At 33.0% G+C, this 72,089-nt stretch overlaps 1 protein-coding gene and 1 pseudogene across 1 annotated transcript; one reads left to right on the forward strand and one right to left on the reverse strand.

Moving 5' to 3' along the window:
• Positions 1 to 12,985: 12,985 nt before the first annotated feature.
• LOC149531075 (fatty acid elongase 3-like) lies at positions 12,986 to 14,173 on the forward strand. Its single transcript, XM_089810728.1, has one exon. It carries the CDS (start codon positions 13,054 to 13,056, stop codon positions 13,942 to 13,944), a length of 891 nt encoding a protein of 296 aa, XP_089666854.1. The 5' UTR covers positions 12,986 to 13,053; the 3' UTR covers positions 13,945 to 14,173.
• Positions 14,174 to 34,617: 20,444 nt separating this feature from the next.
• On the reverse strand, positions 34,618 to 38,671 carry LOC149531076 (cullin-1-like; annotated as a pseudogene).
• Positions 38,672 to 72,089: the final 33,418 nt, after the last annotated feature.

A 72,089-nucleotide genomic window follows, 5' to 3' on the forward strand; every position in this document is an offset into this window, starting at 1 on the left:
TTGTGATTGTATGTTACAAATTGGATATGTTGGTGATGTGAGATTCACTTGGTATACTTTTTGAGGTATGGATAGTTGAACAGGTTTGCACTTGTTGTGGGTGTTATTTCAGCTATGGATATTTGACAACTACGAATATATATGATTACCTTTGGATCAAGTTCTTTATGCTTGAAATTTTAGTTGTTACAACATTTATGATCTTCTAATGTGACATGTTGGGTGGCTTTCTCTTTGGATGACTTCTATGTATCTCTGGTGGTAATGGCATAATAGGAGGTAGGATCATTCATGTTTGAGAAACTTGATACTTTGATTTTGTTGCAGGTACCAGGATGTAGCAAATAGTGTACTTTGATCTATGATGGTGAATGTGCTAGGAGGGATTATTCCTTGTTCATTTATGTGGCTACAGATTGATCCTATGCCATGTATACAACAAGTGGAAGATTGCTAAGATAATGGGTGTTGCACACATTGTATAATATTGTTATATTGTATTATTTTATTTTATTATGTAATGTTGCACCTAGGAGCACTTAGATGGGTGTGCAACATGTAGATATTCCCATGGGATATTCTTGATGAGTTGTATTGTAACATTGTGATAATATTTGATGTAATTATTTAATATTGGAGAAAAGAATTAAATGTCCAATATTAAATGTGGGGTCAATGGGTTAGGTAGCACATGGTTTTAGCATATGGTTTATATAATACCACTTGGTGGTTTTTTGGAACTTGCTACTATATAAGAAGCCACAAGGGTAGTTGTAGGGACAAGAGAAAAAAGGAAAAAAGAAAAAAGACAAGAGACAAATGGGACAAGGCTTGACAGGTTAACCAAGGGAACATTTGTGAAAGTTGGAACCATGGCATGGGATGTGTGGATTCATACTTGTTCACATGGATTGTTTGGTGGTGGCTATGGCTTTGAAGGCTTTCATGGTTGTATTGCAATGCTATTTTTGTTGAATAATATATGGTGATGGATACTTTTGGAGGCTAGGTTTTTTCCCTTAATGAGGGTTTCCCAGGGTATATCTTGTGTCACGTTTTTATGGGTATGTTGTCTATTCTCTTGCATGTGGATTTTGATTACATATTTATTCCATATCTATTATGGGTTATGTGGAAGCAGTTATATTCTTTGTTGCAAGTTTCCTTACAAATAGAAATGACTAAGGGTTTGCGGTGCCAAATCCACATGGAGTCATCATTAGTGGTCAGAACCTATACAATAAAGATTGTAATAAAATTTTGTTAGTACACACAAGATAAAAGTATGCATCTACATTTAATCTCTTTAAAAAAACTCATTACCTTCCCCTTGTCAATGTAGGGTGCCTCATCCTTCTCTCATTGCCCTTCAACAATAGGTAAAACCTACAAGACAAAAACAAGATGAGAAACCATATGGAATTTAGTATAAATCGGGAAAGTAATAAACTTATGTAAAACAATTTATACCATGGATGTCCTAAGGCCAAATGAAATGCCCGAGAATGTGGACTCGTCACTTATCTCATCTCTTCCTCCTTCGTCAACTGAAAAATTCAATCACATAAATATGTACAATGTCTTAGTGTGCGGTTGTTAAAATTAGTCTAATAAAAAATCATCTGAAATTAGCTATGCTATGAAATAAAATGTATATACTTACCATGACATGAGGAGACCATGGCTCAACCTACCCCTCCTCACCTCTTGCATGAGATGCCTCATCATTAGATGCTTTAGCATTTGTACCCAAGTTTGTTGCATCCTCCTCCCCAAATACATACTAGTATGCTTTAGAATCAGTTAGGGGACCCACACATAAGTTCTTGCATGTAATGCAAGTGTGGTATATGCAAACATGTGAGTTGTTGGCTGATGAACTCATGCCAACAACATCATCTCAAGGAGGAAACATTGACCTAGTCTACGAAATTGATAAAGCACTTAATGAGTGAATGGCTCTAATAGCCTCTGAGGTAGCCTTTGTAATCACATCAAATTGTTGCACTAGAGGAGAGGGGGAGACATCAGTGGGGGGGGACATAGGCAACCACTTTCTTCCTCTATGTAATTGATCTATCCTAGGGCACTCCTAATCCACTAGTTCACTTTTTTCCCAAGCACAAACTCAACATACAATTTTATCAAAAAATAAAAGGTCACTTCCAAATTTCTATGTGGTGGTTTGTCAAAAACCATCCACCAACAATCCCAAAAGTTGGCACACATTGCCTCATTTTTGCACCATTTTATTGACAATTTTAGTTTGGTGCTTTTCACTTTAATGTTATTTTTTGGGTTCACAAATAGGTTGCTCAAGTCATCTTTACTAATGTTTAGGGCTGCAACCTCATCATAATCTAGCCCATCATCAAATTGTGCATGCATCTCATCGTGCTAATGAAGAGCAACATTATGTTGCTCAATAAGTGTCTCAATGTTTTGTACTATGGAGTTTAAAGTGGATAGCATGGGAGAGAATACATGAATGTTTTGATATGTAGTTTGAAGCCCCCATAGTTTGTTTAGGTTTAGGTTAATCAAATCTTCCAAACAAAGAAGGTTTTTAGGGGGGAGTGGATAATTTAGGTGTGGTTGTGGTTCTAGTGGAGATAATTGTGGCTCATTTTGAAATTCATTTTTTTGTGGGTGGGAGTTTTGAGGATCATTTTTATCAGCCATGTTGGTTAGATTGGATACAACTTAAATTACAAATGTATTCAATCAAAAACCAAATAAACCCTATTTAAAAAAAAAAACTAAAATTGATTGAAAAAAATATATATATAACGCACAAATGAAAAAAAAATTACTTACTTGGAGTTGGAAAATGAAGTGCCTTATTAGATACCTAAAAATATTTTGGAGACCCGAAATGGTTAATTAAAAATGCAAGCAAATATTGGTATAAACTGGTGAAAAATGAAGTTGTGGGTTGCATATATTACCACAAGTATTAGGTAAATATCAGGTATTTGATTTGGAAAGGATACTTAAACTTTTCTATGGTGATAAGCTTGGGGGGGAAAGTCAAAGCTGATTTTAAACCACTTTTTGGATGTTCCAAAAGTGCTTTTTTTTCACATCGCCACTTTTTGGACCCCCGTGATCCTGCACATACCTTGAAGACTCCAAATAAAAGAAGACTTTGGGAATATTTATGAAGAGGAGGATTCAAGAAAAAGGAAGATTCAAAATCCACTAAGGAGGAGATCAAGTAGTAGGAGTTAAAATAATACTTGTTAAAAGAGGGAAATCTTAATACAATAGAATTTCAAACCTCAAATAATGAAGAAAATTGGTTGAAACATCAAATAATGAAGAAATTGGAGCCAAAATCGCAAGAGAAGGTCAAGAAATAAGTTGTGATAATAGAGGAAAAATAAAATAAGAGTTATAAGATGTCAAAAAAAAAAAAAACCAATTATTGAAGATTGTGAGCCCCAAGATCAACACATCATCATCCCTAATGAAAAACTAGTAGTATGGGATACATATGTGTTAATAATTGCAAATGATGTTTAAGAAACCCCATAAGTGCAAGTATGAAATTAATTGTACCAAACTTAATGAAATCAATATTATTATGCAATGATTATTTTCAATATATGGAAATGATTGAGCCCTACAATGATGGTTTAGATGATATTCGTTATGTCATATAGAGAATTTCCAACTCCATAAGATCTATAATTTTAGTTTATGGATTTGATAGTGTAATTATTTTTTCTATCGATGTTTCATCTTTATGATGAATCACTGTGTGTGATTTGAAACATTGATGGAAAAAAACTTACACAATCAAATCCAAAAACTATAATTGTAGATTTTTTATGCTATTTGTGAAGTCAAATCATAAAGAATAATTATAAATTTTATTGTTATGAAGTCAAATCATGAAGAATAATTACAAGTTGATCATGAAAATATAATGATATTAGAGAGATGGAGGTTGCACCCTATATCTTGTAATAGGGAATACTATATTATTCCTCAAGATTAAGGATATTCACATATTGGTGCAAAATTTAGGAGGCTATTTTTTTGATGGGGGGTATGTGTAGGATCATGGTCAACCAAACTATGCTCTTAAGTGGTAAAAAAAATCAGCGAATCAAGGTTATGTCAACTTGACATGCAATTTTGTATTTGTTATAAACTTTATATCAAAAAGTTGAGAGAAAATAATATCTAGGAAATTGAATTTAGTTTCTAGACTACTAGGCCTTATCTGAAAAAAATTAAAAATTGATTGGTCAAAATTTTGAATTTTAATGCAACAGTACAAACATTTCAGAACAAAAATAAGTAGACATCTGTCTAACCACCTTAATCAAAATAAAATGATAATATTTTTAAATAATATTCTAGATAGAAGAAGTAGACTCGTGCCTGGATGTGACACATATTTTTGTGTATTTTTATTCTAAATAAATAAATAATTAGAATTTTCTACTTTAGTATTTTTGGAATAAAAAAACTCTCGTGTCTGACCACCTTTACTAATTAAAAAATCTGAAAATTTTAATTTTTCTTTTTTCTTTTCCTTATAGTAGAAGAAACATAGAATGTGATGCATCTTTTGGATTTCAAAAATGTCGTACCATTTGAAAGTTATATTTATTTTTGAAGCAATGTGTCAATCAACACTTTATACAGAACTCCATTAGAAAATAAGTAATAATTACTTACTAAAATCGTAATTTGACAAACCTTACATTTATGGAAAGCTAAGAAAATTCTTAAGAAACCCTTTTCATTTCATCAAATTTTGGTGAAAAAAAGTTGTCAGCTACATGTTTGAAGTAAAACGACATAAGAATAGGCCAAAAACACATTTTGGGACATTTTTTAAGTTGACCATATAGGGTTGGTATCAAAAGATATAATAGGCCTTATAAAGGTATTAATTGTTTTTTGTTTTGTATCAGGATAAGTGGGAAAAATGTCGGAATAGATTTTGAAATGCTTTGAGGCATTTCAGGACTACATATTTTTCAGATCGCCACTTTTTGGCACACCATGATCTTGCACTTACCTTGGGATATTTGATAAATATACAACACATGTTGGAGATTTTCATAGGTCACACAATTTTGAATTCTTTTTCTTTTTGATAATGGATGAGATGAGGGGAGAAAACTATATCTTGTTATATATTGGCAAAAAAGTATTTGGACACCTTCATGACAAGAACAATACAATTGTTGAAGGGTTAACTTTTAGCCATGACAAGTCCAAGAGAGGCCAATATGAATGCTAAAGGACAATGGAAGAATTCACCAACATGATAATTCAATACACTTGAAGACCAAGTGGATATAGTCAACAAGGGACGTTAGATATTAGATGAAGGTAAGAAAAATGGATATTATTTTTATTTTCATGATTTTGTGACTAAGCATGGTATATTTTTGCGGTTTCAAGCTACATGAAAATTAGAGGATTCGTGAAGAATGAGACACCCCAGATTTTAGGCATCACAAAAGTAGAGAGATTAGTCAGCATTTTGGTTGAATACTTGATATGAAATGGCTTTTAAGTAGAGTTTGAATTAAGAGAAAGTAAAACCTTAATCAAGTGAGGCATCTATTAGAGACTCTACTTGATATACCTTTAACCAATAATGGATGAAACTTGATTATCAACCATAGCTAGGTGCTTAGATAATTTTTGGTTAGTAAACTATAATATTCTTCACAAAGTTTCTAATAGAGCATCCAATTATAAATTTGGCCACATTCTTCTTGAAGTGCTAAAATTCATCACCATAATCCTCAAAAATATTCAAGGGTGGTAGTAAATCACTCATACATTGAATATGTGTCCATGGACACTTTTATCAAATATGACTCAAACCATGCATGTAATCAATGGCACATTTTGTGTTCTCCGAACCCATATTTTATCCAATTTAATTTTATTATGCTTTCATTCAGGTAGCCACTTCCTTTTATTTCTCCATTGCTATTGTTTTGGTGAAAAATGGAAGAAGGGGTTTAATAGGGTAAATGCCTCCACTTTTCACACAAAATCATTAATATGTGTTCGGGGAGAAGGATAATTTCCAAGCAAAATTCTTTTTCAATTTGAATTAGATTAGCAAGACTAAAATAGAGGAAGACATGCCAATACTGAATTCAAAGTGTGAAAAGGAATGCAATGCAAGGAAATGATCTTTTTGTAAGGAAACTTGGCAATAAAGAATATAACCGTTTCCACATAACCCATAATAGATTTGAAATAAACAGGAAATTAAAATCCACATGCAAGAGAATAGAAAACATACCCACAAAATTGTGACACAAGATATACCCTGGGAAACCCTCATTGAGAGAAAAACCCAGCCTCCAAAAGCATCCATCATCATGTATTATTCAGCAAAAAATACCATTGCCATACAACCATGGAAGCCTTCATGGCCATAGCCACAACCGAGCAAACTATGTGAACAAGCATGAATCCACATATCCCATGCCATGCTTTCAACCTTCACAAATGCTCCCTTGGCTAACCTGTCAAGCCTTGTCCCGCTCGACTCTTGCCTTTTATCTTCTTCTTGTCACTCTCTATCACTCTCTCTTACAACAACTACCCTTGTGGCTACTTATATAGTAGCAAGTCCCACAAAACCACTAAGTGGTAATACATAAACCATGTGCTAAAACCATTTGCTACCTAAGCCACTGACCCCCCATTTAATATTGGGCATTTAATTCTTTTCCCCAATATTAAATAATTACATGAAATATTATCACAATGTTACAATACAACTCATCAAGAATATTCCATGGGAATCTTTACATGTTGCACGTCCATCTAGGCACAACATTACATAATAAAATAAAATAATAAAATATAACAATATTATGCAATGTGTGCAACACCCATTATCTCAACAATCTCCCACTTGTTGTATACATTGCATAGGGTCAATCCATAGCCACATAAATGAACAAGGAAACAATCCCTCCCAACACATCTACCATCATGGATCAAAATACACCAAGTGCTCCATCCTGGTACCCGCAACAAAATCAAAGTATCCAGCATCTCAAACATGAATGATCTCACCTCCTATTATGCCACTGCCACCGGACATACATAGAAGCCATCCAAAGAGAAAGTCACCCAACCTGTCGCATTAGAAGATCATAAAATCTTGTACCAACTAAAATTCCAAGCACAAATAACCTGATCCAAAGGTAATCACATGTATCCGTAGTTGTCAAAAAATATCCATAGCTGAAATAGCACCCACAACAAAGTGCCAAACCCATCCAACTATCCATACCTCAAAGGTATAACAAGTGAATCTTATATCACCGACATATCCAATTTGCAACCTGCAATCACAAGCCTCAAGAGCAATACCTGCCACATATATACCAAGAAGCTCCCACTGCAAAAGATAATGTCAAATCTATAACCAATCCACTCAACACATCTCAAAGAAGTGAATCCATGTAGTATCAAGGACATCCACAATACATAAACTAATATCCAGCAAGAACAACTCTCATAACAAGTCTCCAATGCTCTCCCAAGTTCTCCACAACCAATAGAGGAAAGAGATAAAGGAATAACCATGTCATCTCTCACATGACATACATGAGCACAAACCAGTGATCACAATCTCTAACCAATCTCAAATCCAATGTAAGCAAAACTAAACATCCAGGAAGATAACCAAGACTAGAGAAACCATGCAAATCATAACCTATATCATGTCCTTCTACACACACCTCTAGATGTAAACTGTGCAAGTATGATCTCCTCCATAAAACCCCAACAAGAAGCCTCAACAACACCCAAACCATACCATATAACTAATCATGGATGTAAGCCTCTCACAAGAAGATCAAACACAATAAACCTATTCCTAAACCAAGGAATAACCATTCCTAATCCAAGGAATATGCCCAATATAAAACCATCTCCCAAACTCAACCAGCATAACAACATATGCACATGGAGATAACCAATGCTAAACCATCTCTCAAATGAACCCTCTAGAACTAACTCATGTACCATAGCTCAAGATCCATATCCATGAAAGACAAGCATAAATATAATGCAATTGAGAGAAACAATGGGCTATACCTCTCAAGTAGCAAACTGCCGAGTAGACCAAGAGTGGGGAATGAGAATGCTCATCAAGATACCCAAGTCTCCAACCAAGACTTGTCTAAGAACAATCTCCTCTCAAGTCCATATCAGGTGACTGCCCCTCGGACTTCCTGTTGAAACCATCAACCATCCCAACAAATACTTCTCTAATCCAAGAGAAATCAGCGTCACCACCATCTCTAAGTATCCATGAGCACCTGTAACCAATCAATCCATGCCAACTCCAAATGCAACATAGCAATATCATGAAGTATCCAGCTTATGATGAGTGTACTCAATACCAAGAAACTAATCCAAGATCAATGTCAAAGTTCCAACCATGGCCTCAGGAACATAAACATGACAACATGATCTTACCATCTCAACTAAAGAGATAACATGATCTATATGAACACACCATAACATGTCACAACTCTAAATGCCTATCAAGAGTATACCATGACATAATAATGAAACCATCCTCATACCAAGGATAACATGCCAAATAAAAGCATAAACCACACCTTTGCCAAGAACCCTGTGAGTCCTCAAGATGCAACCATCTCCACACACCATGAAGAAAATCATCTCCACATACTAGGAAGAACCATCTCCACATACCATGAAGATAACCAAGAACTCCATGAGCCCTCAAGATCTAACCATCTTCAAACACCATGAAGATAACAAGTGCACCATGCAAATGTCAAAGACGCTTCTGCAGCAACAGGATCTAAGACAAACCTCCAACATCTGCAAACACTCAATAAATATATCAATGCCAACAACTCCCACTCAACCGTGGTACCAAGTCACCTATGGCATCATAAAATCCATCCTCTCCAAACCAAGAAGATATAAACCAAACCAGGAACTAATCCTGCACTATCACCCCATCACTGTCACAAGCTCCCACTAAACTGTGTATCCAAGCTATCCATGACATCATGATGAAAAATAACCATCCTCTAACCATGAGAATCAACCAAGGCATCAAACCATCAAAGAACTCAAAGTGCACATCATGAGCTCCTTAAAAGAAACCAAATAACCATGATCCTCAACCAAGAAGATATACCACCATAACTAAATCAGAAAATCTAAGCTAATAAACATCAAGGATGTACCCGTATATCCAATCATGTCATGCCAAAATCCATGACACCATGATCACATCCATGAACTGAGCATCTGGTTCTCAACAGTGTCCAACCTGCCAACATAGTCAACCGCAATCCTCCACCATGACTGTACCTGGTAACAACATCTCATCCCTTCTACATGAAGATAAAATCATGTGACTCAGGGCATAGACAACCCAAATCTAAGCCACCAATCTAAATATGCATCAATAATGAAAGATCAATGGGCAAAGACAACCCATAACCAAACTATAAATGCAACTTGTAAGTATAGACCGCTTACAACACTGCACAACTTGTAGACCCAACAAGTCATCATGCATATCCAAAACCAAACACTGATAACCATATCATCATGAGGCCAAGCTAAAATATGAACTGAGTATACAATGACATCAAAACTTAAATCTCCAATGCCATAAACTCACAATGTTACCATAGTCAAAATATATCTATAAACTGTTTAGATAAATATATCACCAAATAAATCATGCCAAACCTACACCAAATCTGAACCAATGTGTAGAGCTCTCCAAGAGCTTTTTGTTGACTACTCGAAGTCCAAAATTCGACTCTGTATGCCCAAGTTATGCCCCAATCCGTGCTCAAAATAAATAACATCTGACTTTAGGGCTCTCAAAACCTGAAAAAATATCAAAGTAATAGAACCAAACCTACATCATGTTGTAGTGCTCTGAATTAGCTTTCCAACGCCTATAAGAACTCTGAAATCCGATATTCTAAGAGAAAGTTATGGCCATTTTACTAAGACAGTCTTTTTACCATTTTCAGTACGATTTTTTTATTTTTTATTTTTTCAGTGATGAAAATTTCGACAGGATTAAATTTGACGGCCATCATGGGCTGAAATTTAAAAACTCTTTCATTTCCTCTGAACATGGCCAAACTAGGGCATATTATACATCAAATTTTATGGAAATGTCGACCCAGATCTAATGGTGAGGTCTGTTTTTACCCAAGAGGTCATTTCTGCAAGCTACCCCCAAAACCCTCATTTTAAATGAAACATCCGAAAAAATATTTTTGTCCAACAATTTCACATGCCCAAATCTTTTAACATCCCATCATAACAACAAATCCAAAGCCCTCAAATCTACAATAAAAACTCATATATCTTGCCCTTTCTTTTATCCTCTCATGCATTCCCATGGATTCAATCTAGGGTTACAATAATAAAATCATAGCTCTGATACCACTTGTAAGGAAACTTGGCAATAAAGAATATAACCGTTTCCACATAACCCATAATAGATTTGAAATAAACAGGAAATTAAAATCCACATGCAAGAGAATAGAAAACATACCCACAAAATTGTGACACAAGATATACCCTGGGAAACCCTCATTGAGAGAAAAACCCAGCCTCCAAAAGCATCTGTCATCATGTATTATTCAGCAAAAAATACCATTGCCATACAACCATGGAAGCCTTCATGGCCATAGCCACAACCGAGCAAACTATGTGAACAAGCATGAATCCACATATCCCATGCCATGCTTTCAACCTTCACAAATGCTCCCTTGGCTAACCTGTCAAGCCTTGTCCCGCTCGACTCTTGCCTTTTATCTTCTTCTTGTCACTCTCTATCACTCTCTCTTACAACAACTACCCTTGTGGCTACTTATATAGTAGAAAGTCCCACAAAACCACTAAGTGGTAATACATAAACCATGTGCTAAAACCATTTGCTACCTAAGCCACTGACCCCCCATTTAATATTGGGCATTTAATTCTTTTCCCCAATATTAAATAATTACATGAAATATTATCACAATGTTACAATACAACTCATCAAGAATATTCCATGGGAATCTTTACATGTTGCACGTCCATCTAGGCACAACATTACATAATAAAATAAAATAATAAAATATAACAATATTATGCAATGTGTGCAACACCCATTATCTCAACACTTTTTGTCATATGTAATATGTAAATGTGATTGCACAATTGAACTAATTGACTAAATGAGATATGTAATTTCGATCTAAGTGCTAAATGAATGGAACTAACCTAATTAAGATATGCAATTACACAAAAAACTAAAATTAAAATGAATGATAGAGTAGTTGCGTTGAAATGTGTAGATGAAATTGTCTTTTTGCTTTGAAAAGTGTAGATCTAAACCTAATTTTTAAATTTCGTCCACTCATCTTTGAATATTTTATTGATTACCTATACTTTAACTATTTTACTATAATTTGGTGAAATTACAAGATATTTTCTTTACTGCAATTTTTTTTTGTTAAACTGGGATAATGATTGAGGTAGAGTCATAGTGCACATACAATGCTAACTAGTTTGAAGACATCTATGTGTTGACAATTTAAATGTAACCAATATTCCACTAGTGGTTGATCAATGTTGGATAATTTATCCATAGGTTAGAGAAGCTATTAGGCCAACTTCAATTACACATGAATATAGGGGTGCTCTACACATCCCATGCATGTGGGTGATACAAGTTCATGCAAATAAGATATAGGGGAGTTGGATAATTGCGAAGAAGAAAGGAAAATATGTCAATATTAATAGTTTTTACTATCACTATTTACTTCATTTGTCATTGGGGTTCTACCTTGAAGGGTTTATTTTATTTTTGTGGTTTCATTCTCTCTTCTTTACTTTTTAAAATGAATACTCTCTCTCTCTCTCTCTCTCTCTCTCTCTCTCTCTCTCTCTCTCTCTCTCTCTCTCTCTCTCTCTCTCTCTCTCTCTCTCTCTCTCTCTCTCTCTCCATGTATACATGGTGATCATATATTTATTCATTTGATGTATGTGTGTACAAATAATATGAAATTTAGCTTTGCCTCACTACTTGTTTGATTCCTTTGAGTTTTATTAGAGGCTTTACTTTTAAATACGTGTGTATGCATTATGACCATCTACATATATAGGTTTGATGGATATGTACAAATAATATGAAACTTCGCTTTTCTCTCAGTATGTTGATTAGAGACTTTATTTTTTAATATTTCCTAGCACTTCTAATGAATGCATTTTATTATGACTAAACACACATACACACATGTATGCATGTATGATGATATGTACTAAAAATATGAGATTTAGATTTTACCTCGCCCTTTGTTTAATAATATCATTGAATTTATTATTAGAAACTTTATTTTTTAATATTTCTATGTGCTTGTATATATGAATATATGCAATATGACCATGCATAAAATATGAAGCTTGGCTTTTGCCTCCTCTTAATCCCTTTATAATTTTATTAGAGGTTTTACTTTTTAATACTTCCAAGCACTTCAAATATTAATATATATATGCATTATGACCAAACATTTATAAATTTGATGGTTTCATGAATGAATTATTTGAAGCTTTACTTTTGCCTTGTCATTTTTATAATCCTTTTAAAATTTATATTATAAGCTTTACATGTTTATATTTCCAAGCACTTCTAGAGAGACTCAAATTTGATATCAGAAATATGAATTTTAAAGTAAAAATTGATGCTTGCTTTGCTTATTCGCTTCGGGTGCATTTCTTTGAACGCCGCAGAAAGCGCAAGTATTCAAACGAGATGAATGCTCTTGTCATCAAACAGTCAACACGGAAAATCTCTACTCAAAACAAAATGTGTGGTCAATTTCACATTTGAAACGAGACGGTACGCATGGATTCTCCGTTTGGTACCCTTTAAAACCTCTGACACCTCTGATATTCCTATTTTCATACCCTATTGACACTCATACACTTAAGAAACGCAATTGAAATTGTGTGGGACCTTCATCTCTGCTCTGCTATCCCAAGAAAATGTCAGAAATCAGATCCTCATCAGGTCCTTCTCCATTGGAACAAATTGAGGCCAATCTGAGGTACTGGTTTGCTCAGCACCCAACAATTTCCCACTTCAGATGGGACCATGACATCTTGGGATCCTCCCTTGTTTTTCTTCCCTTCTCCATTCTCCTCTACCTCTTTCTTCTTCTCTTCCTCAACCTGGCCATGAAATTCAGGATCAAACCCCTGCCTTTGCGCCCAATCTCTGCAATCTATAATTCACTCATGCTGGTCATGTCCGTGATCGTTTTAGTTGGGTGTGTGGAAGCAACAATGGTGGAGATAAAGGAGATGAGATGGCTCAGGAGAAAGAACATTGCAGCAGAGCTAATTTTATGTTTTCCTCTTGGAACTCGTTCTGCGGGAAGAGTTTTCTTCTGGTCTTATGTTTCCTACCTCACCAAATACTATGAACTGCTGGACACATTCATCATGATTTTGGGGAAAAAGTCTGTGAAATTTCCTCAGATACTGAGCAGCACGGTGCCCATATTTGTGGGTTTCTTCTGGTTGGAATTCTCCCAGTCTCTTCAGATTTTGTGCATCGTGAGTAACACGGTAATGAATGTGATCTTGTGCTCTTTTTTCTTCATTGGGGGTAGCAGTAGCAGTAGCAGTAGCAGGGGATTGAATTGTTATCCGCTTTGTACGAGGGTTGCAGGATATTGCAGAATGATTGAGGTGGGCGTGGGATCTTCAGCGAGTGTGTGGGTTATGTGGATGCATTTGGGAAAAGAGGGATGTAATGGAATGGTGGGCTGCCTCTTGAATTCCCTCTGCAGTGCCATCATGTTTCTTCTTTTTATCAGATTTCAGAAACAGGGCCAAAAAACCCATCAAGATCCGCCAAAGAAGAGTGGATAACGGTCATGGAATCGTGAGTCTTGTCTTTGAATTTGACAAAAGTGAAGGAGCCGCCTTTGTGATTTTTTTTTCCTGGATTTGAGAAGATGAATACAGGAAAAAAGAGATTGAATTGTGAGAAGAACACACAGCGATGTATCAAATCGATTCCTTACAATGTGATCCATTTGGGCACCCCTGGGCCGGTCAGCGAATTTTCATGCCATCCCGTGGCATGCATAGCCATTATAAATGCATTGTACAACGTGATGCCTTGTCATCTCCGTGGAAAATATATGGTTTTTTCCTATTCGTTTCAAGAATTTTGCAAAGTATATTCTTTATTTTTTAAACAATATAAATAAGTTTATATTTATATTATAGTGGTGATCATCTTATTTTTATTTATATTATAGTGGTGATCATCTTATTGTTCTTTTAAGTTTCAATTAGTGTTCTTATCTATAATATATATTTAAATAAATAGAAATGTAAAGGAAGTGAGAATGAATGATAATAAACATTTTTTATTAGAAATTAATGACTTTGAAGATAGATATAAATGTTAACTACAAAAATTTATAGATAAATAATATAGTATACAATAATCATTATTATAAAATATATATATTAATGAGATTATTTTCATATAACCATATTCCAGAATTAATAATTTTTAATATTGTTTTTTAATATATTAATTAAATTATTTTCATATAGCCATATTTCAGAACTAATAAATTTTTAAAGATTATTTTCACAAATTTCCAAGTTTGTGTTAGTATCTTATGTTTTTGAAAAAAATACAAAGTATAAATTACTAATTAACTATTTCTAAAAAGAAATTTTTTTTATGAAATAACAGAATTGTAAAATGATACCAACCGAGGAGGAGGAAGAAAAAGTCATAAAATAGAGGGAGAATAAATTAATTAAATAATTAATGAGGGAACACAAAATAACAAGCTAAGTTGAGAAATTGACAATGTCTAACACCCAAGCAATTAGGATAAAATAACTTAAATAAAAAAAATTTAAACCAAAGTAATAAAATAAAATAAACCAAAGTAATAAAGAAAATGATAACAAAACCAAGTGATCAAATGAACCAAAAACTAAGAGAGTCAAAGAATATAGAGGATTGATGAAAGAAAGCAAACCGAAAAAAACCCTACAAAAAGACACATGAAAGGGTACTATATTTAAAATTCATATATATTTGTATATGAATTTTAAATAATGTCTAGAAACTATATGCACATAAAGCCTAAGTATAGAGAGGAATGGAGTAAAATATATATCCCTATTGTTTAAAATTATATTATGTTAATATTTTCTCAAAATTAGAACTACTAAATATCATTATATTTTTGTGTTTATATATATAATCAAATTTTAATTTTTTATAAAAATTAGATAATTTTAAATATTATATATCAATAAATTTAATTAAATTATAAAAACTAATAATTATTTTTATGTACTAATAAATTTGATTTTTTTTTTTGATAGGTAATCGCTCAAGCCTTGATTATTTGTGAATATTAATTACTAGCAGTCGCATGTTTTTGTACATGCAACGAGTGCGCCGATAGGAGATGAGATTTAAGAGAAAAATGTAGAATGAACATTAAATAATGTAAATATAAGTTTTTTAAAAATAAAAATACAAAAATATAAAAAAGTGAAGATTAAAACATAGATATAAAATTTATAATATTTAAGAAATTTGAATATTGCTTAGGAAACATGTTCAATAATTTCAAGATTTTACAATCAAGTTCAATTTATCAAATATGAAAAAATAATCATTTAAAAAAAATCCATAAAAAAATTTATTATGAAAAATTAATAAGAGAAATACAAAAAAATAATAACGACATCTCTAACAAATACTCTATTGACTAAATAAATTATAGAAACTGAAAAAACAATATTAAAGAAAAAATTAAACTAATAAAAAATAATAATTTAAAGTAAGTTAAAAACTAAAACCTAAATCAATTTAAAAAATCAAAAGTTTAATAAATAGAGATCACAATATAATCCAATGTAAAGATCACAAGTAATTATTTTTTAAATAAATAAGAAAAGAAAAATAATAGTTAAAAATGGATATTTAAAATATAATCTTATGTGAACAAATTAGATTATTAATAATTTTTAATTTAAATAACATAATATTAACTAAAATATTTTAAATAGATTAATAAATATTACTTATTTAAATTAAATTTATCAAATATGGAAAATAAATCATTTAAAAAAATCTATCAAAAAATCTATTATGAAAAATTAATAAGAGAAAAATAACATAAAATGTCTAACAAATATTCTATTGACTAAATAAATTATAGAAACTAAAAAATAATTTAAAAAAAAAAAAAACTAATATAAAAAAATAATTAAAAAACTAAACTCTAAATCAATTTTAAAAATCAAAAGTTAAATGAATAGATCATAACATGAGCTAATGTGGAGATTACAACTAATAAATAGAAAAAGAAACACAATAGTTAAAAGTGAAGATAACAACTAATAAATATCAAAACAAGAGTTAAAAGTGGAAGGAGATAAAAATTCGCTGGTAAATAATTAACGGGATTTTTTTTAATTTTCTGGCAAAACTGACAACTTTCCTGGCCAACTTGCAAATTTTCCATCAAAAATTTAATTTTCGGGAACAAAGTTCCCACAAATAGCTTATCGGCTTAATTATCATTCGTTAAGCTTAAGTAGTTTTGAGCCCAAGACCTCCCTGATGAGAGGCTTAGAAGTTATCATTATGTTGTAGGCTCTTACTTAATAAATTTGATTAAAAATTAAAATTTACTATTTTAAAATATTTTATATTAATAAATTCAATTCAAAATAAAAAGAAAAAAATTATCTTTCACTTTAAATATTCAAATTTAAAAATATTAACATATATTTTTTACTTTGCAAGAAAGAATATGAATATACACACACACACACACACACACACACACAACAACTACACAGAGATACAAAATACTTTTCGTTTTATAAAAATGAAGAAGTGTCAACATCACATTGTACAACACATTTATAATGGCTATGTGTGCTAGGGATGGCATGGAAATTTGCTGACCGGCCCGATGTAGATAAGTTGCACTGTAGCCAGTGTCATATTTGTTTGGTGCTCTACGACATCACTGGAATTTGATGGTCATATTGCGAGTTTTTAAAATTCTAAATTGTATATGAAAGATTGAAAATTTATTAAATTTTATGAATTGATTTTGTTAATTTTTTAATAAATTAAGAATATGATACTTATAATTTATTAGTTAACTTTAAAAATTGTATTAATTATTGTGTATATTTTTTAGCATCGACTTTCCAATCACACTTCATGATCTATTATGGATGAGAGAATGTAAGAATGCAAATTATTATCCATAATAATTTGTATGAGAGAATGTAAGAATACAAGTTATTAACCACATGTGATAATTTGTATGAGAGGATGTAATAATACAAATTATCATTCTCTCAAACAAATTATCATGGATAATAATTTGTATTCTTACATTCTCTCACATTGATAATGGATCATGGATTAACAACATACACAATCAAATTGTGATATTGCTATCAGGATTTAACTGTGTGTTTTTTGAGTCAAGCTCGTTGACCCATGTTTCACGAGTAGTGATTCAACATGAATCCATCTCTCATGGGAATAAATGGAACACTTAGCACTCATTGGATCTAGGTGATGCTCACAGGGGTGAAGCACCGGGACTTCCCGGTGCTTCACCCCTGTGAGCATCACCTAGATCCAATGAGTGCTAAGTGTTCCATTTATTCCCATGAGAGATGGATTCATGTTGAATCACTACTCGTGAAACATGGGTCAACGAGCTTGACTCAAAAATCACATAGTTAAATCCTGATAGCAATATCACAATTTGACTTGCTGTGGAAATTATCTCCTACTTATCAATACACAATCAAATTCAGGAATAATTCATACATTTCAATGGATTGTGGAAATCTGATAATGTTGGTTTAAATTTTTTTATAGTGTAATATTATTTTTAATTAATGTATAATATTAATAAAATTTAACTTTTTAGAATAATTTATCAAATAATTTCTAAAATATAAAATATTTGCTAATCAAAATTTTTATCAGATCTTTTATGAAAGCATTAAATAAATGACCAAACCATCATAAAAATATTATATGACGGGTAGGGATGACCCTCAAATTCTAAGCGATGTGGTTTTCCCATTGAAATTTCTTTTCATATGTAATAGACTAATAGGAGATCACTTTTACTAGGGTGGGATCTTATTCAAATCAAGTTGAGTATTCTACAAATATGATATATATAGTAGGTGTAATTGTTATAGTTAATTTCTTTCATCATAAGCTCTTGAATCGTATGCCCTATTTCAGCAATATTTTTGTTATCTTTGTATGCATATTAATTATTTATAACTATTCTTTTGGCTCTTGATTAGTAAAATCACCAACCCAAGGAACCAACCCAAAAGGTCAAACACATATCCCACCATTTATTCTTGGATCACAACCCAGTTACAACATAGATGCTAGTTTATCTGCAAAGAAGCCAAAAGCCAAGCAGAGAAACCAAATTGTCATCACAAGCACTAAAGATCGCATACACTAAAGAAACTGGTGAAGTCTAAAGAAAATGTATACACAATCTAGTGAGGTCGCAAATGAAAAACCTCAGGTGCAAATGCCAAACTTCCTAGATACTAAAATACAAATGCCAATTTCCTACAAAGTGTGTAAAGTCTCAAACCTAAAGGGTCACAAATACCAAATAACAAGCAGAGACACCATTTTGAAAATTTTGAATGAAAATGCATTAAAACAAGATCTAAACTAAAATGAAGTCAATGCACAATTGAAATGCAACTACCTCAACACTAGGGAGTACTAGATACACATATATCAAGGCAATACTCACTCGATTACATAAGAACATAAATGCAAAAGTAAAAATACAAGGCTAGATTAATATCAATACCTCTAACATCAAATATATATGTATAACATCAATAACTCTACAATAAAAAGAGTTAGCATACAAGCTCTAATCCTCATAGTTGGAGAAGTATGTTCATGTTCACCAACCCCCTGCAGTGGTATAGTTAGCAATGCCTCCCAACATATGGAACTCATGGACCCAACCCATCATGATTGTGGAGATACTAACTGGGCCAAAAACACAAGGAATATACACAAGCAAGAAGTGGCTAATACACACACACACCAAAAAAGTACACTATCTCATTGGACATCTCAAGGTTCAATAGTACAATATACTAGATAAAAATGCAATCATACATAAAGAACACTCAACATGAGACCCACTATCCAAATGTAATCAAGGACACTAAATGTCACACTACACCAAGGGTACTAATAAGTAGTAATAAAGGTTTAGTGTAAAGACATCAGAATGGAGTGTCATCGCACATCTCCCAAAGCTCATGCAACATCAAACTACCCTTCTTGCATCAAGGATGCTCAACATATCCATATCAACATCTGTAGATGACAAGGCTATGGTGTACCATATCAACAACTTCAAACAAAGGAAATGTATTGTGTCATATCAATATCCTTAACAATGAAAAGGTGAGACTTACCATATCTACATCCTCAAATGATGACAAAGTAATCAATCACATAAATCTCTTTTTAACATTTTAAGATCACGTTCATTTATTTAGTTATCATTTATCAAGGACTCTGCCAAGGGATACCCTGGGACCCCTTTATGTCCCAACCTACCTTGGAGAGTCACTCCACTCCACTACTTGGACACTAAAAAAGTTTGTCTTATTATAACAACAAGGCACCAAGGGAAATCATAAATAAGAATAAATCAATATGGAAAGGCCATAAAAGACTCTCAAAGTCAAAAACCACAAACATGGTAAACTTTTCTTGTCTCCAAACACCAAGAGTTCGAGTCACTTAGACCTCGACATGGGATCATAGCTGAATTGCATGCTTGGGTCCAATCTCATACACCATACATCCACATATGGGTATGTGCAAGATCATGAGGGGCCAAACTATGAGCTAAGTGGTAGTGTAAAATCAACAAATCGGGGTTATGTCAACTTGACATGTAACTTTCAACTAGTGTTTAACTTTATATTAAAAACTTGTAAGAATAGAATATGTAGAAAATTGAACATGGCTTTTAAACTACTAGGCCTTATCTAGAAAAAAAATGATTGTTCAGATATTTGGATTTTAATGTAATAGTACAAAATTTTTAGGATATTTCTCTTCTATTACACTCCATAGTAGGAACCTTGCCCAACCCTTTTCTTTAGTATTGACGATAATAGAAAATTTATATTAATTAGAACATTATATAATATAATATTTTATATTAATATCCTAAATTTCTTGTAATGCAAGATAGTTGATCCTAGTCATCAACAAAGTGAATCACCATGGATATGATAGGAGAGAAATGGGAATAGTAGATGTGATAAAAGAAAAGAGAGAATGACGAAAGTAGGCAAGGACGAAGGCTAATATTGGCTTATAGATGGACTGACAAGGGTAGCAATATAAACACTATGTGTAGGGGTCGTGTGTTTCCTATGAACAGACTAGGCATGTAATTCAAAATTTGAATTTGAAAATAAGCAAGATAATTTGGTTAAGGGTAATTGTACCCTAACATCACAGAATGAATCTAAGTGATTCGAACAAAGGATAAGGTTGTTGATGTTGTTGAAAAAGTTTGTTCTTGAAGTTGAGCAGAGTACACAAAGAAGCTAAGGAAAGGGAGAAGAGTGTTCAAAAGAACACATAGAAGAATATAAAAGTTGCATACCAGTGAACGAAATAGTTGCAGAGGAAGAAGATACAATGATAGGATATTGTAAAAAACCAAAGGAAAAGGTGAGACAAAATAAATCATCAAGGGGACAAGGAGTTCAGTGCATCTTCGATGATATGCATGGAGATCTAGAAGGGAAGCCAGTGCCACATCTCAAGTCTAATACATTAGAATTCTTTCTTACCATTGCATCTATTTGTAGCTCTTAATAGGGAAGGCTCATTAGTAATATAAGTGTAAAATCCTCTAAGAAGAGGCTTGAAAAATCCTCTAAAAAGGTAGCTTTAACAAGCTTGTGTAACCTGATAGGTTATAGACATTCCTAACAAGATGTGTTTTCAGAGGAAATAGATGTAGCTGCTAACAAGGAAACTGTTTACATGCATTAAAAGGGATAGTGAGTATATTATCCCCACAATGGATTACATCCTTTAATTGAGGGTTTCCATGCACAAATTCTTTGTGTCAACTTGATGAATGCTCTTGTGTATGAACTTACTTGCTTTTACTTTACTGCATTTATCTTGGTTTTAGTTGTTACACATTTTGCATTGAGTTTATTTAAAGTGGTTCAAGGAGTAGCCAATTTTGGTGTTGGTAATAATTCAACCCCACTCTCAATAATAATTGGGACCAATAGTTGGTATTAGAGCACAAATCCCTATTGCAATAAGTCTAACAACTTAAGAGAAGATTTAATGACATTACTTAGAAGATAACTAATAAGAAGCACTAGACACTATTGAAGACCTGAAAGAAAAACTTAGAAAATCCTTTACAAAGAGGGAGAAGATGATGAAAAAGCTTAGTGAAAGTCAATAGGTTATTGGAAAACTAGAAGAGCATAATAGTTTGGAGGAGCTAGAAGAAACCATCTTTGTCTTAATGACAAAAATTGACCAATTAAAAGAAATTGTTTATCATATGAGCAAGGAAAAGGAAGAACTAACCCGAGAGATTATGAGAGCTTGGGATGAATGAGATGTTACCATCTTAGAAAGAGATGAAGTTCAAGCAGTAGTTAGGAGAAAAGATGAGTAGAAGACTGGGGAGAGCATTCATCCTAATATGGAATAGTTTAAGGAACCGATAGAGAAAGTTCTCAAGCTCACATAGGAGCTAAGAAAAAAAAATGAGCGCAATGATAAATTAAGAATATTTAATGAAAGATCAAAAAAGATAGATGAGAAACTAAAAGCTCAAAGAAGAAACAAAGGCACAACCGACCTTGGCTACCAAGGTGACAGAAAGACTGAGGAAGGAGAGAGCTCTAGAGAAAAGAACTTGAACAACAATAGATCAAGAAGCACATCTCCAAAAGATAAGGGTAGTGCTAAACCCACTTGACATTACTATGGTAAGAAAGAGCACAAGTCTATTATGTGTTGGTTTAAGTAGATTATACTTATTCAATAATGTACCTTTAAAGGGTTTTGCAATAACTACCATCTTTATGACCATACTACAAAAAAAAATCTCATTTGAAAGAGAAAATAATAGATGGGCATTGCTACTATTGCAATAAGTATGGACATAGAGCTAAGGACTATAAAACAAGAGCTAGAGACAATTGTTGGTGTAATTAAGTATTTACTAAATATAGTTTACTTAAGTTTACTTAGGATAATACATATTCATATGAGTTGTCATGTAGACAATACAGTAGTTTGCACTTCAATTGAGCACATGTTGTCTACTACATCTCTTTATGAGATACACCTTTACATTCTTATCCTCTCATTATTGCACGTACATTCATGCACAACAAAGGATAATCCACTCTTGGTGGACATGTGCTTAGTTGTTATGCTTATCTCTCTGCTGACTCTTAGTCATATTAGCTACCTTTATATACAAGGAACTTCTATAATGTATTCATCCAATTATCTGACTAATCCAATCATTTGATATCCATTTTAATTTGATCATCATTTGTCACTCTTGTGCCATCTCTTGAGCTTCTAGATTTTGGCATTTTATTTTTGTCTTAGGCAAATTCTTACATGGTATCAAAGCTATACCAAATTCTTACATGGTATCAAAGCCATAGGAGTTTCATTGCATAGTCATTGGAGAGTTTTTGTTTTTTTTTGGCAAGTCAAGATTGGAGCTTGCTGGTGCAAATTAGATATTGGTATCACATTCAAAAGGTCAAAAAACCCCAAAATTGACTTTTGTTTCATCAAAATCAGACATCTAAGGTCAAATCTAGAGTCATTTGATTTTTGGAGGTGCAACGACGATGATTTAGGAAAAATAATTACAGAGGTGATTTTCAAACAACGATATCTCCCTCATACAGACTCCTTTTTTCAAGCAATTTTGTTTTGTTTAAGGGTATAATTTCGTGATCTAAACATTGGTGTAGGTTGTTTGTGATATTTGTTCCTGAATTTTTCTGAAAATTGTCAATCCCAATTTTTACAACTTCAGAGGCTTCATTCAGGCTCATATGGACACATATTCAGGTGCTATTTTTTTTGAAAGTGCATAATTTTTTGTCTACTTTTCAGATCGAGTATCAGTTTGGAGTAATTTTGAGTGGACATAGTATCTTCAAAATTTGGTCATTTTTGGCCAATTTTGGCACTTTTAATTAATTAGATCCTTGAGAGGTCTTGTGTCTTATCTTGTTGAGTCATATATAGCTTCATATTTTTAGTTGTAAACATCAAATCAGAAGTCCACTCTGGTTCATTTTGACAAGTGGAAATTGTACACACACTTAGTATAAAGTGTCAAAAATCTATTTAGGGGGGGTTGCATTGATTAGTACATCATGGATGAGGAAGATTTAATTACCTTGACAACAAAAAACTATAAGAAATGGAGTGAATTACTTCTCACTTATCTTAGTGAGCATAATGCATTGCCATATGTGAAAGGACTTTCATACAATGGTGACACTATTGCAATTATTTGTCGTGCACTCTTTCTACATATGGATATGGAGGTTATGGATTCACTTGGTGACATGAAGTCAACTAATTTTTATGATATTTGGATCTATCTTTGGGAGATATATGGAGATCCACATGTTCCTTCATTCCCAAAAGATCTTTTACCTCCAATTGCATCTACTAATTCTCCTATTGATATTGCATCTATTGTTGCTCTTGATGATGCTTGTATTTACAAGGTCATGGATTCACATGATTTAGTGCAATAAGATATTCATTGTCTTCCAGACTCAGTTCCTTGGGATGACTTCTTGACAGACATTGCAGGTTTGTTTGTGGAGTCCTACATTGAGGATATGGGAGACACTATTGATGATATACATCTTCTCTTTATTGAGGATGCTCCTTCTTCAATTGTTGTGAGGGAACACTCTAACCCTCATGATTCTCCACTTGATCTTTCTTTCTAGTTTGACATGATTGTGGATACTTTATTACAACATTTGCAAAAGGTCCCTTTCACTTTAGAGAATATATTTGAGTCTTTGGAAATTTCTTTACATGAATCTCAAACTTCACTTGAGATGTCAGATTGCATGGTTGATCATACTCATGTGTTGCAGATTCCTATGTAGTTTCCTAAGGCAAATTACATTCCAAGAGTTCTTCCTATTGATTAGGAATGATTCTTTTGTACACCCATGCCACCATTTATTCCTCAAGGAAGAAATATCATTTAGTTTTCATGGTGCAACCTCTACATTGATCCAGGAGCATATGTCATGGGTATAGATTCTACATTGAGGGGGGCTTCTTTGTTTCTCTTCCTACTTCTTCTTTTGAGGAGGTATCTTGGTCTTTGGAGTTTGATCCACATTCCTATATAGAGCATTTTCCATTGGTTCCTTGTCTATCACCACCTTCTATTGGACATGATCTTGATTGGTTCATGATATCTGCATTATTCAAGGACATGGTGACACATCTTTAGACTTCAAAGACAACATACTTCATATGGATTCCCCTTTCATCTTACTATCCACAATGGGAAGCCTTCTTGCATTTGTATTTGGTATATCTTCTTCCTAAAGGGAGAAATTTTGTTTGTAGGTATTGGATTCTCTTTTGTCTTCAAGCACCCATCTTTCTTGTAGCAGATCATTCACTATGGGGGGAATTTTATTTTTCCTTATTTCCTTCTTATGGAGGGATTCTCTATTGTATACACATGATGTATGTCATAATAGGGGGTCTTGATTAATCCATCCATACATGCATCTTACTTTATTTTTCTTCTCTCTTTTTGGGGGATGGTTTTTCCCATGTGGTTTTCCCTCTTTCTCCACTTTATGAGAGCTTGCATGCTTTTTGTATATTGTACATGGGTACCAGACATGGCCTAGTAGCTGGGACCCATCTTGCATTATTATCTAGCTTTTGTGAGCTTAAGTACATTAACCTAAGTTGCACTTGGGGGGGGGGGGGGGGGGGGGGGGGTGGTTGATGTAATTACGTATTTACTAATTACACTTTACTTAAGTTTACTTAGGATAATGCATATTCATATGAGTTATCGTGTAGACACCTAGGAGTTTGTATATTCATATGAGTTATCATGTAGACAACACAGTAGTTTACACTTCAATTGAGCACATGTTGTCTACTACATCTCTTTATGAGATACACCTTTGCATTCTTATCCTCTCATTGTTGCATGTACATTCATGCACAATGGAGGATAATCCACTCTTGGTGGACATGTGCTTAGTTGTTATGCTTATCTCTTTGTTGACTCCTAGTCATATTAGTTGCCTTTATATACAAGGCACTTCTATAATGTATTCATCCAATTATCTAATTAATCCAATCATCTGATATCCATTTTCATTTGATCATCATTTGTCTCTCTTGTGCTATCTCTTGAGCTTCTAGATCTTGGCATTTTATTTTTCTCCCTAGGCAAATTCTTACATGGTATTAGAGCTATACCAAATTCTTACAACAACCATATGTCTCGTAAGGAAATAATTCCCACTAAAAGGGATAGCTTTCCCATACTGGTATGCACAACCTATAGAAATGATAGTCATTCTACAACTCAGTGTAGGTTTAGGATGAACCCAACGATCAACATCAGACAATGGAAAGGTACTGAAATGACCTGTTATATATGCCAAAATCTTTTTCATCTTGCAAGAGACTGCAGAAGTAGTAGAAGACCAAGTAGCAAATCCCCAATCATGAAAGAGAACAAGACCTTGTAAAAAATGAAACAAGACTATGTCACCAATTGGATGAAGAAGAGTGAAGTGGTTGAAGTAGCAAAACTAAATGAGGCTACAAGTTCATTGGTAAGTAGTGAGACCTCACAAATTGACTAAGCTCATGAAGCTTAAAGGAGTTATATGATAAAAGGATTAATCATAAACTGATGCCCTAGTCTAAACTAGTAAAGACTACATGTGAGAAGAGAAGATGTTGATGCTGAAAAGAAGAACAACTTGTTAATGGAAAATCCAAGGGAAAAAAATGTAATTGTTACAGATAGATCAAGATCATTAATGGCATATGTCCTATGGTAGGTAAAGATTTTTTTTGACCATTGTAACCCTAATATTATAATTACATGACATAAATATGTGAATTGAAAATATTTGACACATTCCATTATTGAAATTACTCATGCTTTCATATTGCAAAAACATAAGAGATCAAAGGAAAATTCACAAGAGTACTATTTGTGAGAAGAATCTCTCACAATCCTACACAATGGTGTTTTACGATGGGATTATCATCACTTCACGATGGTGTTTTACTTATTAAGGATGTAAGTTTGTACTTCAAGGTTGAGATTCAAGACATAGGCGAAAAGAAGATGTGAGATTTGGATAGTCCATTCTTCTTTAATGGAGCATTGAAGGACAAACACAAAGATTTAGAGAGTTCCATGCTGAGAAGTGGGGTGGACATACCCAATTTCTTCCACAAAGAATGGGAAAGGTTTGTTTTGAGTAGAATTTATGAGCAGTATATATGGTTGAACAAATCATACAGTGTTACTAAGGCCCTAATAGAGAGGTTAACTCATTTCAATGCATGTGACATTGGCCTATCAATGAATGTCATATTGACAAGGAAAATGACTGCAATTACTGGAGGGAAGCCAACCTAGGATGGAATAGTTTGTACAGTGAAAATGATCCAAGACCTAAAGATAGGGCTTGTGGCTATAGTGTTGTGGTACAAGATGTGCCACACAATTAGGGAAAATCATATCCCTAGAAACACAACATATGAAGCAGTTCAATCCATTCACACTGAGTCTCAAATTGATCTATGCGGATATTTTCATAGGTAGATAATGGAAAACTTAGGAAATATTATGAATGACTACAAGGATCAAACCCTAAGGTTTGGATCAATACTAGTGTGCATATTTTTCTACCTTAGAGGAAAATTCCCTAGATCCCCACTAAACAAATGGTGTGAAGATCAACTAGTCATAACACAAATATGTGAACATACAGGAAGTTTGAAGGAAAAGGAAATGCCTTTCTATGTGAATACTTCAAAGGTTTCCATAAGGAAATGAATCAAAGACAAAGGATACCTGCTAGTCTAGTGGATAGTTTCAAAGGTCAAACTTATTTTCTAGAAAGCACAAATAAGTGCATTGTGCATGCAGTTCAACCAAGAACTCACTGGTTGACATCCTTTAGTTATGAGGTGAAGGAGGAAGAGGCAAGGTCTTTCTTAGATCAACTAGTAGCTTTATAAGAAAGATAAATCCTACCAAATTTTGAAACTTGTGCAGAGCTAAGGAACATACATCTCACTGAGAAAAAGAAAGCTCAATAGCTTACTCCACAAATGGTATCTAGGTGTCAAGCTTCAAGACCTTTCAAAATGGAATCATTCAATATAATGAGCACTGGAGAAATGGAAGCAAAGGTGGCTATGAGTCCCCCTTGCCCGAATCAATTTTGGGAGGAAGAAGAGTCACCACTAGCTCAACCATATACTGAAGTGGTTGAGTCAGAAGATGATGCAATTGGAATAGCTGTGATCATAGAAGAAATCAAGGAGAAAAAAGAAGAAACATCAAGGGCACCAAAGAAAGGTAACAATAAATATGAACCATTCCCCATTGAGGAAATTGTAAATATAATTGTTAAAAGGCATGATTACTCAATTTTGGACAATAGATTTTCAAGATTTTCTAAAAATAATAAGAAATAATCCATAAAGGTTGTATTGGAAACCATGAGAGAAATTGAGAGGAAACCATATGATATTGGATTATTGATACCCAAGGAATTGAGGAAAATATTAAATAAATAATGGAGCATGGGTATAAAATATTAGGAGAAACTGGTATAAGAATCCTTAATCAAAATGAGACCCAAATTGTCTAATTCTCAAAAGACATTGTGAATGGAAGTATACAGAGGAAAGTTTAACAACACAAAGAATGTTATAGACATTATAATTGGTCAAACAACCAAGCCAAGATAAGATCAACCAACACTGGAAAGAGATGACTCAAGAAGTGGATACTTATTTGAAGGAGAACTAGAACCAAGGATGCACCAAGGAACCATCTTGTTCCAAGAGAAAATAGGAAGTCATACAAAAACAAGAGAAGAAAGAGAAGAGTGCAAGGATAGAGACAGACATAAAAACTGAGGAAAGAAGGGATGAAACTTCAAGTCCTCAAAAAGAGGAAGATATACAATAAGAAGAAAAGAAGGAGGAAAAAAATGTGATTCAAGGAGAGTCAATTTTTCCCTAGACGGAACACAAGGCACTTGCAACTAAAATTGACAATGTTGAACAACTGGTAAATGCCCCACTAGCTACACATATTGATGCTCAAACTACTGATGAAAGAGTCCAATCACCTATGGGTATAACTCAACAATAAATTGATGAGACCATCATAGAATTCACCATGATTGTTGATTCATCACCAGAGAAGGAAAAAGGCAAAAAAAAGGAACCACCTAAACTTGTCTAGACTCCATATGAATAGCCCTCAAAGGAAAAGTCTCCAGAGTTGGAGCAAGAAGAAAAAGAGTAGAAAGAAGGAGGTATGGTAGTCTGACTAACATCCTAGAGATCAAGAGTTTATAAGACTAAGACACATGGATAAACATGCCAAAATAGAGCACCAAGTATGTCTAGAACAATAGGTGATGAATACTTTAGGAAGAAGAGAAGGTAAATAAAATAAATGGTGACATCTTCATCATCCCCGTCATCATCTTTAAGAACAAAAGATGAGGGAGAATTCTTTGAGAAGGGTGTACTCACAATAGAAGAAAAGGAGAAATTATATGCCATCCTTGTCAAGAAAAAATCAATAATGAAAGACATGGATCTAGAAAAATGAATGAGTACATACAACAATTGAAAAGGCAAGGGGAACTTAAGAAGTAATAGAGAGAAAGAACAATAGTAATCACCAAAAATATAATTGTTCAATTAGCTTCAAATGACACATATGATCCTAATATGAATCTCATCAACCAACTTACTACTTAGGTTGATAACATGAAGGATAATCAAGGAAGTGTTGAATAATTAGTGGAAAATAAGTTGGAAGCCAAAAGGATAGATAAATTGAAAGATTTGTTAGAACAAAAGTGATGCAAAAGCATCTTGGGTCTTTGAGTAATCTTGCATCAACCAAAAATATTTCTTGTTTTGTATACTATTTTGTTGCTCACAAAGTAGTCATTTATGCTTTTGGTTTCTTGTTATGCGCAGTTGAAATCATGTTGAGGACCTATCCTAGATCCTTTTCCTAAGTGCACACATTTTTGATGTTCCATATTATTTTAGTTTAGTATTGTTCTTTGGGGTCTATGTTTCCATTAGTTTCCATCCAACAAGGTGTATTGTTTCTATTGGCACATTTTCCTATGCTAACATAACATCTTGCATAGTTGGGAGCTGATTCCTAACTTGTGTCTGGACCTATTCCTAAGAGGGCATGATCTTATGTTGTCCTTTACTTGGGTTTTGGTTTACTCTTCCAAGAATGAACCTTTAATATAATTAAATGCTTGGCTAGCCAGCTTGTGGTTTAGCTGGCTACAAATGAAGATTAGTTAGATGTAGGAAAGCCATATCTTAGCAAAAACAGATAGAAGATGCAAGCTTGGACTTTGATTTTGAAATTCTCCTTGTATATGGCCATAATCCAAAAGGCCTCACAATTGGGCATGTTTTTTTTTAATATATGAAGTAAATTAATTACACCTATGTATTTGCTACATATGGCCTTATATTCCCTATTGATTATCTAAGTAATAGCTTCCACTTGAAAGTCTGAGCAAGGGTGTTAATAGGTTTAAATTGGTTTGATACCACCTTATTCCTCCTACCTTTTGTCCCTTGTGTTAGGTGGTATTAGAGAAAGGTTTTACTTCCTTGTGAGTTTGGGATCATGGAGAACCTTATTGGATTGGTTATAGGGTGGAAGATCTAAAATATTGCCTATAACTTGTAGAAGGTTATGATCTTTCAAGAACTATTGTTAAGATGGTTCATGGTAGAGGGAATGTAGATAATGCCATAATGGACATGCTAAGGAAAATTGCAGTTAGACTTGAAGTTGTTGAGACAACCTAGAGAAGAGGTGTACATCTTGACGATGTTAGTGATGATGAATACACAACACCTAATCCTTATCCTAAACCCGAGGTTGAAAAAGATGAAGAAAGTCTTTTGAGAGTCTTGTCTAGTGCAAATGCTAGACTTGTTGTTGAAGTTGATTGATTTGATGGAAGACTTGAGACTAATGTAGTATTGGATTGGATCTTTGAGATGGATAAGTACTTTAAGTATGAAAGCACTCCTAATAACAAGATGGTGAAGATACCAGTCACAAAGTAGAATGATCATGCTTCACTTTGGTAGGATCATTTGCAAATTGAGATACATAAGAGAGGAAAAGAAAAGATCAAGACATGGACAAATATGATTGGAAAGATGAAGAATAATTTTCTCCCTGTAGATTACCAAGTCAATTTGTTAAGGAAGATGCAAATTCAAGGCAAAAGGACATGAGTGTGAAGGAATATATTGGGGAATTCTACAATTTGGATACCAGATTAGGACATTTGGATGATGAAGTTGAGAAAGTGGCAAGAGACCTAAAAGGTTTGAGGACATCAATTTAAGATGAGATCAACTATGTTAAAATGGACAGTGTGAAAGAAGCATATTAGTATGCTCTGAAAGTTGAAGAAAGATTGGCGAATAAAAATGATCAAAGACAAAGAGGTGGAGGTGGTGGATTTGAGAGAAACATAGGCATAACCTATGGAGAAAGTAGCAAATATAATAATGTAATTCAAGATAAAGGAAAGATTGAATGGAAAGAAAAACTTGTTGGAAAAAAGAGGTAATTACACTAGATGTTGTAATACCCCTCCTTTGCTATCATTGCAGACTTAATTGTTAAAGTTCTATATGACTCTTCTATAGATGTGTTAGCCCTTATTTGATATTTGAAATGTAATACTTTGATATATTGAGTAATTGATTACATTAGGTTGTAACAATTTCCTATTGATAATGATGATGCTTTAATTTCTCTTAGTTAATGAAATTATTTTAATGATGATGCCATATGGTGTGTCTTAGAAAGATGTTTAGTATGTCCTCACAATGATGAGATATTCATGTTAGAAAATGAAGTTATTTATATTTAGGATTTACTATTATACTTACCCTATACTTGCATGTGTATGGTATGTGTATTTGTTTTACATTTATGTTCGATGTGCTTGATATGGTTGAGGGAGGGAGTTGTAGTCACCTATTAGTTAGGATCTACATGATGTACCACTCCCTACCATCATTTGTTTAGCTTAGATATATATGCACATGTGCATGCTCGTACTTTATACAAATTTGTAGGTATCAGGCATTGACTTCCCTGAATTGTTAGGATGAGTGTACCCTATCGAAATAACTCAATGGTAAGAATGGAGAGATAATGTTCAGGTCCAATCCCAACTATAGCCTAATTACTTGTTCTAAGAAGGAGGACATATATTTGACTTTCCACCATTTTTAAACCCATGAGTTTATCTTTGTCCGTGTTGTTTACTTTTGAATTTTGGTTAGTTGTGGTAATTTTGCTATTATGTGGATTTGACTATGTGGTTTATTTGGTAAATGATTTAACTATAATATTTGGGTTGATCATATAAAATTGAGAATTATTAAATATTATTTGATTATAAAGAAAATATTAAAATATGAGAATATTTAATAATTTAAATCCTAATTAAATATGTACTTTAGTTAAAAAAGTTAATTCAAAAGTCTAATTTAAGAAGTTGGATAAAAAGAGAATTAAAATATTAAAATATTAAAGATTTGATATTACTTTATTATAAATATTTATTATTATTAATTTACATAATAAACTACACTTTAAATAGTGTTTGCACTAATTAATAAAGTGGAGGAAAATTAAATGCAAGAATATTTTAATTAAAAAGTTCTTTAAGTGTTCATGAAAGGATTAAATAATAAAAGTTTATTTTAAGAAGAGGCCTTTGCATGTTCGAAAATCAGAAACCCTAGGTAGAGTTAAACTCTTTATTAAGAGATTTGAGCTCATTTCTACACATAGAGGGTTTGGAGAGAAAAATTTAGAATTGGATCAAAAGAATTCTTGAAAGTTTTAGAGGGTTTGGATTTGCATGCGTTCACATATTATCTTAGACTTTAGCTGTGGTTTGGAGGTAGGGTTTGAAAACTCATTATAAAATTTTATTGAAAGATCTGTCTACTTCATGTCTTCCTAGGTGCTTGCATAATGCTTATATTATATTGATTTTTGGATAAAGAATTATGTTATAGATTTTGAAAAAGTAAAACTTATTAATCAAGAAAACTTGATTGACAAAAATTCTAGAAAAATCTAGAAAATTATTATGATTGTATTATTTTAAAATCTTTTATAATATAAGGAAAATTCAATTATAGAAAATTGGAAGAAAACAACAAATTGAACAATTAAGGTTTCAACTTTAAATTTTTCATTAGAACCATGTGATTATCATGAATTTTTCAAATAAAGGTAAATATTCTTCTTATATCTAAAATAATTTGGTTGCAAAATTTATTGGAAAAGAAAAAGATTAATTGAGAGGAGAGCATGTTTTAACTAAACTTATGGATGCATGTGAAAACAAATATACTAAAAATCGAAAACTAAGTATAGTATGGTTGCATGATTTGAGAGATCAAATTCATGCGAAAATACAAATTATATGTTTATTTTTATTTTATAAAAATATAATAGAATTTTTTTTTTTCTTTCTTTTTTTATTAGTTTCAGAAATTAAAAAAATTATTTTAAAAAATTAATTTAATTAAAATATTAATTAATTATTTTAAAAATTAAATAAACAAATAATATTTAGTTTTTTATAAGTGGGTTTTTAATATCAATTACTTTTAAAAATTCTTAGTGGGATATTACTTATTATATATTTATTAATACAAGTGGAGTTCCAAATTTAATAAATACATAATTGTTATTTAGTTATATTTTAAGAGAAACTATAGTGGAGTTCACTATATACTCATCTAGTTATGAATATTTAATATTGTTAATCTCAAATTAGTTTTGACATATGAGTGACAATACACTTAATTCATTTACTAGATAGAACTTAGTTCATGTTGAACAAGAAATGTATGATGATCATAAGTTGTTAGATAGTGTCACTAGTACATTTGAGCCCATTTTTCAACCAAATGTTATTGGTCGAAATTTGGACCGACCAATTGGTCAAAAATTTTCTCGTGAAAATTTTGACCAACATAATAGTTTGTCAAAATTTCAACCAATTTATTGGTCTAAATCCTTCTAGAGCCATGGTGCAAGTTCTACCAGGCAATGGTCAAAATTTTGACCAATGCCTGGTAGAAAACACTTAGGCGTTGGTCCAAATTTTGACCAATGCTGGTAGAAAACTACTAGGCAGTGGTCAAAATTTTGACCAACGCTTGGGTGTAAATTTTTTTCAAGCATTCTATAAAACAGTTCACATGCCTTGCATATGATTTGACAATTTGCATGCATCTTGCACTCTCTGTAATCCATCATTAGGATGAGAGAGTGCAGGATACATGTAAAATGTCAAATCATAGGTAAGGCATGTGAACTATTTTATAAAATGCCTCAAAGAAGCTAAGAATATTGATATACTTTGTTGGTGATTCTTGGAATGAGTGATTAAGTGTCACAATGGACACAAGTTAGTGCTTATGCAAATTCACACAAAAGGTGGCATGAATCAGAGCTAAGGTGTAAAAAAAATTGAATAGTATACCTTTAAAGTTCTTTTATGATCAGATTTATTTGATCAAAAGAAAGCATTTTCTCAAGTTTGTGTGTGTGTGTGTGTGTGTGTGTGTGTGTATCAATCAACCAACAATTATGTTCAATCTTAAAATATAAGAACTCTGTCAAAACTATGATTAAACTTTTTCAATATTCTTTTCTCTAACCTGCCTGATCAACAATTCTACTCCTTGAACATGTGTTTGCATTAAACAAACAGCTACAAAATATCCTGTTCACCAATCCACAAGTTTGAAAAAAAATTCAAATTCAACCAGTTCATCATCTAAGATGATCATTGGAACAAATTTATCCCCTTGTAGCAACGTTCGAAACAAGACTGTGCATGCGGAAAACATCTCAATTGTCCTTCAATCTCACAGTTATTCCCTCATTACTGGAAAGTTAGTAGTTGCATGCCTTGTTGTGGGATGGTGCTCACTGGTCTACCAGGCCCTTGTATTTGTATGCCAATGCCACCAATTCCAACTAAGTTTGCATTTTAGACTACTAAGTTAGGAAAATGATATGATATGCTGCAGTAATATCATACTACCTACAACAATACAAAAACATGAGAGAAGTTACTTGCCATGCAATGAAAGTGATTTTTTTAATTTATGTAGGATGTAGCATACCATTCCCTCCATTTTAGAAGTAAACTGACCACCACACTGTTGCTTCAGCTTTGTCAATATGCTTCTTTCATGATCATCATTTGCACTTTTATCAAACAAAAGTCTCTGTGCAAGCTTCTTCCTACAATTTTGACAAATATTAATTATATATCACAACACATAACAAGAAAAAGTCTTAAATTTAAGATAACATTATATGGATCTAAACCAAATAATTTGTAGTTCAACATGAAGTCAAAAGCACACTGTAGCCTCTCACAAGTCAAACTTGTATGTTTAGCTACAATCATAACTGCCATCAACTTTGTACAAAGTCATCTAAATAGTTTATCTTAGGCTATATCTAAAACAAGTAGGGAAATTGAAAGTAGGATTGTACCAATCAACCAAGCAAATATTATATGAATGATTTTAATTCTTTAAAGAACCCACTTTTAACATCAAATAGAATGTTGTTGTTTTTATGATTTCAGCACACATGTCACCATTCCTCTCATGTTAAAATATTTAAAAAGAACATGACAAAATTCATCATAAATTGCAATGGATCCCTCACTTAACATCATTATAGTATGTTGTTATTATAATCTATGATTTCTTAAGAAAGATATTGAAGAAGATGACTAGTGCATGGTACATAGAGCTAAGAAAGAAATAAAATATATTATCTTTTCAAAACTTGAACATCTAAATTCTAAAACAAAATCAAGCACAATATCAAAATCAAGTACAAAACATTAGCCTTGGGAAGTACAATATCAAAACTTGAACATCTAAATTCTAAAACAAGCAAGTCGATTTTCATGTCTATTTATTAGCAACATTTTTATGGTTGGCTGAATCCACAGATTCTCATAGAAATAAAGTGTATTTTATAAAGACTTACTTCTAGCAATTTCTGTTCACTACAAGAATGTAGATAATGGGTAACTCTCTCTTTTTCTCGCTTCAAACATTCCTCAGCCTAGAGTATAATATTGATATGCATTAACTTTTAGATAAAGAGCCTTTTCATAATAGAAGGAAAAATTGTCAAATCATGTTTCCTTTCCTAACTCCCCCTTCAGTGTTGACCTTGAGCATATAATCTGGACAAGAATCCTCTAGAATCCCTGAGGAAGCCTTTCGAGAATAGTAAGAAGCAGTGTCTTCCAACATGGGTACTTCAAAATCCTTTGCGTAGAACTCCATGCTACCCATTCCAATCTCTACAAAGATGCCAAGAACATTTTTCAACAAAGCCCGATCAATTTGTTCTCCTTCACGGTCCTTATCAATCTGAGATAACATTTGTGGATAAGAACATATTAGTAAATAAATAAAATTATTAAAAATTCTAGAGAACTGTTGACAAATTATCAACATTTTTAGAAATATACTAGATTTATCACTGCATTCTTTACATTATTCCTAATTTCTTGGTAGACCTCGAAAAGGGAAAACATTGTTCCAAAATTGCTAATGTTATTTAACATATTTAATCTACTCATAAATATCAATCCTACTACCATATATATGATAAATAGATGAAAAAAAAATGAAGATACAAAATAGAGCAACAATATTGGATATTTATAGTTATACTAACCAGTTCACGAAAGCACATTAAACCAACTTCATTTAGTGCTGGTAGTGAGCACCTTGCAATGAAGTAGCAATCCAAGTAATTAAAAAAAGAGAAAGCCATCAAACCATTACTTTGTGATTTTCCCAATCCTTCACTAGTTCTCTCAACATAAACTCATCATGCTTCTCCCTTAGGGCTATTAGAACCTACATTTAACATTTAAGAGAATTAAAACAAAGAGCAAGAAGCACAGTCTAGACGAATACAAACAACACATACCATATCAATTCAAAGCTTTTCAGGTAGAAAATATTACCACCAATTCCACCATATCAAATTCCCATAGAATAGCCAACAATTGAAGGAAGAAAATCTGTCAAAGAGTACATAACAACAATAAAATGATAACGAAAATGCTTGTAATTAAAAATTGGACCTTGCATTAGAAACCTCATGCATGATCAAATAACATGTAACTTGCCACTCTAAACAAATGAAAATCTTTTCCTCTAAGATATAAAAAAAAGACAGATGTACCTCGTGTGAATAGAAAACATTTAGTTCTACTAGATTTAAATGTAGAAGTAATTCATAAATCTTTGTCATAGGTCCAGACTCCAAACCATATCATCCAGTCCGCCACAATTCTTATTTTCAATGATTAACCACTACAATCCACTTTTTATCCAGCAATTCTTTCTTGGGAATAAAATACATGTACATAATATTTTTTGGAGGCCTCCATATCTCGGAACTTAATTACAAGGAATGCAAGGAATATGGTTTGCTTCATATATAAGCCCTTAAACCCATCAGATGTAGTGCAACCAAAACAACTCCATTTTGTGGTCATTACCTGCTATTATGTGTATCCCATGCAATTTTGTACTCCCATTTTGCCTTAACCCTATCTAATCCCTTTTATTCTATCTTTGCACTTGACAAGAATTGATCCCTTTAACATGTCCATTATAAATTTAATAGGTACTTATAATTGTTAGAAAATAGAAAATAATTCCTTACAGGCAACCTCATCAAGCCTTATTTTCCACCACATTGTCACTTCTATTATATTTCTCAATTCGGGTAGCATAGTCACAGATTCAGTTCTATAGGAACACTTTGTTTCCTATTGCAATCTTTCAACTTAAGCAAGATGAATGCGATTCTAAACCTATTAGTTTTTGCATTAATTTCTTAAGGATTTTAATTCCATGAGGGCGAGACCTATACAGCCTAAAGATTTTGATTCTATGATAAGGGGGCATAAGTTTCAAAAACCTATATTCATTGGTAGTGCTAACTGCTAAGGGGGCATAAATTGTGCAAGCTCGAATCTCATAATCATAGGTAGTGTTACTATTTATAGCCATTGAATAAATATGTCAAACTCCACAAAATACTATGCAGTAACAAGCAATAATAAAATAACTATGCATGAGGTGCATAGTTACATTATAGATCCATTTTTACTTTTGAACAAAAATAAACAAATAATAAACAACCCAACATATGTAGTTTTTCTATAGCATGGTCTTAGTCCTTTCCCATTATCTTTTTGCCAATAGTTCCAACAAATGTGTGCAGTTGTGATTAATCCAGGCAAGACCTGTCGTAAATTGCCTAATATAATATATAGTTGTGATCACACAAATATAATATATAATTTGATAGCTGTAACATATGATCCATGAGAGAAATTTAGCTTAAAAGATGCACTTTCTAAGACTTCTATAAACTCAAGTTTGAGGATCCATGTAGTATCCATGGAAATATGTTTGTAAAACTACTGTATTGCAACTAGAACAAATTCATAGTAAAAAAATTAGAAAGGAACTTGAAGAACATACTCACCATTCATCTTCATCATGTTGTCCATATGAACAACTTCAGTAGCCATATGTTGAGATAAATGACTTTAATTGGTTTTGATTTTTATAAATGGAAAGTTTTTTGATGGTTAGGGGCCATTAATATTCTTTGCATGCATCAAAATATTTTTTATTTATGGAAATAAAAAGAAGATAATCAAAAGGCCTTTTACAAAGGATTTTTGATGCCCACAAAGAAAATTAAGCATATTCAGAGTGTGTTTGCAATGTAGACTAATCACAAAGTTTGCTAAATCTCCAATACACAGATGGTTGTTTTCCCTCCAGATAACTACAAAGGCATACAATACTAGCAAAGCTATTATTTGAAGAAGCAATGGTACATACATCATAGACTAATAAAAAATAGATCCAAGTTCTAGAGAAAAAACTAACCATTGAATTTATATATTCTTCAAAAGATTCCCTATATTTGTCATACAACTACTACGAATAATCTTGAGGAGGTTTCTGTGTACACATGTTATATATAGTCTTGTATATGCAATTAAGAAAAGCATTCATTCCAAATTCTAGTGCAACTCTTCGATAATTTAGAATTATTCATGCAAAATAATATTGAAGAGATTTTGAAGATGAATGAAAAATTTGAGGATGTGTTCATGAAAATGTTCATCTCCATAGCAACAGCTTTGGAAGATTGTGATAGCAAGACAAACTTAAGAGTTCCCAAAAAGAACAAGAGCAATTAGAAACAAATGCAAATTCATTTCCACCTAGTGGGATTTTTTAAAAGCTTTCTAGTCTAAAATAAGAACTTAGAAGAGAAGGATTGATTTTTCATTCTTTTAATATAAATAATCAATAGGGCCTTGGCCTTTTACCAATCCAAAAAAGAGAGCAGAGGATTGGCTAAATATTCTTCGAAGGGGATGCATTTTATTTGTGCAACGAATTCAAGATTTAAAGGATAATGACAAATCAGGTAATAGGAGGTGACTCTGGCCCAATGGATAGACATTAGTCTTAGCTAAAGTTTCTAAAGTCCTCTACATTCTACCAGATAATGTAACCCCATCAAATCTATTTGTTGTTCACTAATTTGACCATGAATTTTTTTTAATTCTATCCCCAATTCTCACACTCTCAATTAAGATTTCTAGATAAAGCAGCTACAAGAGGCACCAAATCTTTGGTAGAACACATAAAAGTGGCCACTTTATAGAGTACAACATTAGAATAGTTAGCTATGAAGGAAATTCCTGAGAGTACGTAGTCTTTGGGTACAAGATTAAGGAATGGTCCAAAAATCATAAACTTCAGAAGTAAACATATGGGAAAAATCACAATCCTAACATATCTATGTGTTATTTAATAATGTGCCTACAATATCTATGGTGGTGACTTCAACAATTGAGAATGCTGAATATCATCAGCAGCTTGTCTTCCATACACACTAATGATGTTGATCATGGTGCCATGAAGACTTGGTTTGATATGAATAGCTACAAGGGAGAAACAACAAAAGTGCAGAATGCAGATGAATTTACTTGGCACAATGCATCATATGCTCTACTATGAAGCAACTACAAGATGTGCAAACACATAGCTATTACTTTGAAGGTTCTCAAAATATGAAGAGTGTTCTTAAGATTTAGAACCCAAAGTACCACTCAATACTGAAACATTAAGTTTCCATATTCCTTAGCCATACCCTGCAGTTGGAAGCGATCTTCCTAGATGATGATCTTATGAGTCAAAAAGACTTCACGAGACTTTTCCTCTAAAGATATGCATGAAAGTGGGACTGGTGCCATTGAAACCTATTATGATGCATTTCATTGGTACCATAAATATCTCAAATTATTTGACATCAAAATTCATTCTCACTTCAACATAGATGTTTGTAGGTGGGCCTATTTTATATGGAAGAAAGCTTAATTAACAATCTAATATCATTATCAAAAGCACGAGAAAGTTGATCAAATTCTCTGGAGATTAGACATTTTTCCTTTAGGTTTTCTTACCTTCTAGTTGAACCAATTGATCCTTAGTGGCATCTACAGAGATAAACCTATTACTCAAGCATTGATATGTAGTTGATAGATGGATTTGTCATGCATTACAATGGGAACATGAAACCATGGTTGATATTAGCAATGAACTAGTACAAACCAATGTAGGAGAAGTATGTAACTTATTCACATCCAGCTATGGTAGCAGTTGATAATTAGAATTTGATTTAAATCATCACAAAGTTTTAATGCAAACTGAAGCAATGATGCACCATAGTCTTATGGGGAGTAAATCTCATATTTTGAATGAGGCCAAAAATTCTTACATAATGCACTATGTATGCTTTCCAAAACTTTATAAGATAGGAAATGCTTCTCTGTCATGGAAGATAAATAAATCCTGCATCACTCTTTTAGCTTTCATTCATATCTAGGAATTTGTTTCCAATCATACCTAATAATACTCATTGTCATTGAACATCTAATTTCAACCTCCAAATAAATAAAAGAATAATCTACTAATCAAGAATTATAGCTTAAGGAATTTTTATAGGGGAAAAATGTCTAAGGTAAGAGAAATGGCAGCTCCCAATAGAGGAAAAATTGAAGCTTTTGTTTTTGGAGAAGCAATGCACAAATTGGAGAATAACGAAAAGATGTGACTTAATGAATAGTGGGCCAACTTAGATTATGACAAGATGGCTAGTCTGGATATAGCATTGGATGATTATCAAGGGGATCTTGGTCATGGTGATTTGATATTGGAGAGTTGAGAAGGCTCAAGCTACTCTTTTAAACTTTTTTTTAGGTGGTTTCCAAAGTCAAACTCCAATTACTGTGTTTAATCTCAGTGGGATTTGTTTGCAAAGATTATCCCTTCTGAATTGGAAAGTTGAAGAGGCTTATTTTCTTTACTTAACTGGAAAAGTGAAATTCCTTAGGCTTTGACAAATCTTTCAAATTTTATTCAGTGAATGACTAGATAGGCATCTCAAAGAAACAAAGGATGCGTATGAAAAAAAAAGGCATTGTGTTAGGATTAAACCACAGCCAGAAAATAACAATTACATGAAAATATAACCAATAACAAAAAATAATAGATCACACAAAAAAGAACACAAGGCACCAAGATTTAATATGGTTCACCTAATCCCTGGGCTATGTCCACCAAAAAACAAGTCTGATATTAGTACAATCTAGTGATTACAACCTGATTACAATCCATCATCCCTTACAACTCAATACCACCGCAAGGACCAATTTTGAATCACCACTATGAAACAATCCCTAACCCTAAGCCCTTTTGTACAAGTATTAAACCAATTTAGGGTTACTACATGTTGGCCATAAATTGGCGAATATTAGCCATTACTTTAGTGGCAAATCTATGAATAATACCAAAACAAAAAAATTCGGGGTGATGCCTAGAGCGCCAAAGAATTTATGAAGTATGTACAGTACTTTCCTGATTAGTCACCACAAACTAACACATTGATCCTTATTATTACATTCTCATAGTGTATGTTTTTTATTGGATTTAAGTTAGATAACATTTAAAAATAACAAAAATAGTTACAAAGAAATGTTTTATTAGAAACTGCAACATTTGAGCTACAAGTTAAAGGTTTCTTTGTAAAATTTCTAGAAGAAACCCATTAAAGTCAATTATAATGGCTACAAGAGAAACAACAACTATGTTGATAGAATTGAAACAACACTTAGTCAAACACAATAGAGAGTTACTTTAAAGAAAAGTAGGGCACATGCAGGCCTGCAACACCAAAGGTGAATGGAAATGATAAGCCAACACATTGCAACATTTGTGAAAAATATAATAATTTCTATTCTAGACCATTATTCTATCCAGACTCTCAAAGTATGACTATTTTCACTAGATTTTTTAATATATAACAAATATCATTTTAATTAGCAATATATATAGTGTTCAATAAAAAAGACAAAAAAAATGGCAACATTAAAAACCTTACGTGTTGGTAAGGTTTGTGCCCCATATAATTCTAAAGCATAAAAGGCATGGCAAGTCTTAATACCAATGACAATAGCCATAGTATTGTAGGAACTAGAAGAAATAAGAAAACCTACCAGAGTTGCTAACGAAAGTCACCCAATAAGCTAAGAAATCCAGATAATATGCTTAGCTTCTAAGTAACTAGAAAGGTGAAATTCCCTAGAGTTTGGCAAGTTTTCTATATCTATCCCACCTAGCTACAAACTCCAATCATGTAGAAAAATTGCAGAGCCTAGGGCTTGCAAGTAAGCAAGAAAATCTAACCATACTAGAGCACCTCTATATCACCTCTTTTGCAAATCTTAAAAATCTTGAGATGTATGCTTATGGGTAAGCAAAGCCACTTCCTCCCTCCATAGCGAGTTTGTTTAGACTTGCTAGAGTTTAGATGGAACTCCAAGTGACATGTCTCTTCTATTTATGATGTTTATGGTGATAGAAAAAGAGACTAAATAGAATTTTATAGTTATAATAAGAGATTGTATAAAGACTAGTAGAAAAGAAGATAAACTAAAGAAAATAATAGAAGATTTCACACCACAATTATTTTTGTCTCATGCCTATTTAAACATTGTATGCTCTCAAATAGTACAATGATGGCTCTCTAAAAAAAGGCTATTGCTTCATACATTGATAGATTTCATTCAACTATCTTGACAAACAATGCTATTGCATGCAATCCTTATCAGATCTTAATAAATTATACTTAGCTTAAGTAAGAAGAGAGATGGATTCCAGTTAAAACAGATTTGAGCACTTGTCAAAGAGGCTTGCCTAAATCCCCATTCTTATAGATCATAATCAAATCATAGATATTTTATATAAAAGAAGCCCAAAAAAGAACATACAAAAAGGGCCATAGCATAGATAATCACTATCATCAAATGCAATTGGAATGGTTGGTATAGTAGAAAAGGAGAAACCCCTTACCTATTTGGAAGATGCAAAGTGGCATAAGGGAGAGATACGTTTAAAAAATTTAAAGCACTGTCGTAGATGAATAAGTGAAGTTCAAGACAACGCGGCTAATTTGGATTATGTACAACACAAAGAAAACCAAATGTAATAGCAATTTTTAACAGAGAAATGAACTATATAAACTTATAAAGCTCATAATAATAATAGGCCATAAACAAGAGCTAAATTTTGAGTAGACAAAGTATGGACACATGAAGTGTACCTGATTGATCAAAACCAAATCACTAGCAAGCCTTTTAACCACTCCTTAATAGCACTTTATCTATCATCAAGTTTGCAGCAGGGTTTCTGTTTATTTTTGGATCTAACATTAATATGGCATCTCCATCTAGAAATTTCTTCAGAGCCTGAAAGATTTATACAAGAAGTGATCAAAAACTTAAAATTTGTCATGAAATAGAGCTCCAACACTGATAGTTTATACATCTATATTTAGAGGCAAGATAAATTCAACTAAATATTCAAGATCAAACAAGTTCTTCAAAATATGAAATTTGAAATAAAACTATAATTCAAAAAATCTTCAACAATAAATTTAATGTAGCAAATATCTTCATTTCATAGTTGATATCTATGCAAGTTGAAGATTGTGCATTTAATATCTCTATTTCATAGTTTATAACCTTAGTGCAAGTTGAATTTTTTTCATTAATTTCTTTCTAGTTAATAATTTGCATGTTCGATCTTTGTGAGCTCCCAAATCTGCATTTGAATGCACAAGATTTTTTTGCAAAATTTAGCTACTCTAGTTTTTAACAAAAAGCTAGAACCACCAAAGATATAAATCATAACTAATTAACAATTCTCACTAATACCTTCCATATTACACATTGAAATCCTAATTATTTTGTTACCACATTGCAATTCTCTCTTTCCTTCACTAAAAATTCATAGTGGAAAGTTAACAATGTATAAAAATGATTAGAGCATATAACAAATTGTGCTTGATGCAATGGAAAGTAAAGATCATGGTAACTTTTGGCTTTAATATAGAGGAATTTTGAATTTCAAGGATAAATATATATCATTTGTTTAAAAAAAATGTAGCTTTTTGCTTGTGTAATATATATTATAATCTATAAATCTACCAACGAAATTGGAACATTACTTGAGATTTCATTATAAAGCTCATGTCCCATCCCTATATTACCAAAGCATATGGATAATGAGAATCTTGTTTATTTTTTCAAATTATTGTAGGTTGCAAATAGAAATGAGCATTTTGTCATAAACATTCCTATTATGTTCCTCATCCCAATTTACTAAAATATGTAACTATGTGAATTGATATCCAATATCATGGTAATTCATGCCAAATAGTGAATGCTACAAAAATGATTTGAATAGGAAGTATTTTGACTTACCCAAAGTGTAGATATCCACTCTCTAAGCTCCCTTTTCTGCTCTATTGGTCGTCTCCCAGTTATAATTTCAACTAGTAAGACATCGAATGAATAAACATCACTTTTGTGTGTAAGTTGGTAGGTCTTAAGATACTCAAGATCTAGATAACCTGTTGTTCCTTTGACTTGTGCAAAAACATGAGTTGCACCAATATCTGTTGGAGCAAGGTGAGAAAAGCCAAAATTAGCTACTTTAGCCCTAAAATTTTCTGTCAACAAAATATTTGAGGATTTAATATCTTTGTGAATGATAGGTTGATCTGCAATAGATAAAATTCAATGGTTAGATTAACTTTTTTAATCTATGGGATATAAGAAATTTTTTTCTTAAAGGAACAAAAGAACATGAATTGTGATGTAGGTTTCAAAATCTTGTGTTCAGTGTTTTCTTTCCAATGAAACACTAATAGAATTGCAGTGACAAAATAGACATGTTCCTTAACTTAAAGAATGCCAAAGTCATCATATTTAAATTTCATTTATATTAGTTGCACTTAATTCAAATTCTCGCTTAGGTATATGTGGAGCTAACAATTTTACAAATCGAGCAAAATGAAGGAACAAAATGGCATAAACAATAAGCCATCGAATCAAACCTATCCAAAAAACCCTTATAATCCCTAGAGCAGTCCAGAGAAACCTTAATGAAGACTTGTCTCAACTATTAGAAGATAAAGATGGGTCTTTGAATCCTAGCTCACCCACTATAAATAGAAGAATGGGCCAGAGAAACCCTAGTAATAGGGCATTCAAAATGATTGAGACAAACCCTAAAAAGGAGCTACCTCAACTACTATAGAAAAGCTACTATAGTGTGAAAGGAGGTGGGGAAGAGGGGAAGAATGCATGAAAGAAAGATCTCTACTACTCTATATGCCATGATTGGTGTTTTTGAATACTTCCATTATACTAGTGAAAGAAGTTGAGCAAAGCATCAAATCAACAAAGACATCCATCCAGCCAGAGTCACCTTCCTTTATGCCGCTACCAACTCTTCCTTCCTTGGCACCCATATCAATCAACCAGTGGAGTGATCTCCCAAACCTCCTCTCCGCCTTGACAGGATTCTACTACTACATCAATGTGCATGAAGCGTGGCCTGGGTCGAATATTCGGCGACCTCCCTCTAGTATTATCAATGAGGAAACTCAGTGAGCGTGTGATAAATAGGGAAATCAACCTTTTTCATTTTAACATATGAAGCCCATGTTGGTCAAAATTTTGACCAACACAGGCATGGATTTTTTTAAAAAGATATTTTTCCTTGCATATTTTGACCAATCTGAAACATTTTAATAGATGGTCAAAAATTTTGGTCTAAAAATGGGGTTAAATGTACTAGTGTATATGTCGAGCGAGATATACAATATGTGTTGAGTAACTAGTAAGTGCCAAGTCACTCAAGTGCTGAGTAGATAGTTGATGCTAAGTGATTCAAATGTTGAGTGATTAATGGATGCCAAGTCATTTAGAGGTCAAGTTACAACATTGAAGATGCAGTGGATGTCAAGCATTAGAGACTTCAAGTGCCGAGTAAAATAGTTTTGGACATAGTTGTTTATAATGGCACAAACTTCTATGTAAACTATTTTTGAGCCGACTTAAGGATTGTTTCATGATTCTAGATGATAAGAATGAATCTTTATTGAGGATCCTATGCAGTACATGCAACCAATCAGTTAAAGGGATGGATTAAGAAAGAAAAAAGGTGAATCACAATCATTGATTCATACCTAACCCTAAGTTACCTATGTCTTCTTAAGGAAAGAAAACCTAGAAACATTGTGTGTGTGAAGAGAGAAGTTTGCATGTGTAAATAGAGCATTCATTATGGCTAAGGAGTTGTGAATTGAGATATAATTGCAAAACCAGTTAGAGGAGAACAAAGGAAAGAAGTTACAGGACAAAAGTGACACATCTAATCAGAGAGGATTAAGGATACATGCAAATATGTGATCTGTTATCTAGCAATAGAGTGCTAACCACAAGATCATTGCTGAGACATTTTAATAGGTGAATCGATTGAATCTCTTAATAGAGTAGTCCTAACAGGCTATTGTAAATCCTTTAACAAGGTGCTTACTTCATTGTAAGTTTAAGTCCTTTAATCAGGAACACTTCTAACAGGGTGTTGAAATTCTTTAACGGGGGAAGATCTAAAAATCTTGTAAGCCTTTAATAGGGTAGACCTTTCACAAGGTAGATCATAGTTTATACTCAAACATTGTAACCTTCATTGGATACACTTTACAACTACAGTAGTGAAGATTTGTGGGTGTCATCCCCACCCTACTTTTACCTTCTCATTGGAGGGTTTATGGGTAACCAAATATCTTGTGTAATATATATGTGGAATGTTTATTTGATTTCATGCTATGGATGAACATGTTTAGATTGGTATTTCAATTTACATGCAAATTATGAGATGGATGTGTGGTAAATGATTTTATGGTTAAAGTTTTGAAGGACTGATTCACCCCTTGCCCCCTCTTAGAGTTTACTTTCCCTATTGTATTTTCAAAATTTGATATCAAAGCTTTGTTCTCTAGAAAGGAAAGCTTTGTAGCTTTGAGGAAAGATCTTGAAAATGGAAGTCTACAAGTATGGAAAGACTATTGAGAATCAAAAGATTGAAAACCAACTTTCCCTACATCAACTAAATGAAGCAAGAGATTATTTGAAGTGCTCATTAAAGAGAAGGAAAGAGATAGCTATTGAGGGGAATGACACACATTACCAAGAGGAAGACACTAATAAATTGTTTGTAGATGGAAACTCAAGTGAATTTGATGCAGCAGTTGCAAATCTGATGGAAAAGAATGATTCCCTAGTAACTGAAGAGGTTAGAAATCTTAAAATAGAACAATAAGTCCAATCAGTATTGCTATGTGAGGTGACCGAGCAAAAAAAGAAAGATGAGGAAGATAAAGTCATGATTGAAGATAACAAAAGGATACTAACCAACGAACTGGAAGAGAAGACATCAGAGGTAAATAGGATTGCTCACATGCAACTGGAATTGCTCACATGCAACTGGAAACAATGAATCAAATGATGATTACCAATCATAAATTGAATGGAAAGGATATTGAGGTCACAACCTTGAAGTTGCAGAATGAACACCTGAGAAATGATCTGAAAAGAGAAAAAGAATTTGCTGAAATTTTCAACAAACCTAATGAAGCCATTAAGTACTTTGAGAAATTGATGAGATCTCCTAGATCTAACAGTGATACTACTAGATTGGGTTACACTAGTACTAAAGAAAGAGAATAATCTAAAAGTGGTGAGCAAAGAAGCAACAAAGGTAAGAACTAAAAACCTACTTGTCATAATTGTGGAAAGATAGGTCATACAAAAAATGTTTGTAGGAGCAACAATGCAAATTAGAACCTTAAGAAGAAATTCATGGGTAACTGTCATAAGTGCAACAATCAAGGAATCAGAGACATGAATGCAAGATCAAGATAACAAGCACACAAATATTTGAAGGTTACTACTACAATAGTAAGAAGTATGGACATAGAGCATATGAGTGTAGATCCAAGCCAAACTAGTAATCAAACAAGCAAGCTAAGGTAAACCATATTGACAAATCCTACAATTAGGATTACAATACAAAGTATAGTTGTCACTATTGTCAAGAGTATGGACATGTTGCTGAAAATTGTTAGTGAAAATGGTTAATTTAATTTCATTAATTAAATTACCTTTTCTCCCTTCTTAAGATTTCACTTATGCACTTATGCATTCTCATTTAATAATTAATTATTAATTATTAAATAGCATTTACCTATTAGGTTACCCTTTTACCTTTTAGGCTACCCTTTTTGGGTTTCAATCTCCTATTATAAGGATAGATCGTTTGTAATTTTCTTGCATCTTTTTCATTTTTGAGAATAAAATTTGCATATTTTTAGAGCAAACCCTTGCCTCTTCTTGTCTTTTTCTTCTTTGTGGCAGGCTTTTACATGCAGGTATTATTTGAGCTTTGTGGATTTGTATTGCATATTTCTCAAATCCTTCATGGTTTCAAGGTACTTTAGATTGAGGCGGAGCTTGCCTCACTTATAACAAATTCTTTTCCCTCCATTGAGGAATTCTTCTTGATGAAATTCAAAAAACTAAGATCTTTATTGCATGGTTGTGGGAAAATAAAGACTAACACTAAGTGTATCCACCCAATTCTTTCTAAAATTCATGGAAACTTTCAGATTTTTTCTTCTACCTTCTATTCCACAAAACATGCTTTGGCTAATAGATTTACCATGCCATCCTTTGAAGTATTTTGTGATCCGTTGAATCAAGAGAAAGCTAAGCTCTCTTAGTTGGATTCTCTCATAGGCTCATAGAGTCATGCATTGGTAGATTGGCCATCTTCAGGGACAAAGGAGAAGACTTTGAAATCTCATTCTATAGAGTTTCAAATTGATTCTAGCACACATAGTTAATCAAAGCCACCTCCTCAATAAAGAGCATAAATCAAAGCCAGAAAGACCAAAGTGTGCTTATTGTAATAAGACTAATCATGATGAGTCACATTGCTATGAGAAGAAGTTAGATGACTATGCCAAACAGGTTTCAGATTTGACAACTCTCCTTCAGAAGAGCAACATTGATATTCTTTCTACTTTTCACAAACCATCTTCATCATCATCATTTTGGTTAGATGGTAAAGATATGGGAAAGGGTCATGCACTATGTGCACCTACTATCCCTCATTCTTCTAGTTGGTTACTACATTCAGGTGCTTCACACCATATTACATCTTCTCAATATTTATTCTCTTCTTTTGAGGCTTCTCCTACTCCACACATTTTGATGGGGAATAACACTTTTATGATTGTATACAGGAAAGGTTCTTTTTACATTGATAATGGTACATTTCATGATGTACTTTGTGTTCCATCTTTGTCCTCTAACCTTCTCTCTATTTATCAGATTACACATAGTGGGACAAGGAAGGCAGTTGAGTTTGCACAGGATTTAGTGCACATCAGAGATAATGAGATAGACAATATTATTGCTATAGGGATTGTTGATCATGCTTCTTGCCTATATTCCTTCTCACATTTTCCGTGACCATCTCCACTATCAAAGACTTACTCTTTTTTTTCATGAGAGTCTACTGAGGTGAAGTTAGGTCAGTTGAACTTATGTTTTGTTCCTAAGACCAGTGTTGTGACTTCTACAACTCAACCTCATGTTTAGATTCCATCTCTTGCACATGATTACTCTTCAACAATGCCTACTATTGTAGCTCTAGTCATCGAGCCACTTATTGCAGGTTTTGAGGATATATTAGAGGACACACATCTCCTCTTAGATGAAAAATTCAACACACCTATTATTCAACCTCCATTGGAGATTCCATTTCATGATTCTCATGCTTTCTTCTTTGAGCATTAGCTAGGACTTTCATATACATCATACATGCATGGGTTTTATCATCCTTGTCCACTACCTTTGTTTCCTTCAAATCAAAGCCACATTGGTATGTTCACTGACATAGGAGTTCTACCATTTTGGGGGGGCTATGGAGTCTCAATCTTCTATCATGGAGGCTTTCATTGCACTTATGGTCTTGAGAGATTCTCTTGAGATGTTTCATCTGTGCATTATTTTCTATCTCTTTTTGGATTAGAGTTTTTCCCACTGGGTTTTCTCTATTTCTCCATTTCATAGAGATTTTATTGTGATTGGGTACCTCATTGAGCCTTGTTGGTAGGACCCAAATTTTCTTTCCTCATTGCATTGTAGTTTCCTTGCTCTTTCTTCATTGTTGCTCATCTTAAGGGAGGTGTTAGAAAAAATGGTTTATTTAATTTCATTAGTTAAATTACCTTTTCTCCCTTCTCAAGATTTCACTTTATGCAGTTATGCATTCTCATTTTATAATTAATTAGTAATTAATAAATAACATTTACCTTTTAGGTTACCCTTTTACCTTTTAGGCTACCCTTTTTGGGTATCGATCTCCTACTATAAGGATAGATCGTTTGTAATTTTCTTGCATCTTTTTCATTTCTGAGAATACAACTTGCATATTTTTAGAGTAAGCCCTTGCCTCTTCTTATCTTTTTCTTCTCTGTGGTAGGTTTTTACATATAGGTATTCTTCAAGCTTTGTGGATTTGTATTGCATATTGCTGAAATCCTTCAAAAATTGCATTCTAGAACACATTTTAGAAGTGACTATAGTAGATGGTTGAATCAAACTACATGTTTTAGTAGTTTGAAGACTGGTCACATAAGCAAAAATTGTCCAAAAAGGTTAAAAGCACCTAGAAATGAATTCAATAAAGGAAAAGGAAAGGTTGATGTTGAAGAAGTCAAAGCACAAATGAACAAGACATGGAAAAAAAAAGGAAGATTGCAAAAAATCAAGTTAAGATGGGATCATTTCATCTAATGGATCAGGTGATCACACCACCCCCAACTAGGCAATCAAGAGATACGTGTGAGACTGATATTTCAAAGTTCAACTATACATCAGTTCCAAGGATTCAATTCTGAAAAGATCATATATGCATGAAGTAAGATGCAAAGTATTGGTCAGAACTTAGAAGAAATATATAATTTTCCATGTTGCTATCGAGCATGAAAAGTTTTACTATTGTTGTCAAGTGAAATTTTAGTTGATGTCGAGCTATTGAAGGTGATATTGTTGGCTGAGATTGCTATGGTTTTTGAGCGTGGTAGGAATTACATGGAAGCCAAGTGGGTCAAAATTACTATTTTAGCTGAGCTTACAACTGTGTAAGCATTGAGCATTTATTGTGAAGTTTCAAGGGCCATATGGTCATTTTTTACTCGTTTGTAATCATTTGAGATTGAAGAGAGCATAAAGAGCATAAGGCAAAGTGGAGAAATTGATTCAAGCATTTTCATACTAATTCAACTGCTACTCACCACCAAACATCATATTTTTTAAGGTATTTATCATGTGTTGAGCTACACTGTTTGAATTTATGCGAACCCTAGATAGTTGTAATGGTGTCTATCTCTTCTACTACTCTAGTTAACGAAGGAAAATAATTTTTAAATGTACAATTGATAAGTAATGAGATTAAATAACCACATTTTTAGAAAATTCCTAATATTGTATACAAAGGAGACTTGTCTGGTGTGCTATCTATAATACCACCACAAGTTTTAATGGCACATGACGTAAGGTGTTTCTACACTTGTAAGGTAGGGAGTATAGGAGACATGGAAATAAAAGACTTGTATGGAAAATTGTGTGAAAATGGAGTGTTGAAAGAGGAAAACAAAATTGTAGAGGGAAAAGGGTTAACCTATGCCCTAGATTTTTCTAACATATTTAAGACAGAGTGGATTAAGATAGTTCTCAGTAGAATACATAGAGCAACTTGGAAATAATTTTGAGACTGTAATGACAGGTTATTTTGAGGACTTCAAGAAGTCAATGAAACAAAGATTGAGAATACCAATATCACTAGTAGAGAAACATTACCATGATGTTTGTTTTCTAGTTGATGTTGATTTCACTTATGTTCAAGTTGTTGTTCCAAGGGTTAGATGGCTCAGGCCATTGCCTTACAAAATTAATGTGGATGGGGCATCTGGAACCATCACTACTTTATTGGCAGAGGAAGTAGATAAGAAGGCTACTACATTTGGAAACTATGATGTAGCCAAGTCTAAAATCACAATGGACTTGAAGAAAACTTCTCTAATGAGGAAGAAGAACAAAATTGCAAAAAATCTCAAGGAACAATGTGGTGAAGTGGTAGAAGGAGATGAAGAATGAAGATGATGAAGAAGGTACACCTGCCCAAGTACCACTTAGTCTCACACAGGGTCAAGGTGAGGACCAAGGAGAAGAAGAAGCGAAATTTGATGAAGGTGCCGAGGGAGAAGAAGCCAATGAAGCACCTATTGCTACAAAAAAGAAAAAGAGAAAAAAGAAGAAGTCAACATCAAGAAAACCCAAAAAAGTTCTGAAATCTTCACAACAAAAGCCTACAGTTCCTGTCACTAGGGATAGCACAAGAGCTACCACTAAAAAGATTCAAGAAGTTAAGAAGCCTAAAGGCAAGAGAGCTAGACCAACTACCAAGGAAGATGAACCTGAGCAGAGGCAAATAAGGAAATATATAGCTCCATCTAAATTGGATGAGCAAAAGACTAAGTCAGATGACCATAGTCAATTTCAAGTGGTAAGCCATAGTTCAACTTCTGATTTGGACAACTTGTGTTATAATATAAAAAACAATGTTGATTTATCAGGGTTCACACATGTTGATTTTGATAGACTTGGTAAAATAGAAATGAACAAGGTTGAAGAATCTGTGTATAAATGATGGCCACATTCAAGAATACCCCTATTGAGCTTTCCAACTCTTTACCCAAAAGTCTATATGAAATATTTGAGCAAAGATGACAATTTAGTTTAAATACTGAAAGGAATATTAAGAAGACTACTCTTGCTAGAGTAATGCCTGAATTAGATAAGTCATCTATGACTAAGGCCATTAATAAGTATAAGGGGAAATTTTCTCCAAAATATAGAGCCTTTAATAGTTTACAAAATAACATTGAGGAAGTTGTCAAATAGAGCACCCAAATATGGAAGGTTATCTATGGGTTGCAGAATAAACAAGCTATTAAGCAAGCACTTGTGGAAGTAGGTGAAGAATTTTTTTAACAAGAGGTAGTTGAGATAACAAAGGATGAATCTGTAAGGGAAGGACATGAGGAAGGCACTATAAAAGAAGTAGATACAGAGGCTACAGCTGAGGAAGAGCAACACCAAGATTAGAATGTACTAGAGGTACATATGTCGAGTGTCAGTTCCCCTCATGTGGACAAAGCGGATCAACAAGAAGAAATAGTAAAGATCAAGGATGTCTCTAACAACACCACTCAGAAAATCAATCCCCTAATAGAGGAGGATATGAAGGATCTTTCAATGTCTTCTAAAACCTTGTCAATAGAGGATATTTCTTTCCTAAAGGTACATTTATTTCCTTCCCATTAGATGGCCCATATGACTAATGCCAAAACACACTTCTAGATGTTACTGAACAAAGAATTTGGATAAAGAACTAGAAATGCTTGAAAAATATCCCATATATTATTTTGAAGTGGAGTGATATAGTTTAATTTTCTCAGGACAAAAGTCTACCATAGTTGTGCAAAAGGGAAGTTCGCAAGGAGATAATCAATCATTTCTTGACATGCATTGCAGAGTAAGAAATTAAATGGTGGGGTAATATGCAATTTTTCCAATCTATCACTTGTTAGAATCCTATTTTTAATTGCAAGTCGTGCAAAGAAACCAACTTTTAGTAGAACAACATGATTCCAACAAAATGAATATGCCAGAGATAAAATTTTGTTTGAACCTATTTGTTGTAGTAGTCTATAACCATATTTAATTGAGTACTTATCATCCTTGGTTGGGGGAGTAGATTAGTGTTCCTTTGTTACCCAAAAGAAAGACATGTTTATTTGCCAAAATGTTGTGAAGATTATCTCTATCATGTTGTGCCAATGGTAATTGATCCAGATCCTTCCAGATTACTTTCCCTGAATGTATGCAAACTACTAATACATATCAAATTACTTGTTAATAATAAGTTAATAATAACTAAATAGTTATATTGCATAAAAAATGACATAAATCAATTCCAAAAATAGTACCAAAATAAAAAACCCCTATTGTAGCTGGGTCCCACTCCATAATTGTTGGGTTCAAAGGTTTCAACTATTGAATTAAGACATACACCTATATATATTTCATATCGATCCACTAGATATAGCATTGGATGGGAGAACACAAAGAAGGGAAAATAGAAAATCAATTAGGGAAAACAAGGAAATGCATTAAAACTCAAGTTTATAAAGCCATGATGAATTTGACCCACGAATATACCAAAATCATAGTTAGAATATAAATAATGGCACTACATTCCTACTCATCGTTTATGTAATCTCATAAATGCATTGTCAACATCGATGATAGATAGACTTGGGAAAATAATGGCTAATCAAGTTAAGATGATTATTTATTATAAGGAAAACAAATTCAAAGAAGGTAAGGCCTTAGTAAATGGACCCATGTCACAATATTTTTGGGCTATGAATAACATTCAAAAATATAGGAGGGGAGTCACATATTTAAAGGTAATAACATATATAAAAGTTTTATATTCCCTATTTTTCCAAAATGTCATACTTTATAGGGTGATTTATAAACACCTATTTATAATTGAGAATATATTATTTAATGTATCTTTTAGTATAATAATTTTCAATTGAGGTATTATTTAAGACATACTTATAATATAACTAATAATGGAATTTGAGATATTTTTCACAGTAACTAAATATTTGACTTTCCCTAATAATATTATTCTTATGAATAATCAAAATAACAACATCTTGTCAATGGGCTCATTTTTTTATGGGTGAAGTTGAATGGTAATGAGTCCACTAGGGATTAAGTCTTGTTGGGTGCAAGGCTCCAACATCACAAGGGATGAGGTTGGAATCATGCCATAGTTGATTTTGATGGCATGGATGCCCCTTAGTCCTTGGCTCTAAGAAAAAGAGGTTTTCAGGCATGAGTGGGCCCATATTGGGTTCCTAAAACATTTATGTAGTGGCCTTCACTGGTTAGTAGCTCGCAGGCTTCGTGTCTTGTTAGGATGCCTTGTAGGTATGAATTCTCCATTAAAAAAACATCTTCAAATATTATTTAATTGTAATTGCTAAGATACATTTTACCAAGGAGGGTCTTCTATAAATCCAATCTAATGGATCTTATTCCAATAGAGTGTAGGAGTCAATGTTGTGTTAGTGAAGTGGGTTTGGATCTTAAAACTTTGAAGGAGTTCATAAATGGTGTCTAGGCAACTTGGATACCATCTATATCTTTTGATCCTAATAATATCATCATTAAATACCAAAATAAATAATATGAAAATTTCAATTAGTCAAATAATCATTAATAATAATGGACCCAAATAGGGGACATTACAAGTTATTACCTGAGACTAGGAACCCAGTAACTAGGGTGACCTAAGACATTTATATTTTATAGTGTAGGTCATACAACCAATGAGTTTTATTTAGATAAATACATTTAATAGTCAACTATCACTTCTTTAGAAAAAAATTTTTTTTGGCAGCCAATATTTCTTTGGAGATGTTGAACATGAACAAGGGTAAGAGTCCTACATGTTGTGGAAGACAAGAAATACCAACAAAATGCGATCGCAAAACCTTTTCATGATATTGTTAGGATTAGAGAGATAGAAATAACAATTACATGAAAGTATAACTATTAGTTAACATATTTGTCTTCCTAAATACATCTAAAAATGATGCTTGAATGCCTTGGATGGGAAGAAGAAATAAAAAACCAATAGTTGGGTAAGTGTTTGGTAATCACATCCCTCTAAATTTTCAAGAGGTGTAGCTCCCTCAAAAGATATTTGAGGAATGAGATTACTGGTATTCATTTAACTAAAAGGTATGGAAGGTGAGTAACCATCTATCCACAAGCTGGGAAAAATGTGACATTCTTCAAATAAGTAAGTATAAATCATGAAGACCATGATTCCAGTTCAACATTCAAATCAACTAGTTAGAGAGAATATTAAAAGTTAAATTTAGATATATGTGTCATGATAAAAGTCAAAGATCCCTTTACACACGTGGATGCATTTTAATGAATATGGATTTATCAAAGGCACTTGCATTGATAGAAAGTTTGATAGCAATCCAAACTAAATGTATTTAAATCTCCAAGATCTTAACTACATCACAATTTTCCTTAATAATTGATGACAATTCCAAGATCCCCCTACACAGAAAACTATATATGAAAATAAAACATACTCCCCTCTTCCCTTTTATAGTTATTATAAAATTGGAAAAGAATCCCCTCTTTCCCTTTGAAAAGAAATTAGATACCTTTTTATTGGATTTTTGTAGCCTTTTTATTATTTTTGCTTTCAACTCATCTTTACCAGTTTCAATAATTGATTCTTTAAAAACCTAATTCCCTATTATTTGAATGCACTTGATGTTTACAAACATTAAAATTATAACTAAATCTCATCCATTGCATTAATAAGGTACACACGTGTTCCCTTGGACATGTGGCATTTCCTAAACATTACAATATTGATGATGACTTACGACAATTTTTCTCTCCATAGTATTTCATAACATCCCTTTGAAATAACTAGATTATGCATTTAATGGTTATTTCTTAATCCATTCTAGATTTTATGCTGGCAATTGTAATACCAATTCTCCTCAATACAATTCTACACCTAGAGCTTTGTACATGGAGCCAAAAGGAGTTTTGGCATGAAAGGTCATCTTGTGTTTAAATAAGAGTTTGATGACCTCAAAGAAAAAATCACTAGTCATAGACATATCGTGTGGCTTCCTTCCCTCCAACCATTAGGCTTTGTCTTTAATGGAATGGACTTATTCTCCAAATTTTTGTATTTTTTTAGATAGGTATGAGGGGTTGGGCTTAACCAACACACACTAAGATTTGACTAATTAGTGTGTTAGTATCACCTATGAGAGTTAAAAAGATACATAATAGAAAATGGAATAGGGACAGAATGTTGGGTGGGTCCACACCAGCCACCTAAGAAGTCAAATATTAGTGTGTGATAGTTAAGCCCAACTATATTTATAGGGCTATTCATTTACTAGTCACTCACTTAAATAAATTTGTGTGATATTGCGACCTATGGAGAGCTAAAATAGTGACAAGACCAACAATTCCTGCTCCTTTGATGATGAAAATTTCAAATTTAGTCTCCACAGCTACTCTTAGTTGAATGGGTTTTCTATGAGAATGATGTGTTAAATATATTTGTGTGTATTTATATATCCATCCAAATTTTAGAATAGTTCCACATGACATGACAATTTATAGTTGACTCTTGTTGAGGTGATGTATTGCATCATTGAGTGATGCACAATGTAACATCATGAATAGCTACTTTTTTACTAGCATAAAATGTCAAAAAAAAACTTAGTAGATGACTCCAAACTTTTAAAAATAGAATATAATTATTTATTTATTTTTGAAAAATTCTTCTGCTTGAAAAGCATGTAAATTTGTTACAAATTTAAATAAATAGTAAGGAAATGGGGAACATGATTACTTGGCCCTCTTGTCACTCTAACTATTTTCTTCCCATACAAAAGGTCATTGTAGTATAGTGGTGAGTATTTCCATACTGATCCCTAGAAATGACATCTTATACATTTTAATTAGATTAAATACTTCAATTGAAGATTTAATTTTGACTTACACTAAATAGTTTAATGTCTTCATAATGCCTTTTCAGATCTTTGAAGGTCTTTAGTGCAACTGTCATTTGGATACTAAGTTTTGATGTCTTCTTACCCTAGCATTTGCACCCAAAGAAGGTGCAATATTTATGTTAATAGAAATATATAGCATGGATATTTTATTAAAAATTTGGAAGGCATTATAGGTAGGTGTCAAGATGTTCTATTTTTATGTGCATAAAATGCATAAGTTTTTCAATAACTACATTAGGAGACAATTTCTTTGCATCTTTTGTATGATAAATTATGCTTCACATCAATAAGTATGTAGAGGAGGATATTTTTATATTTCTTGTAATAGTTGATATATCATATAGAAAGCTTTTTCAAGTGGGCCTCTTCATTTTTCCTTACAACTATGTATGTGATGTTGCACATCTTTGAGTATCATTCCAAAGACAACATTGGTTAAATACAAAGGGTTCTTAGTGAATTCAGTCTTGACATGGCCTTAAATGTCAACCCATGACTCTATGTCTTTCTAATGTTGATATTTTCTTTCTCAAATGCTAGCCCTTGGGATTTGTGCATGGTTATGGCTGATGTCATCATCAATAGTATTTGTTGCCTCCTTCCTAGTGATATACATTACACAATAAAAGTATATCAAGGAGATACTAAATTTTTTTGGTGTGGAAGATTGAAGACTAGTTGGAAAACCTATGGCCACTGGACATAAACTATCAAAGAATGATGATTTTGTAGAAGTAAATCAAACATTGTATAGATCAATGATTGGAAAAATCCAATATGTTATTCATAGCATACCTAGCATTGCATTAATAGTTGGAATAGTTGCAAGATTTTCTACTAATCCTAAGGAGAATCACAAGATGGTTGTGAAAAGAATAATGTGATATCTGAAAGGAACATAAGACTGTGGCTTATGGTACAAGAAGAATAAATTTTTTGAGCTGAAACTATATACAGATGTTGATTAGGCTAGTAATATTGATGAGAGAAAAAACACTAGTGGAGGCACTTTCTTTCTAGGAAAGAGGCTGATTTCATGGACAAGTAAGAAGTAGAATTGTATTTCACAATCTACATTAGAAGCTAAGTATGTTGTTGCAGTAGTGAATTGTTTGGATTAAGTAATTGTTGAAAGGTATGAACAAGGAGATTAATGAACCTATAGTGATCTATTGTGAAAATACAAGTGCTATAAACATTTCAAAGAATCATGTAAATTGTATAAAGACAAAGCATATTGAGACCAAGTATCATTACTTGAGAGAGTTAGTGCAAGATAAATAAGTGAGGTTTGAATATGTGAATGATGGGGCCCTAAAAGGCCATTATTTTGATATCCTTTTTATCTTATTTTAAGACAATTATCCTGCATAAACTTTTATGACTCTATAGTTTTAAGTGAATGAACTTATGTTTTAATGGATATGTTATCTATATGTTAAGACATGAAGAGTGAAGTATAGATAGTTCAAATATGCTATGTTTTTTTGAATCTATGGACTTCTATGGTATAATGAAGGAATATTACATGTTGATAAATGTTTCCTCATCCATGCTATGTTTGGGTAGATTCCTTCCTATAGCCATAGGATTTGCAAAGAGTGATAGTTTGAGCATTATACCTTTTTTAACATTGATGATGAAATGAATATATGTATGTGGAAGTTGTATGCATTCAATTTTTTATAGGCACTTTCCATGTGTATTCAAAGTAATCACTTTAACACTAAGTCAAAGCCAACTAGATTACTGAATCATCACAACAAGAACATTATTATGTGATTTATGTTATGGCAGAACACAAATATAAATCCCTCAACCTGCTATATTCTTGGAGGAGTTAAATCATGGTTAATGATATTAATATTGTAAACTATATGAATCTTTAATTGATCCTCATTGATGGAGTGATTGTAGAAGTAGGAGGTTGTTGTAGTTTTCCTTTAAATAAAACCCAATGTAACTTTGAAAGAATTTTTTTTGCTAGGAGAAAGATAGAATAAATTGATTTTGATAATAGCAATCTGTAATCTTGTTTTTAATTAGATGTAATCTTTTACTATGAATGAATAGAATACAAAGGTCAAGTCTACATCTTCTGTCTTGATTTTCTTTTATGTTCATTCATCCAAAGGGGCCCACTTGGTGAGTGAATGGCTCTGTTATAATAGATTTAATTTCCTTGTTTTTTCTTGTGCAAGTTAGAATTTTTCTACTCTTGCAACGATTGATAATAGAATCATTGAACTATTCCTGCAGCATAGGTGCATAGATAGATTTATTATTTGTAGCATTACTCTAAGCTCTAAAATAATATGTCATTTTAGTTCCTAGCTTAAGCCTCCTTGAGCATTCCCTTTCTATTTTGGTTGTAATGACTTAAAGAGAAATCAAAACATATACTTTACAACCACCCTCTCAAGCTTACCCTCCCAAGTTGACAAAATAAAATGAAGTCAGTATGTTATTCTTAGGAAAACACATGATTTTGTCTAATCTTGGAATCACTATAAAAGGATGTCTAATCCTTTATTATTGAGGTATTAAGTTGGCCAACCATTTTTGGCATCATTTTTGGGGAAGGTGTCAATCTAATTCAACCCTAAAGTCATTATGTTAGTTTAGATTTTTCATTACTTTGCATGCATAGAAGAAGAGACCTCCTTGGGAGATTTCTTCCCCATAATATTTAGGAAGACATTTTTAATCTTGAACCTACAGAACCTCACAGTAAGAACAAACAAGAACCTTTTGAAAATATATTTGTTGCTGCTCAAGAATAAATACCCTCATCCTCTAATGGATCTTTGCATTTGAATGATCTCTTCACTGAACCTAAATACCAAGATAATCCACTTTCTCTTGTTATGTATAAACTATCACCGCTAGTACGTCCTCTAGGAATGGATTACCCTTAGCCTCAACCAATATTTCCTTTTCATATCCCTCCTCAACAAGGTAACCAAAATTTGAAGAACATGCATGTTGCTACACTTTCCAAGTTTTATGGTCTGATCACTAAAGACCTTGAAACCTTTCTCTTTGAGTTTGATATACTTTGTAGAAGTTATGACTATAAAATTGATGCCCACAAATAGAAGTTGTTTCCTTCTACCCTCAAAGAAGTTGCTCTAAGATGGTTCATGGGGTTCTGTGCTAATACTAAAGTATATTGGCCTACAATGATCAAATTATTTCTCATAAAGTATAAGGAATACAACAGGGGTCGAGATTTGAAAGGGGATGAAATTTTCAAAATGTCCCAAAAGGATGATGAAACCTTGGAAAATTATGTTTCTCAGTTCATGTTCAACCTCGAGCATAAAACACAACATCAATTGAATGATGAATCAAAGAAACATCTTTTTCCTAGAGGTATAAATCACGGAAGAATTTAACCACTAGATCTTATGGGAGGAGGAGATATCACTCAAAAGAATTGGACTAATATACAAAATATATGCCTAAATTATTCTAGAGCCATTGTGAAGAGAGGTAGGAGGCTTAGAGATTTACCAAATAAGTCCAATAGTAGTTCAAGAGTATCCAAGATGGAATTATCCAATTTATTGTTAGATTTAAAGAAAGACATCATTAAAGATATAGTCACTTAGTTAGACACCATGCAAGCCATAAGGAAGACAGATGAAGCTAATGCCATGTTGACTAAATACTATCCACATTGTAGGGAAAATAAATGTCACTATAGATGTAAGTTTGTTGCAAGTGTGGAGACACAACCAGTTCCTTCTAAGTTCAAATCCATCGGTGAAAATGGAGAGGTTATTTATGTCATTCAATGAAGGCCATGGGCTCAAAGAAAAGGTATGCTACAAGATCCTCTTGAAAGTTATAATGATAATAATCAATGGAAAAAAATTTAGAATACTAGTTTTAGTGGAAATAATAGTTGTCAACAACCTCAAAAAGATTGGCAACAACCTCAGTAGGGTTGGCAGTAACCTTAGCAAGGTTGGCAACAATCTCAGCAAGGTTGGCAGTGAAATCAAAATTGGAATACCCAACCTAGTTAGCAAACCCTATTGCCACCACCTCAACTGAAAGCTCTAATGCCTCCTCTTATAGCCACCCATACTCCTCCCAAGAAGACCCAACTACTAGTTCAACCTAATCCTAATCCAAACAATTATTAACAACATGCTCAACAACAAAGATATGCCATCTCATTGAATGATATTCACTTAAGGTTAGGCACCACTCTTCCTGCACCCCATGAGCCTATAATAACTAAAGTTGAAGATCCTCTCACTGAGCATACAGATGAGTCAAATAAGAAAACCTCTCTTATAGCCAAAGAACCTCTATTTTCCCATAGGTTGATAGAGCAAATCCAACCCACAAAGAACCATGTAGTTATTGATTTTCTTAATCACCTGAAGTAGATGATAGTAAAAATACCATTACTAGATGTTATTAAGGAAGTCCTTACCTATACTAAAGCTATTAAGGAAGCATGCATTAAGTAGCCAAGAAGGAAGAAGAAAGATCCAAAAACTATTCATGTTCTAGGATAGTTTTCTGACTTAATGTTGGAGAAATTAACTGTACCTCACTAGTTCATAGCTCTAGGTCAAAGCATTTATCCCTCTTTTTAAAAAAAAAAGGAATTACTTGCAATGATCTATGCCCTCAATAAGTTTAGACACTAGATTACTAGGTATGAAATATTTGTTCACACAAACCATGCTACTATAAAATATTTGGTGAACAAGCTTGTGATATTAGGATGATTGGCTCGCTGGTTGTTACTCATGCCAAAATTTGATATCACTATAGTTTATAAAATTGGCAAGGCCAATGTGGTAGCTAACTTTCTCTCTTGGCTACATGTTCCTAATGATCCTGTAGCTATTGATGATAGTTCTCTAGATGATAACCTTTTTCTATTGTTAGCACATAATCCATGGTATGTAGACATTGCTAACTATCTCACCATAGGTAAAATGCCACTTCACTTCTTTGCTAGAAAGCAATAAAACTACTAGCAAAAAATAGTTTTTAACTATTCATGGATTGTTGGATTTATGTTCTATATTGGACCTAATCAATTCATGCATTGGTGTCTAAAAGAGGATGAAACATATGATGTCTTAAAGACATGTCATGATGAACCGTATGGAGGTCACTTTGTAGCTAAAAGAACCACTTTGAAAATCTTGAAAACTAGGTATTATTGGACAAGCTTGCAGAAGGATGCACCTAGATATATGAAGAAATGTGACAAGTGTCAATGAATGAGAAGACCTACTGAATTAGATGAAATGCTCCTGCAGCCTCAAGTGGTTATTACACCCCTTGACAAATGGGGGATTAACCTTGTAGGACCTATTGAACCTTCTTCACAAGGAAAATCATACATTCTAGTTTGCACTGACTATGTAACTAAATGGGTCAAGGCTAAACCCATGAAGCACCCAAGGGATATCAATGTGGAAAATTTCTTGTATGAATCCATATTTACATGGTTTGGAGTCCCTAGGGAATTGATATTTGATTAGGGGGCTCAGTTTACATTAAATTTGATAACTGCTCTTATGAAGGAGTATACTATCAGGCATAGAAAATCATCATCTTATCATCCCTAGGCTAATGGTCATGTAGAAATTACTACTAGGGAGCTAGAATCCATCCTTACTAAGATAGTAGCACTCCATAGGAAGGATTGGGCCACACATCCTTCTAAAGCTCTTTGGGCTTATAGAGCCACCTGGAAATCCACCAATGATTTTACTCCCTTTGAGCTTGTCTATGGTAAGTCAGTAGTAATGCAAGTAGAATTTGAATATAAAACACTGAGGATTGCCTTGGAGCTCAAGATGGAACTCACTATTGCAAAACATGACTGAATCCTAAGTTTAAACGGTCTTGGTGAATAGAGGAAATCTACATTGGACAATACTAAGCTCATTCAACACCAGAGAAAATAGTGGCATGATAGTTCTATCAAATAGAAAATTTTTGTTGTAGGAGATTGGGCACTCCTTTATGGTTCAAAATACCAACATAATCTAGGAAAATTTCAAACATGTTGATTAGGACCCTATGATATTATTGTCATATTTCCAAATGGGGAAGTTCAGTTATCTACCATTGATCTTATCCACTTCAAGTTACTTGTCAATGGGCATCACATCAAGCTTTACAATAAACTAGTTAGCCATGAGGAGTTCTTGAAGCAATTCCAACACAATGAGGATATTCTCATTTGTGTAGCCAAAGAGTTTGGGTCTCCTACCCTAACTCCTGATACTTCTTGACTCTGTTCAAGGGATTCATAATAAACACTTTCTTTTTTAAAGTACTTTCTTCACCATCCTCTCCAATTTACCTTCTCTCTCTTCCATCTTACCATTCCATCCCATCACTCTATCAAATCCAATGATTTTTTCTAGAGCATCTTTCCTGCAGCAATTGCTAGGTATCTATCGCATAACTTTGCATGCATTTTATTCTATTTTATTCATGATTTGTTAGGAATTAGTATTGTTTATAATTATTCACTCTTGCATACCTTGGCCTAGTGGGACCCATGCCTTTTCATAGTTAGGGGGAGGGAAATATTTAAATATTCTTTTTCAAATCAATTTCAAATTGCATGTAGCTTTAAAAGTTTATTGAGATGACTAGAAATAATTGTGTGCTTAATGTCACATGTTGATGACTTGTCTTGTACACAAGTAGAAATTATGAAGCTTGATGCAAGTGGGATATTATGAGATATTGTGCATTAAACTCTCTAAGTACATGCCATTTTTCTAAATTAAACAGTGTTGTAATATTGCAAAATTTGATTCACCAAGATCTAAAATATCATGATTTTTTCCACAATTATGCTAAAACCAACAATGGGTGGACGATTCTAGAGGAATGAGCTAGTTGATCATTGGGTTCTTCTGGGTGATGCAATTAGCTGTGAAATTTTTAGAAGAAGGGAATGACTAGATTATTGTCTTAGTTTATAAGGATTTGATGAAGAGGTTGCTCTTCAATTTATGAGCACCTTAAAGGATGACATTGCAATAGTTAAGTGTCTGAGAATTGAGTTCACAAAAGATGTGGTAGTCGAGGTCATTGGGTTACCCCAAGAAAGAAAAATAGGGAGAAAGAGTTTGACCTAAAGACATCTAGGGCATAATTTAGTGTTCATCAAGACCCTCCACTGGACATTGATAAGAAACAAGGTACTTCTAGATTATCCTTCCCAATGGAGTTTATTTAGTCAACATTTTTTATCATCCAGTAGTTTATATGTGCAGGACATTACATCTACCTACATGCCCTACATTTCAATATTTTGGCTCACCTACGACATGAATGTAGATAGGTAAACCTTCCAAATTTCTTGTTTAACATTGTTAAGAAGCAATCTTCTTTAGTTCAATCAAGAAAGGATTAGTCTGTCTCTCATCATTTCTTAATAATATTAATCATAGAAAGGGAATTGAATAAGCAAGCAATTGGGTCATGGGAGGACTTCATGTAGTTAAAAGAGATAAAGCCTAGGTTGGTCAGCCCTAGAGGCTAGGGTGTTGGACATAGGGAAAGAACATCTACTGGTTTCTATAAAGTTGTTCTTAGGGCTGAAAATATTATTGAAGCCTCTCCCTCTAGTTCTAGACTTACTAAGAAGAGGATTTACAAAAAAGAACCCTCTATTGCTAGCAAAAAGAGAAGCAAAAATGTAGAAGTTTCTAGTACCCCTGAAACCCCATCATTTGCTAAGAATATGTCTATCATTGAGAAAGGTAAAGATAAAACTATGGAACTTGAGGTCAAAAGATTAGAACAACAACCAGATGGGGAGAGTAACATTAATGAAACCTTGCACTCTCAAGAGGAGGAAGATTCATAAGAACCTCCTAAAGCACCTATACTGGAAATACCTATAAGCAAGAGGAAATGAAAGAATCCTCCATGCTTGTCAACATCACCCACAAGGAAAAGTGTGAGAATTTCTGAGGGTGGGGTTCCTAAAACCTCTGCTCTAGTAGTTACCTTGAGTTGTTTGAATGTGAAAAGGAGTCCTCTCTAGAAGAAAAATTCTAACAAAATGAAGCCACTGAAAAAGAATGCAAATTCTTGAATTCGCTACCTGAAGTTGACTGTAGTGTTGACTATGTGCTTATTGATAGTGATAAGGAGTCTAGTGAGCTTGAAGTATCTGAGCAGTTAGAGGAAAACCTTGATATGCAAGATATTAGTGAAATTTTTTTAGATTTTCCTTTAGAGGGTTATCTATAATTTAGACCTAAAATGGTTAAGGAAGTAATGGAAAACTTGGATCAAGATGGGTTAGACACATTAGCTATACCAGTTACTAAATTTGACAGGGAAGAAAATGTGGTGACAACAATTGTCATATGAAAAGTAGAAGTCTCCACACCACAAAGTGTCAACAAAACTCCCCATTTGGCACTTGAATGGATAAACCTCTTTAATCAAGAACCATTGCCACCACCCAATTTGTCTACACCTTTGTCTATAGGTATTAATTAATTTCAATAGTTGTAATGGGAGAGAGCTTAATGGAAATTGGAGAAAGAAAAATTAAAACATTTTATTAGTGAGTAGAGCTACCAGTTAAAACATAGTTCAGAGAAGAATGAAGTCTTGAAAAGGAAAATTGAATAGATAACAAGATTGATTCATGAATTAATAAAATGTAGGTCACCATCGGTAGTATACGCCTTGTTTCTTAAATAGAAATTTACAAATTTAAAATTGACTATAATTTTGGAAGGCTTTAATCCCTTTGTTTCTACCCCACATGAGTTTTATGATGCATTTCAATATATTACCATGACTTTGAAAAATTTACTATGTGAGTTGTTTCTTCATAATCTAGTAGTACCTAATAACATAGAATGGAATTCACTCCTGTATGTAGGGGATGTATAGTTGAGGGCACTAATGTCATGGATACAATATGTGATAAGAAAAGAACATCAAGTTTCACCCTATAGGGAAAGTGAAATGACAACACCATTGCTCATGAGACCCAAGGTTCAACATTCTAGACAGACATATCTAGATTGGATTTATATTCTATGCAATCTTGTAGGATCTAGTATGGTGTGTTCAGTTAGAGAATGAGCCTTTATAGATTGGGAACAACACCCATCTTAGGATGTTGAGACAAAAATTGTTGTCTCAAGACAATGATGGATTAGGATGCCATGTGACCTAAAAATAAGAGAACCCCACCTTCCACAAAACTTGACTCTTGCTACAATTAGGATTCCATGGTATATTGACTTGGGGAGAAATCAGTGTGAACATTGGTTGCCATTAAGGTATCAACCCCCAGTTCTGCTACAACCTCTACTAGCAGCAAATGAAAATGTAAAAGATCATGAGATGACAACTAAAGTATGACACTAGAAAAGGCTTAAAGAGAGTTATGGATACTTCAACTATGTAAAGAATGAGCCAGGAGAAAGGACACCTAGTGACTAGAGATTGTAGGCCTAGATTAGAAACTTCATGATTGTTGGGGACCAAATATAGATTAGTTGGTGGGGATAATGGACCTCTAAAAGGCCATTATTTTGAGATCCTTTTTATCTTGTTTTAAGACAATTATCCTATAGAAACTTTTATTGCTCTATAGTTTTAAGTGAATGAACTTATGTTTTTATGGATATGTTATCTATATATTAAGACATGAATATTGAAGTATAGATAGTTTAGATATGCTATGTTTGCTTAAATCCATGGACTTCTATGGTATAATGAAGGAATATTACATGCTGATAAATGTTTCCTCATCCATGCTATGTTTGGGTAGATTCCTTCCTATAGCCATATGATTTGTAAAGAGTGATAGTTTGAACATTATACCTTTTCTAACATTGATGATGAAATGAATATATGTATGTGGAATTTGTATGCATTCAATGTTTTGTAGGTACTTTCCATGCGTATTCAAAGTTAGCATTTTAGTGCTAAGTCAAAGTTGACCATATTACTAAATCCCTAAAACAACAAAATTAGTGTGTGATTTATGTTATGGAAACACACAAATATAGCTCCCTTAACCTACTATATTCTTGGAGGAGTGAAATCACAATTAATGATATTTCTATTGTAAACTTTATGAATCTGTAATTGATCCTCATTGATGGAGTGATAATAGAAGAGGTTGTTGTACTTTTCCTTTAAATAATGCCCACTATAGCTTTGAAAGATGTTTTTGCTAGGAGAAAGATAGAATAGATTGATTTTCATAACAACAGTGTGTAATCTTGTTTTTAATCAGATATAATCTTTTACTATGAATGAATAGAATACAAAGTTCAAGTCTACATCTTCTATCTTGATTGTCTTTTCTCTTCACTCATCCAAGGGGGCCCACTTGGTGAGTCAACTTCTCTATTAGACTATATATTTCATTTCCTTGTTTGTTTATATGCAAGGTAGAATTCTATTATTCATGTAGCCATTGATAACAGAATCATTGAACTGTTCCTACAACATAGGTGCATAGATATATTTATTGTTTACAACATTACTCTAAGCTCTAAGATAAGATGTCATTTCGGTTCCTAGCTAAAGCCTCCTTCAACATTCCCTTTCTATTTTAGTTTTAATGACTTAAAGAGGAATAAGAGCATATAATTTGTAGCCACCCTCTCAAGCTTACACTCCTAGGTTAATAAAATAAAATGAAGTCAGTATGTTATTCTTAGGAAAACATATGATTTTGTCTAATCATCGAGTTACTATGAAAGGATATCCAATCCTTTTTTACTGAGGTATCAAGATAACTGACCAGTGAACACAAAGGAACATATAGCTAACATAATTACTAAGGAAGTACCTAAAGAAGCATATGTGTACTTAAAGGAAAGTTAGGGGTCATTCCCCTAGCTAACACAAAATAAGAAGAGATATAGAATTGCATCAAATGTTGTTAACATAATGTCTTACATATTGATGCAGGAGATCATACTTTAGGATATGCCTGAAGGTGTGGAGTGATGTGAAGTAGGGAGAAGAGATAAAATAGAAGTTGTTACTTGATGACAGAGGAAGAAATACAATAGATAAAAAATAGATGATATTTGGATCAAAACAGAGATGTCTGTCATTGAACCTGATATGGTGACTAAAATGTCTTTGGCATTGTTTTCAAAGAAGGAGAGAAAGATAAGAAATAAATGAAACATAGGGAGAATTAGATGTGACAATTACCATTGCTAGAAGATGGAGAAAAACTATGAGAAGAGGGAGTGAGACACAAGATTATGAGAACATGAAGCTAATATCTAGAGGGAGATTATATTGGATGAGAATCAGAATGAAATTAAGAAAGAGAGAACACAAACATAGAGGGAGCTGAGTAGTGAAACACTTGAGTTGTCGGTTATTTTTTGGATTGTATGGTAACTTGGAAGATGTTTTATTTTGAAGGTGTTTCCATTAATGTCAAAGAGAGATATTGTTGGAACCACAAATGTAGAACAATTTTTATGTTGTCATTGATGTCAAACCTTATTGGTAAGCCATTTTCTAATAGTGTAGAGTACCATATCATTTGATTGATGAAGAGGATTTGAAAAGAAGAGATCATGAGATGACCTAGTGAAAGGTTGAGTTGAGATGTGAAAGTGTGATGGAATCACAATGGGCACTTGATTAGTTAGTACTTGAAAAGATAATGTGTTACAATACACAAGGAAGAAAGATCAGTTGAGGAGAAAAATAGTTGTGAAGAAATAGAGTATCTGAAGTAGAAGACTTAGGAACTTAAGCATTGTCGAGCATAATGATGTTTGTTGAATATCAATATTGGTCGAGTGACAAAGAATGTTGAGTGATAGAGAATGTCGATTGACAGTAACATCTAAGTTGTACAATGTGAACCAAGAAAGAAAATTTAGTGATGATTGAGTGATCTAGTCATTACTGAGCAACAAAACATAGTTACGATTGAGTGCCATAAAATTAATAGTTTGAGAAAGAATCAAGGTTTGTGATCACCATAGTTGAATTGTCAAAATAATTAAAATGTCTTGAAGATAAGGATTGATAAGTTGGATTATTTATTGTATGGAAAAGATTAGTTGAGTGATCAAGGGATAGGATTGAAGGTATGTTTCTAGAAAATTCAAAAAAAAAAAAAAGAAGGGTAGAAGATGGCTATTTCATTGAATCCATTGGATATAATTGTAACCCTAAGATCTATGGTTATGTTTAAGCAAAAAAATATCAAAGCAACCTATTTAAGGAGACATATGAGATGTTTTATGTTGGTTGTTGGACTAGAATTTGAGAAGACAAATGGAGAACATACTTGCAAAGGAGAATTGTGAAGTTTTTGATGTGGGATATTTTTTGAAGAGTTGCCAAAACTATTTGATTTATTAAGAGATACAAAATCTAGTTAATGAACTAGTATTGAGTTGAATGGAGATCTAAATTTGCAAAGTGAGTTGTATGTTATCAGATCAAACCTAGCTATTACCTTCTAATAATTGTGGTAATAGTAAAATCATTCTGATTAGGGGTGACCTAACTATCATTTGTAAATTCTTTGACAAAGTGACATTCTAAGGGAATGCTCTAAAGTCCTCGAACAAGGTGATTTAAATCCTTCAATAGGGTCACACCTAACAATGTGTTTTGTAACCTTTAATAGGGTTGACTCATTCTACTTACTATTTTTCAGTTTTAAGTTTATTGTTAACTATGACATTATTCTGCTAGCCATTACATATACTAAACATAGAGCTAAAATAAAATGAATGAGTTAAATGGTGATGAACAATTTTATTTGATGTGTTGTTCATGACTTTGATTAATTTTTTTTGTAGTTCTTAAAAACATTTGGACCTGAGAATAACTGATTCGCCCCCCTAGATATTCTAAGTATTCTAATAGATCATCATAACATTTAGGCACACTAGCATTTGTTAATGAAAATGAATACAAAGAGGGAGAAAATCTTTCTATAGGTCTTCTTAGCCCTTTTTATCATCTAAAATTTATTGGGATGTGTGGTATTTGTTGTTGTGATTGTTGGGGAGGATGGGGGATTAATGAAACATCATCCTTTTGAGTATCATCTAACACTACATAATCATTCTCTTTCTTCTCATGTTGCTGCAATAGATCTTTGTACAACACTTTCTCATTGAATATGAAATCCTTGCTTCTTACAATTTTAAGATTTTTAAAATCTCAAAGCCTATAACCAAATTCATCATTCTCATATCCTATAAATATGCACTTCTTAGATTTAGCTTCTAGCTTGGTTCTATTTTTAGAATCTATATGTGCAAATATTTTACAATTAAAGTTTTTGAGATAAGAATAACGCACCTTCTTATCAGTCCATGCTTCCTCTGAAATATCACAACCCAAAGGAGTAGAGGGACCTCTATTAATCAAATATATAATAGTAATTATAGCCTCCACCCACATGTTTAAGGGTATCCCAACATGCAACCTCATACTCCTTGCATGTTGCATTATTGTCTTGTTCGTGCATTCAACCACTCCATTTTCTTGTGGACTCATTGGAAATTTTTTTTTCCTATGAATACCATTTGTAATACCCCTCCTTTGATATCATTGTAGAATTAATTGTTAAAGTTCTATATGTCTCTCCTATAGATGTGCTAGCCCTTATTTGATATTTGAAATGCAATACTTTGATATGTTGAGTAATTGATTATGTCAAGTTGTAACAATTTCCTACTTGCATAGATGATGCTTTAATTGCTCTTAATTAGTTAATGAAATCACTTTTATGATGATGCCATATGATGTGTCTTGAAATATGTTTATTATGTCCTCATGATGATGAGATATTCATGTTAGAATATGATGTTATTTATATTTAAGATTTACTATTATACATACCTCATACTTGCATGTGTATGGTGTGTGTGTTTGTTTTACATTTATGTTTGACACGCTTGATATGGTTGAGGGAGGGAGTTGTAGTCACCTGCTAGCCGGGATCTACATGATGTACCACTCCCCACCATTATCTGTTTATCTTGGATACATATGGACATGTACATGCTTATCTTTTATACACATTTACAGGTCCTGGACATTGACTTCCCTAAATTGCTAGGATGAGTGCGCCCTATTGCAATATCTCAATGGTAAGAATGGAGAGATAATGTCCAGATTCAATCCCAACCACAACCTAATTATTTGTCCTAAGAAGGAGGACATGTATATGACTTTCCACCC

The sequence above is a fragment of the Cupressus sempervirens genome, chromosome 11 (genome assembly GCF_028749045.1).
Source record: "Cupressus sempervirens isolate cs-2001-9-10 chromosome 11, ASM2874904v1, whole genome shotgun sequence".
NCBI classification, from domain to species: Eukaryota; Viridiplantae; Streptophyta; class Pinopsida; order Cupressales; family Cupressaceae; genus Cupressus; species Cupressus sempervirens.

Excerpts from the sequence above, each read along its gene's own strand:
- LOC149531075 (XM_089810728.1), top strand. The coding sequence starts at position 13,054 with ATGTCAGAAATCAGATCCTCATCAGGTCCTTCTCCATTGGAACAAATT.